A 72,089-nucleotide genomic window follows, 5' to 3' on the forward strand; every position below is an offset into this window, starting at 1 on the left:
ACCATGGAAGTACCTTTTCCCTTTCTTTGCAGCACAGACATAAGGAGAGATCTGTTCTAAAACCAAAGTATTTCTTTATCACTTTTATCTGTTCTGGAAGGGTGATGCTATTTAAGTAATGTTCTTCATTCTTGACTTTCAGGTTCCATTATTATATGGTACCTTCTTGGAATATTAGGACAATAGACAGATCAGATAAAGTAAAGGGAAAAAAATTAAACGCTTCAGTAAACAGATCACAATCTATCTCCAAGAACCTTTATAGATTGACAATCAAGGTTTTGGAGTGCTAACACCATTTTCAGAAACAGCTAACATCTATTTTCTTAATGCTTTTCCCTTTTCTTTAAGCGAAAACTTGTTACTATGTTACCAAAAATTTTCAAGGAAAAAAATAGGACCAAGGCATATGCTAAAGACATGACAATGAAAACTGGTACATCAAGGCAGGTGGAAACGCCAGTGAAATTCCATGTTTCCCTTTAGATGCACATTCAGTGTGATTTGTTAATACAACAGAACTGTTTACTCAAGTTGAGCATACGTAGCTTCACGTCCTTTCTTTTGATCAGGAAAGGCATCATAAAGGCAGAGGCACGAACACTCATGTAGAATAGTTCAGACAGTATGCGTTGTCAACTAATTTCAGAAGCCAGAGGAAAACACACCAAAAACTCACAAAGCAAGTAATAATACATAGTTACACACTAGAAACACCATGATTTTTAATTCCAACCTTGATTTGCGCTTATCTATTTATGTTTGTATAAATCATAAGACCTTTCCCTGAGAATTTCTATATTGAAATATATAAATTTCATTCTAAATTATATAATTAAGATATAACCTTATTTACATAAGTTTATACTACTGAAAAAATGTAATATCAATTAAATTGATGACCAGGAATGGAGTGTCTTGGGGTTTTGGAGCATTTTGTGGATTTTTGTCTTTTTTTTTTAAAAAAAAAAAAAACCAGCCATCAACTTCCATTATCTTTCATAACTCATTCTGTCTTCTCATAGTCATTTATCTAGCAAGTTATTTCCAAACATGGTAACTATTAACAGTATAGCTCAAATTCTTGGATAATACAAATTACAAAAATTAGCCTATTACCTTTCTAGGCAGCACATTAGGAACATCTTAGCATCCTAAAATCGTAGTACCTGCTGTGAAATTCTCGGTAAATATTTAGAGAAGGGACAGAAAGATCATCATAAAAATAGCTTTAAAGAACAGCTGTTTACATCTTTAAAATAAACTAACAGTACATTGATAAGAGTCTGCCATTGACATCAGTTCTATTTTCACTTCATTATCAAATGAAGAGTGGGGATCAGAGTCTGTTAGTTCACACAGAGATACTATTCAAGCAGAACTTTTAAATTCAACTCAAAGAAGCTGCACTTGGTACGGGCGTAGAAGATTATGACATCAAGGAATACAAAATACTATTAAATTACACATATTAAGTTATTTTAACCCAACAATTTTAAGGGCAAGCTTCTGTGTTATTTAGCAAATGATGGAGCATAAACCACACAAATTCACTGCACTAATCACTTCACAGTTCAAAGGTAAACCTTACACTTTTTACAACAGCATCAGCTGTTGTCAAGATGCAAAACATATGTGAAAGCAAACAACATAATGCAATTAGTTAATTTTGGTAGATTTGCACGAGTGTTACCAAAGCAGAGTTTGTTCCAATTACATCACAAAATTACAATGAAAAAATGTCAGTGAATTCCTGAATGTGCAAATATATTATCTTTTATTTTTGATACCACTTGTTTCTATATGACTGAACAAAGGAAGAAGACAAATTGTTCAATATTGCTTCTTGAAGTGTTGGACAGAATGACTCCCTATTGATTTTCCTGTTGCTGTTCTGCAGAGGGTACAATTGAAAGACACGCAAGTACTTTACACTTTTCTAAGGTAAGTAAACATTTAGATACTGAAACACAGAAGGCGGCCCTGGAGGTAAAGTAGCTGAAAAACACAGAACAAAGTAAAGCAGTAACCTTAACATTGTCTACCTGACAAAGTATTTAATTGAAATGTGAACAACCATATGGGCACCAGGTACAGATGTGACCCGCTATCAGTAGCATTAGTAATTTTGCACTAGTGAATTCCCTACTGCCTGAAAAAGGACCAAACAATTTCTGATCCATGGATGTTAATTTATATATTCAAGTTCTATCAATGTACCCTCACAAACAAGAGAAGGATCCCAGAAAATGTAAAAGAGCTTATAAGCTAGGTAAGCAACTATTTCCCTATTTTACAGAAAGAGAGCTAAGGAAAACGGGGAAAATTATGTCTGGCTTAGGGCAAAGTAGTATAAATGATTCTCAGCTAGCTCTTTAACTTCTGTACTGACAGAAGCATAATCCCAGCAGTACAGTTTGCAGTTCAGGTAAGCTACTCCAGCATACACTCCATGTCCTGGGCAGCTTCATAGCCAATACTAAGTTATGGACTATTCAGTGTGCCTGATCAAGTTTTATCTATCTTGGATAGTCATGCAGACCTGTCCTACCACTTCTAGTTCTGCTATTAATGACAACAGCTGAAACAGAAGGGAACTTTAACTGACAATTTCCTGTCCCATGCATTGATCCTTTCCAGAAGTACTGTTGTAAGCACTATTTCTTCTACACATCAACGAGACTGATAAAACATATACCAAGCTGTTTAAATATCAAAAGCACAAAACATTGTAGTTTGGTTAAAATGCTTTTTTTTCCAATGATACTTATTGCGCAAGACAGAGCACAAATTCACTTTTTTTGAATTTACAAGTGTGACTTCACAGCTGTTGCTCTCAAATGCAGTCAATATTTGTATATTACTTTAATGAGTTGCTAGTAACCCAGACTCATAAAGCACAGCTGTGCTTTTGGAATCAAACATGCAATTCCCATAGATTTCAGTAACCAGAACTGCATTGCTTCTTCTCCACCTCTTTTACTTTACATTTCTGGCACGTCAATTTAGGATTTAGGGTTTTTTTCCCCCTTCTCTTCCCTCCACACTTTTCAAAGGAGTCTTGTATGAAGAGATGGTGTTTGGTGGCTCTACCGAGCAGCTGGGATACTTTGATATCTACTGGAGTCCAGCTGTGAATGTGGATTGAAAGGATAAATCAAAGCCCAGCAGAATATGATTTTTAAGATTTATGGTTTGTTTGTTGTTGCTTTTTTTTTTTTCCCCAGGCCTCTTGGAAAAATCTGAGGCAAGCTTCATCAGTGCACAGCTCCAGAGAAACAAGCCTTAGCAAAACATGTTAACGAGTCTTGACCACTACTTAATTTTCACGAGTTTGGGGACCAGTATACACCCATTCTCCTTAACTTCCATTTGGCTGTGTGTGGAAAGATTTCTGTTTAAACACTGAGAACTAGTCATATAATGCATAGCCATTTTAAAATAGTTTTTATGTTTACAAGAAGTTCTGCCTCTTTTTCCATGCTTATAAGAAAAATATTTCCCCTTCCTTGTTAAACTAAGAGTCCAGTCATGAATTTAACCATTAATGAAGCTCAGACTATCACTTTCAGGCATGCACAGCAAGAGCAAATGATTAATTCCAAAAAATAAAGCTCTTTAGAAAATGGGAAGAAGGAATTATCTTTCCAAAATACATACGTATTTGCTTTTTATTAGAAATTGTCCAGGCATATCTTCTAAAAGATTAAATTTCTGTTTTCACCAGAAGACCAAATTTCAAACACCTCATAGTGTCAAGTTAAAGCCGTCAATACTTGTCCTAAGATAAAGGGTACAAATTCACACGTATTCCTCAGGTCTTTACTTCCTAATCCCCAGAATGACAGTTATGTCTGTCTGTCTCCAACGATAGTTTTGTTTAGCCAAATCCTCCAAAGTAGCCCAAACTGTATCGTAAGGAGCACAACATGAAGCATATAGAACAGAAACAAGGGACAGAAACCGCTAATTCAGTTGTGCACAAAACGGCAAGATTTTCAGTGAAATTTATCTTTTGTATCTACATATCACTTCCAGCTTGCCCATATTTTTCTGCAGGCTTGCAATGTAATATATATATGGGTTTGACTTTTTTTAATTAGATTTTATTTCTTGATTCTCAATTATGTTTATATCAAATGTTCAATGTCTTGTCTTTCACTAACACTGTTCCATCAAACAGTAACAACACTTCAGCAACTAGATTCACACAGAAGCAATTATTACAAAACTATCAGTGACCTGTAAAACAAATCCTAGATGATTCTAGGCACTTTGGGTAGTTGAAAAAGTTCTCTTGGAAAGCCAGAAAAACTGCTTACAAGGAACATTAGCTCTTCATCTATATCGGCTTCTTGTAGAAAAAGCAAGCTTTGGGAAAAGCAAACCAAATTAATACTGAGAAAGAGATCCAAGTGCATACTTAATTTTCTAGAATGGTATTTTAGGGTTTTTATGGCAACAGAAAGGAATATGTTATTTGTAATGTGGGTTCCTACTTCTTTATTGTGCATAGAGAAAGATGCATCAGTTATCAGTGTATTAAAAATTTCAAAAGATGGTGGGAGGAGAGAGGGAGGGATAAAATGATCTCTCAAAGGAATAAATGAAAGCCCAGAAAGGTGGCTGCATCATTTAATATGAGCTGCTTGCCCCGCTAAGTCAAGGGAAAACTCTTCAATGTGTGGCACTAAGTGTTTGTTCCTGATCAGATCTCCACCAACCAAAACTCAAGCTAAATTAACTGGAAAACATCCCAATTGTCATAATCCGATCTTCACGTAACAACGTACATTTTTCCTAAAAAAAACCAGGCAATCTATCATGGTCATAACCTCTGGCCTTTGGTTGTCCAGTACTAAGCTACTGCAATCAGCTTATGTCTACATAAGTATTTACCCTTTCTTAAAGCAATGCATTTAAAAAAAACAAAACAAACACGTGAGGAGGGAAAGTAATTAATTTTTTGGTACAGTTTCACTTAATTCCATTTGCCTGTATGAGAGGTACTTATACATACTCATCTAGCACTTTTATTCTTTTGAAAATAGCATGTCTTTTACCTTAATTCACAAGCAGTGCTACTAATGTCTTATGGTTTGTTTAGTGATGAGAAAGATTATTGGTAAAAATAATCTACATGATTTAATGTGATGCACATTATACAAGTGCTTTTTTATAAAGGACTTTCAAGATATATTTGCTGTAAATCAATACATAGATCTAAGATGAGTATTATTTCCTATCATCAGAGAGTTAACTTATTAATTTTCATGTAGCATTTTATTCTTAACATTTTTTATTGTGTCTGTATTGGGTTATTCCATTTAGTCAGAAGAACTCTACTCCACTAGATGTCACTATGAACAGAACATTGTGAATTGCGCATTCCTGGTACTGAATTTAGAGCCTCCTGCTTTACTGCTATCTTTTTTTAAAATTAAAAATTAAAGAAAAGGCATTTAAGTCATATTGACTTGCTCATTTAGTCAAAGATGAGTAATTGCCGAATTTCAAATATATATTGAATCCCTGGTATTTGGATCTAAAGGTAAGGTGAGTAAAAATGTTGATGATATGAGAATTGAAGGATGAAGACTATTACAAAAGCTACCACTATCTTATTTATTAGGTAGTAACATCATGCATAGCCAGTCAGTTTATTATTATTTCTTGAGACGGCATTGTAAGTATCTGTCTCATTAGAGAGCAGAAGTAGCAGACAGATTAATGCACATATGTTACAACATTAATTAGAGAATCAGATTTTGCAGAAGATTGATAATTTGATAGTGACAATTGTAGCTGCAATTAATTGAGTCTTTTCTGGAAATCTTCTGATGAGACAAAATGAGAAGAAATCACAAGGATGCTGAGATCCAGCTTAGGTAGAAAGAAGGCAGAAATTATCTTCAGCATAAGAGAAACTACCTCTCAACAAAGCAGAATTTGCACTATGATTTTACAATTATATTCCATTGTCTGTGTTGGCTTCTAACGGAGGAAAAGAAAAATCAGACCACATTAAAAAAACCTTGTTTTTAACATAGACAAATGGAGGTTCCAATCAGTAATATAAGCAATCAACAGTTAAAATGTCCTTAATAATAGGATAGTGGCAACAGAATAATGGTAGGAGAAAATAACTATTCAAATTACCCCACTCAACTGACATTTAATAAATTCATATTTAAAAAATGACATTTAGAGAACTAGATGATAATGCAAATGAGTGCTATATTTATGAAGGGGTGAAAAACTGGCTTCTAATCTCAAGTATAAGAATAACCTAGGTTTTGGTACCTGGCAAAAAAATATTGAAACTTGCTGACTGATAGTAATCTGGTACAGTACTGCCATTATATACTATACTGAGCTAAATGCCATGGATTCTCCGCCGTCCTTACTGCCACTGCAGAAATATCTTTCTGGTATTGGCTCATTCTTGTTTATCCGCATCACCATCTTGACATGGAGCTATTGATTTCTAAATATAAAATGGTCCAATAGGCCCAAAAAAGCTGCTGTATTCTATGCACTAGGACATTGCACTGTGCCAAACAGGAGTTTGGCTACTAACTTTCCTATGATAAATTAAGTACGTGGATGTCTCAGTTCATTTTTTAATGGATATTATACATTCTATCCTGCCTACAGAGTTTCCACTGTATCAAGGATATTACAGTTCTTAAAGAGCATTTTTATTGTCTGGAACAGCCCTCAGATTTAGCAAAGGCTTTTTGTGTTCTCTTCTGCTAGGTCACAAAAACTTACAAGAAGTATTGTCAGCAACAAAGTAAAACTTATTTTACTTAGCATTTAACATGCAGCACCATAGTGCTACTGCCCTCGATCTGCTCATCTGTCTTGGAGCAAAGAATCCAAAGGAATTCCCTTGAGCCAGGTAACAGTTTTGTGTCCCACCACACTTTCCCAATGAATGTTTCTTTTGTAAAAAACAAACAACAAACACAAAACTAACAACAAAAACCCTTGTATTTCATTATTACTAACAGCAATTTTGTAGTCCTAACACTTTAATGCTAAATGGGGCTACACAGCTTATAGGATTTGGCAGTAGAGTTGAATATTCTAAATATTACGTACTTGAATCTCGGAGTTTATAATATTGGCTCTCAAAACATCCAGTAAGTATTTGCCCTGGCTTATAGAAGGAGTTGCCTTTGCAGAAATAAACCATTAGATCATTTCTTATATATCTTTGGTGGAGTGCAAGACAGAGATAGCAGTTTTTGTTTGCTGCTTTATAATGTAGTTAGTGTCTATACCATGTTAGAGAACCATGATATGCTACAGAATGTTCAAATTCTTCTGCTGTTACACAGCAAAACTTGGGAGAGAAATAATTGAAACCCTATTTGTGAAGTGTCAAAGATGCACAGGTGGATGAGGAAGAAATCAAGTTAGACATTTCAGAGCAGCCTTAATTCTGTTCCTTTGTTTACATTTTGTATTATTTTTTTTAATTACTTGATTAACTCAAGATTGCCCCATAGGGCACCAGTATCACTCAGCAATGAGATCACAGAGTGCAATAAGAGAGTTAGAATGATGGACAAGAAAGGTTTGGGATGGGTACTGTACTTCTATAGAGGCAACAGGAAGAGATTCTGGAGGACACATTAGGAAGGTATACAAAAAAATTGTCTAAAATTAAACTATATCAGATATTAAATTATGCCCCCCCCAATTTCTTTCAGACACACCTAAATATATGGAAGTGATGGCTGTCTTTGCTTTTAAAAGAGTCCATATTGATTCTAACAGTTATGCAGGACTGGAATGAAGGTTCTTACCAGGTACAGAATAAACATGCTACAGAACAGCTTCTTCATGCAGCTATTGTATCACTCACTAGCTGTAATATCAGTAGATCTGGCTGGTTGTCCTTCAAGTCCTCCTTCATAGCAATTCCTCTAAACATGCAGCTTCTGAAGTGCATAGCTGACATGCTGCAACTATTGCCTATTATGAAGTCAATACAGTTTTTATGTCCTAGTTGAAGCCTCTCCCTCCTACTTCCTCCTATAGGTTGAAGGATTATTTGCAACTGTTTGCCCTGCACACAGATCTATCACAAGCCTGCATGATTTAAAGGATGAACAAAACATACCGTGTTTGCGTTGCACCCAGATATATCACAAGACTGTTTGGTATGCAGCACAAAGTGAAATATTTTGTGGTTTACTTGTTTGGAACAGTTAAATAAAATAGTAAAATTATGATCATGATACCCATTCTGCAAGTACTTGAAGGAATAAGATGATTAGCACCCAGGCTGCAAATCAGTCACGTCTGTGTGAAGAAGTTAAATGTACCAGCACCCCTTTTCAACAAGCCAGATACATAAGAAATGAAAAAAACCTTTGGACGAAACTTGTCTTGATCCACAGAAAAAAATGTTTATGGAAACCAATGATGCACAACGGAGCATGGGGAAAACAAGATGACCTAATTTCATTCCGGCTGTCGGAGAAAGGGAGCCACCAAAGACAGCTACCATCTGAAGCCACTACCTGTCTATATCCAGGCATCCAGTAGCTCTAACACACTAAGGTGCTCTTGCCTGCCACAAGTGCATAGGTAAAGCCAAAAAACCCCACTTTCCCAAGACAGCCAGTGTACCTAAAAGGTTAGCAAAACTTGGTTATACAAGGTCCTCCTGCAAAGTTCAAAAGGGTTCTCCTACTACTCCATACACTAGCAATTTGGAATAAATTCCTCCCCTTTCTAATCACAGACGTTCCTTAAAACACAGTAGGAGTGTCCTTCACTTACTACCCTCCAAGTATAGTTGCTTCTATAGAAATAAGCTGTTACAGCAAACTGCAAGAGCTCTATCTATACAAATTAACAGATGCATATAGATTACAGGATTCAGGGGGTGTCGTGGTTTTGCCTGGGATGGAGTTAATTTTCTTTGCAGCAGCTGGTGTGGTGCTGTGCTTTGGGTTTGGTGTAAGAACAACATTGGTGACACACTGATGGGTTCAGTTGGTGCCGGGTGATGTTTATACTAAGTCAAGGGCTTTTCAGTTTCTCTGCTCCTACCAGCAAGAGGGCTGGGGGGCACAAGGAACTGGGAGGGGACACAGCCGGGACAGCTGGCCCAAACCAGCCAAAGGGCTATTCCATACCGTGGGATGCCATGCTTGGTATATAAACTTGGGGAGTTGGCTGGGGCCTGGGGATCGCTGCTGGGGAACTAGCTGGGCATCGGTCAGCAGGTGGCGAGCACTTGTGCTGTGCCTCCCTTGTTGTTCTTTCTCCCTTTCCCTTTGGATTTTATCCTTTCCCCCACCTTTCCATTACAACCATTATTATTGTTGTTGTTATTATTATAGTTCCTTCATTTTTATCCCATTTAAATTATTAAGTTGTCCTTCTCTCAACCCTCCAGTTTTACATTCCTTTCAGATTCTCCTCCCCACCCCTCCGGGCTGGGGGCAGTGAGCGAGCAGCTGTGTGGTGCTTAGTTGCTGGCTGGGGTTAAACCACGACGGGGGGTTATTATCAAGAGTTCATACAGCTAGTGTCACTCTGAAATACAAAGTAAGGACTGTAGTGGAACAGTCAAATATTAAAAACACAAGTAAAAATGACATCAGTTGGTTTAAAAAACAAAATTAAGAGACCACAAAATGTCAAACCCCCACATCTTTAATCCTAGCCAAAATTTCACAAGATACCTGGTAATGGATTATTCTGTCTCAGCGTATGATACAGATGCCATTTTACTATTGCCCCTCTCTCACTGAAAAGGACAGTGCTATTGTTCTTTAAAAACAAAACCCCAAGAACAGATAGCTTTGCTCAGCACCAGTCAGTGCTGGGTAATAAGCAACAGTGATTTGATCCAGTGTTGGGTCAAAGACTTACAGTTCATTTTATACCATATTTTTTAGACAGTCTCCTAATAAATCTGTTTAAAAACAGAAGTGGCTTATGTTTTAGCTATGCACTTGATGTATATTGAAAATACAGAGATATTACATATGGAGTCAAACATTAATCTCATATTTTCCTCAGGGAATATTTATTGTAATTATATCTTAAACAATTGTGTGGGTTTTTCTTAAGAAGCCTAAGCCTTGCATCATACTCAGCTTGCAAGCATTCTCATTGCACACTTGAAATTACATCCCCTTAATAGAAAAGCCAGTTCCAGTCTGTCAGAACGCAAGTGTTAATTAGAGCTTCAAAATGCATGTTTGAGTCTCAGATAAGAAAACACAAATACATAAATCAAAACAAAGTAATCAATACAGCTGCTGTAATATTTGTGGCATTCATTTCAATAGCTAGATAAAAATCCCAGATAAAAACATCTCAAAATCAAATAATCAACATCAATCATTTAAATCAAATTGAGAAGCTTTCAGACTGTGTAAGACTCGTGACTACAATTGATTAAGTGGGAACTTCAGGCATACCATTTAATTGCAGAAACAAACCCCAACCTGTTTGTTGGCGTTTAACTTAGTAATTTGTTATTTCAATATATTAAAAAAGCAACATTCATGAACTTAAAAGTCTTGAAATATGGTCTATAAAAGTTGGAATCACCTTAAAACCCTAGCACTTGAAAGACAGGAAGAATTCAATCTCTACACAAAGAATCGATGTTACAGCACATTTATTAGTTAAGTAATCTTTCTTAACTTTATATCTATCGATAATCTAACTCTGTTCACCATCCCTTTTGAACTTACCAGAGGTAGACTTCCTAAAAGGCTAATGTTTTGCCTGTGTCAGTTCATGGTGTCTTTTTGGAATCATCCACTCCTTGATTCAGTGTTACAGTCATTCAAGACATAAATATTCACTTAAAGATCCATTTTGTCAATAACTATAACTGTGAAAGAAGGGGTGAGGAAACCATTTCACTCACGAAAGTGGAAAGAAGAAACAAACCCACACAGCTAAGTGTAACGTGCAGATCAGTGACTTGGATCTAAACTGTCAAAATCAAAAGTACCTTTTCCTGTGCTGAATTGTAATGCTACAGAACATGAGCAACGGGTATTTATTGAGTACTTCAAGTACTTGGAAATACTGGAGAAATTTCCAACCATGTCATCGTAAATAGAATCTTAATTACGTTATTCAAAACCTAAAGGTAGGCTTTACTACAGACATTTTTGCTGAAGTTCCTCTTAAGAGGATGAAGCCTCATCATTTTTCCCATCTATTGTCACTCTGTCAATGCCTTTTGCTTTAGAAAATCCACAAGATTAAAAAAGCTTGCAACTTAACCTTCAGACTTAGGTGACAAGGTTCACTGTCGGCTATGAATACAGATGCATTAACTTACCTGCGAAGTGACATCACTAGTAGCAGTATATCCAAGTATTTCTCCTTTTACCATGCATTCTCGTCTGCCACTTTTGCAACCACTGAAAAGCTTTCAGGCAAGTTTGCAAAACAACAAACTACTGGAAACTGAAGACATGTCATAGTCCTCAGGATTTATTCCCTCATTTGGGGTTGCACTAGGACACCATGTAAGGTTCCACAGGAAGAGTATGACCAGCTCCAAAAAACACCTACTCAACCTCCTGTCTTAAGTGACTACACCAGACTCTTTTGAATGTTGTTATTTTTAACCTAGTCCCTCATGATTTGGTTGAAAGGGTATAATTTAATCTATAGTAATGACATTTTCATTAACTCTTGGATCACACATCAGAGTTACACAAAAGTTACATTATTATACTAGGGTAAGCGTAGACCATCTAAATTATACTTCCAATTTAACATTATGCATCTTTCAAAGATGAAAATTATAAATGTGGCGGTGTGCTCCCCCCCACCCCCATGCTGACCTTTGTTCCGGTGACAATGCTCAAGTGATAACCACCTGTGGCAGTCACAGATGTATTTGGGTAGCAACAGCTTTATCCATCTCAAAGTGGACTCTGGGGAGACAGACAACACAGTAGCCAAGGGCTAATCTGAACCATGCGCCCACCCAACGGTGCTGGTCAGGGTCCGGCTCAAGCCAAGCTTGGAAGAAACTAACTTCTGTAGTTCGTATGCAAATATGACTATGAGTCAGTTATCTTACTCCACAAGCAGTGGATAACCCAGAGCCCACGGAGCCCCCCCACGGGGCACAGGCTGCGCGACAGGATCTCCCCTTGAGCAGGGACATCTCTCGAGGTTACTTCTCCAGGCTGAGACACTCTTTGCTGCAACAGACTCTCAGCCAGTGATCAATAGCATGCTGAACTTTGAAAATCTTATCTAAGTGGTATAAAGGATTAATTGTGCATATAAAATCCTTTAGATATGAACCCGTTGACTGAGTCCGAGACTAAGTCTGCATCCAGCTGCACCTGAACTTCCCTTTGAGGAGTTTAGAAGGCAAGGGGTCCTTTCTGACCCTCATGACTCAACGGGAGGGTCTCCCTGACAGTTTTGTCTGACCCTGTCCTCCCTGCAGTAAATACTCCAGTGTACCTTGCCACTGAGTCTTGTTAGACCACTGTTGCATTTGCTATCAAACTTTGTTAAATTGCTGTCTTATACCAATAAACATATAGCTATTTCTCTCTTACAAGTTAAGTATGTCACTCAATCCACGACAATATATCATTTTATACTATTTTTATTCTTGCTCATTCCTTCAGGAAAGCCAATATCTTATTCTGTAGTTTCATTTTACCTTCTGTGACCAGTTATCATTGTGAAATTTCTATTTTTTGTTACAACTAAAACAAATCAAACTAAAGCAAATTAACTGACATAAAGTTATTATGTAATTTAAAAAAGTACCCTTACAACCATCACAAAAATCACACGACATAACACTTCATTCCAGAATCAAAACACATGGAAAGAAAGTAAACCATAGTTAAGAACTGTCCTATTACTCAACTTTTCTGGTGAGCACTATTTCAGAAATGTCAGCCACAAAAATGGAATCTTTAAGTTAATCATACACAGCACTAGCTTCCTATTCGTCCACCAAAGCATGACATATGTTTTTGGACTGTTATATTCATTAACGTATACTTAAAATTTCTAAATTACTTTTAGCAGAATTGAGTGCTGTTTGTATACAGCATCAACTCATACTTCTAATTAAATTTTGCCCACTTAAAGGTTTTACTCTTTAAACCTTTTAATCTGTGTACTTCTACAAGTTACATGAGAAATCAAAATGCAGTAAATATACTTGCCAAGATGCATATGTAATGCTAAACCTCAGATCAAGGAATAACTATAGCAGAAATCTCAGATTCACATCTTCCTGACTAGTGTAAGATTTACAGCTTTAAATTATAGTTTTGCTTAATCTCATGAAATACATCATGTGTATTGTTTGAAGGTTTTTTTTCCAATTTATTGAATTACTAACACTATTAAACTATTTCATTCCTGAAACAGAAGAACAGTAATACAAGTCACCCACAGCTGTCAGAAGGCTCTGGCAAGTATCCCAGAGACTTAGAACAAAAATTATGTGCTTTGCTACTGATCTGATCAATATTTTTCAGGTATCAACTCCTGTATTTGTGCATAGCCAATTTTGTCACTTCTTGTAAATTTTGCTTGTTCACTTCATGTAATTCACAATGCAACATTTTTTAACTATTCAGACATCATGCAAACACAGAGACATAAAACACCTATCTGCACCTTGATTCTGTGACTATTTGTAGCCACCTAGGGCACCTGGGATGCAAAGTCATACAGGCACCAGGCTGATGCAAAGTACTATGTGATGGCAGCCAAAGGACAGTGTAGTTACTGCACATTTACCAAGAGACAAGCTCTTGCTCGTTCACTGTACCTCTCAATAAACCTATAATCATCCTGGTATTAACAATCTACAGTACAGAAAAAAAGATCAGTTATAGTAAAACAAACAAATCAGTTGCCAATTACAAGATCGGGCTACTTCAGCTTAGCGAACTGGTAAGAAAACTAGTGTGCAAGAAAACCCCCAAATGCACGAGTTTTATTGCATCTCTGTAGTAGTAACAGACTGATGAATAACATGAGAAGCTAAATTCAAATTAATGGCCAAGTAATAATTTAGGGCTTAATTACATTTAAATTAAATATGCAAATGAAAACTTTGTGACTAATTGTATGCTTAAGACTTCTAGGCAAACCTCTGAACTTTTAAAGGATCCTCATGTAGTTCAGACTAGGTCAGCCCACCTAAAATATGCCAATATAAACAATACAGTCTACAGAGCCCATGATCATAGTGCAACAAGTGAACCGCAAATGAATAAGGTGGTTTTTTTTTCTTTCCTGTTAGCATTTTTACTGGTGATGAGCTATGTATTATACATGGACTTTGGATTGTCTTTATTACTGTAGATAAGTTAACAATGTCAACAGACATTTTGAACCTTCAGTAGGAATAGAGCAACACTATTAGAACATAGAAAAAATGATTGTACCAGCCTGGCAGGTTTTTTGGTGCTTAATAATTATGGGTATACTGCTGAAGTATAAGGTGAATTCACAATTGTCACGGAGAATGTAGTCACTAGTATACAATTAGGGAGTTAAAGACAAACTCTTTAGGAAGGCTCCCTAAATATTTTTTTTTTTTTGAAAAGAGAATTAATAAACAAAGACAACCTGTTACTTTACAAAAACAGTAACTGGCTACGAACCCCACAAGTCAACAAACCCACAGGCAGCAAATCTATTAGCTACAAATGGCTCTTTGCCATTATTCACTTATTCTTAAAATGCATGACACTTCAATGAGAATCACTATATATTCACTGTTTAAAATAGTAAGACAACTAAAAAAAACCCCAATAACTTTATTTTTTTCAAAAAAGAGAACAAAGATGTAAACTTTGCTCTAAAGAGGACTGAAGCTGCAATAGCTTCCAAAGTTTCAATGAACATGACCACATGCATGGAGCCACGTGACTTCTGTGCAAACTTTGTCAAGTTGGCTTTAAATGAGGTTTGCTTATGTACTACCTCAGGTAAACTAACATGAACGACAAGCAGCTCTGGGGACTGTCTCATCTCTGCTACCCAGGCTGCAGTCACATACCCTAGAGTATACCTACCCTTCTATGAATGAGAGAAGCTATTAATAACTTAAACAGCCTGCACTAATAGTTTAATAGAGTTGGAAGTTCATCACTTAGGTGTGGCATATACCACGGTCTGACTATAAATTTGCTTTGAATAGTTGGTTCTGTTTTACTAATGAATTTTAAACTGTTCCCTTCCCCTGCCCCAGCCTGCTGTCATCCCCACAGTGGTTTACCAAGCTTGGATAAAAACATTATACACTTGTTAAACCTTAGATTACAAAATACTGTATAAGACTAAACATAGATATTTATAGTCTTCACAAACTTTGTTTGCTCATCCACAGCAAGCATTTAATAAAGCTAGTTCATCTGGAAAAAAGTTAAATTAAATAATCCAAAGTGAATGTGATGCATATTCAGAAAAATATGGTGTCCAAAACTAACAATCATGAAATCTAGGACTTAGGGGAAAAAAAATAATTGAAATCTGTAATTTATTTCATTTCTCCTACCCCCCATTTATTTCTTCCTACCACCAAGGAAAAAAAAACAAAAACATAAAGGCTAATGTTTTACCAGCTTGGTACATTTTAATTTTTTTGAAATAAATTTAAGTTCTGATAATTGTCCCTTCTTATTTCAGTGCAAGGTAATATTCCGCATCTTTTTGACAGGGAAAAGCGAGGGTGATAAATGAAATAAACTTGAAATTTCAGCCAGACAGACATAAAAGTAACAAGTATCTTCATCACCTGGGGTGTAGAGCACATCATATCTTTTCATGCAGCTATATTTACACATCTGTCTCCAGTCAGTTTCTACAGTTACTGGAACTTCTATTAATGACCTGGGGATTGGATGAACACCCATAAGTAAATGGCCGCTAAAGACATGGAAGACCCTAAGAGCTGTACTGAAGAGCACTGAGCTTAGCGAAAGTCAGATAAACTTTATACAGTTTCTGGGTTTTGTTTAGAAGAACATCTATGAAAGCTCCTCATTGCCTTCACCCATCCCTAGCTGGGACAACTGGCCAAGCAGGAAGTGAACCCAGATGATACAAGCCTCACCTCTACTAGGTCCCAGAGTCCATGTTCCTCCTCCTGGTATCCAGAAGCAAATTAAGAAATGGGCAGAGACTATCAGTACTGACTCACAGGCTAAAATCTTCCAGGCTACACAGCCTCCACTAGGAAATTAGTGACTGCAAGCAGAGGGGTATCAACTAGACCTAAATTGTTACTTCTGTAGCCATGGAAACATCAAATTAGTGAATGATATTTGTCCTTACCTCTGTCAAAGACAATCTGATTTTTAACCTGTCTGATGATAATGACATTCTACAACTTTTTTTAATACTTAATTGACAGTGTTCCTTGCCAAGAAAATATATTAAAAAAAAAAAGTCTTCCTCAACATTCCTAATTTACCCTTCAGTTTGTTTGATTTCAAAGAAGCAGAAGGAAAGAGGACTGTCACAACTCAAGAGATACCTCCACATTTTCACAGCCAGGATTGGGGACTTAAAATGACAGGACTGATTCCATTTTTGATGGGTACTCATGAGACTATCAACATACTTACATATCAGAAGATGCTGAAATAGTTATACTAGCTATAGTTTGAAAAACAATGTCAGAGTTACTATGGATTTTCCTAATTTTTTCCCCCACTTTCTCTTAACAAAACATCTATATTGAAACTTGTGTTCTTCAACATTTCTCTTTGGCTTCATGTAATGACAGTTTATCAAGATAACAAATATCACTAATATTTTCTTTAATAGCACATGTGTTTATCTTCTATTATGAGTTTAAATTAATAGTGATATTGATTCTACCTTTCTATGTGGTGAATAAGAAAAATACCATCTTATACTTACTGACAGATCTGAATTTTAGATCAGCTTGTCTCATTACATCTGTGGTAGATCTGGGGCACTCTGTCTACTCTGACAGGTTTAGCTTCTGCTGCACAGCATACCTCTCAACCTGCCAGTGTTCACCTATGGGGCACACACTTACTGCAGGTAGCTTGAAAATTATACTGGGATTTATTCTCATTTAATGTAACACAGAGCACTTTCTCTATAACCTTAGTGTTATGATTCCACATACCTAATCAAATTAATATTTAGTGACAAAATGAGCTCTTTCCACCCCAGACAAACCTGTTGATACTTTTGGGTCTAAATGTAATGAGCCATGTCCCTCATAATGACAGTCAATTAGAACGTGTGACACAGACTTTCAATACTGGTGTTGTATAATCATCTCTGGGTGGGCCTACATTAGGGTTCTATTTTGGGTCAAGGAGTGTGGTTTGTTTGTTTTGGTTTTAATGCAAATTTCACAATTAAGTTTGCTCTATTATATGAATGAAGGTACAATAAGGGGACAGAGTGCACAAACAAGATGTCTTTCATCTGAAAGGAAGCCAGAAGATGTGCTCCAGAATTACACATAAATCCTTCACATCCTGAACGACTGTTCCATTTAGAAAACCAGGCTACAATTAGCACAGAATATAAACTCTGCAAAATAAGTATTAGTCTAAGTGCCATGGCCAAGACGCTATCTTTTTTACTTTGCTCATTCACTTATTAGCCTGTACTACCTCTCAACATGGAATTAGTCACCGAGTATTTTCATGGCCTCTAAAAACTGGTTTTATTTTTAAGCACCAAAAGAAGTTCTCATTTGGGTTCACAGATCAGCAATATTTTTACATCCCAGCAAAGTTTCAGTTGCAGCAATATAGTCTAGTCTTCAAATATGACTCAAGAGTTGCTAAGCGGTCTGCATGTTAGGAAGGCAGCTCCTGGTAATAGTCTTTGCACTACTAGTCATGAAACAAAACAAAAAAAAAAATGTTTAGCTTCCTTCCCTCCACTTCAGTCACCCCACTTGTAAGAAAACCCAACCAAACAATATCAGTTGCTTAGTATTGTGCACAGATCATTACTCAATATTGGTAAAATGTGCTTTCAACTAGGATGCCGGAGAGTTATTTAATATTTTTATGAAGTAATCCTTATATCACTGACTTCAAATTGGCCATGAAATATCATAATTCTAGGGATCTGGATATTGTCAGCACATATTTTTTAATTTAGCTTCAATATTCAGCTTGCGTAACGTACAGTTTAATGATAGTGGAGAAGATAATCTTGAACTGTTCTTCATAAAGAGAAAGAACACTTAAACCAATAGCATTAGTATTTGCTGTGCATGCTGACAGATCATCTACTTTATTTTTACTGCTAAAGTTCCCCTTCTGAGGGGTTATACAAGTCAACTACATGCAACAAAATCTAATATGCCAAAACACAAAGCACATTAAAGATCAGTCAACTGACTTTCAGATTCATAGGTGTCACTCAGGAAAGCTGTGTCTAAATTAGACTCAATACTAAAGAGTACACAAGTGTAATACAGTTGGAATTATAATTTTTGCCCTAGCACATAGCACAAGTAGAAGCATGTAAAGGCACTGAAAGTTGCTCATGTATAACTGAGACCCATTTGGCATGTTCAGCTCACAAAATTCTTTTTACTATTTCCTTTAGCATCTCTACTCTTTATGGTGATTTAAGTAATTGTTATATGCAAACTATGGAAGTATTGGGTTTTTTTTCCAGGCTATTACCATAGGAACTTTCCCTTTAGAACATTTAATCTGATCAACCCCCCCCCCCCAAAAAAAAAAAAAAAAAAAAAAGAAAAATATTCTTAGGGAAACTGAGAGCAAGAGAGGAAAGGACAGGCAGCCAGATATAGGAAAGAAAAAGGATAGGTGAAAATAACATGAGTAAAAATGCAGAGAAACTATTTAGATTTTTCAGGGAATAATGTCAAATCCAACATCTATTGAGCTTGTTTATTTGGTTTTATATAAACAGGATATGACTCTTTAGAAGTGCCTAACAGGCTTTATACTCTTGAGAGAGAGAAAACAGAATCTGCGTGTCCTGGTTGACACATCAAGAAATTAAAATGTATCTATGTGGGAACATGCAAATAGTAATTGCACTTAGTTAACATGCTGAACAGGTTCCTAAAATTTTTTTCCAGCACGTTAGCAAGATTAACTTTAAAACCAACAGTCCATCCCTTTATCCTTCCAAAATTCATGCATCTGGTGGTGAAGACTTCAGTTTTTCATCTCTTAGGTTATCCTTTATCTAGATACCTGCACTACTTAACTAAATTTCAGCCTTTTATCATATTTATAGCTTTTTAAGTGTATCACTGTGCCTAGCCTCCATTTAAAAAAGAAGAAATCACACATACTTAGCCTATGTATCGATATTCCTTCTTAAGCTCATAGACCTGAAAGCCTTACCTTGTGAACATCAAGATGGGAGGGATAAGCTATTGTTAAGTTAGAAAACAAATGCAAATAAGGGACAATATAAATTTTTCTTTCTTCATTCAGTTATTATTCTAGCAGAAGTTAGAAGAGAAAGAGCAAGAGGGAAACAACTTTTTCTTGTTCAAAAGACTTTTCCATCACTGAAAGATCTGGACATAGAAAGGAAACAACTTTCTGCAAATTACACTATAAACAAAACAAATGTTTTTCAGCAACTTGATAGTTTTTAAGACCCTTTTGGTGACCCTCGATATTTTATGTGTACATAGCATAGTGGTTAACAGTCGGATAGAAGTCTAATATTGAGACGTTTTCCATCATAAAATACAGGTTTATCTTCAGTTTTGTGCCATAATCTCACATAAGAGCAAATATTTTCAAACATCTGAAAAAGTATGATGTATGTACAAACTGAAGGTCTTTTAGTCTTTGAGATGCTGTCTGACAAATGGAAGAACCTGGACGTAAGATATGTTTTTTTGGTATTTCTGGAAGAAGCTGGGTAGGAAAGGATCTTCTTTGAATGTGGTATTTATGAAAGCCTCCTTTAAACAGCACCCTGCAGCAATTTAAATGTTTGCTTTTCAAGGTGGGTTGTTGGGGGTTTTTTTGGTAGGATTTTCTTTTTGTGTATGTGTGGTTTATTCTTTTTCTCTCCTTTTTAAACTAACTGTGTTGGAATTAATATTGTTTCATAAATGTGAATGTGCAAGGGCACAAAATTAGGTGGTTTATTTTTTTCCCCTCAAGAACACAAGTATTGGTAATACTGTAAAAGCTTAAGTCATGAGATCATGAAACAAGCGCACAAACACTGTTGTCTCCAGAGGCATTGATCTATATACTGGTCATATCCCAAAGCATTTCTGCATAGCTAGTAAACCCATAGTAACTTTCAAGTAAAAGAAATATTCTTGTTATTGCCATTACTGAGGGCTACTTAAAGAAATAAAACACACATGCAAAAAAAGACATAAAGAGCTAGACAACTCCTTTCCAATACAGGTCTGAAATAATGACACGACACCTCCCTCTTCATTAATGTAGCAGTCACAGGATTATTGGCAGGAGCAGGTAGAGACACACAGCTGCACCTAAATAGCATGTTTGCAGACAAATATGCAAACAAGATACACAGACCCCATAACAGCAGTCTGCAGAACTGAGTCTGCATTGCAATTTCACCAGTTCTGTACCAAGCAGGTGATTAACACAGTCACTAAGTACATAACTGAAACCAGCACTGTAAAACATTCATACTTATACTACAATACCTCATTTTTCCAGAAGGTGCCAAAACCCATCCGGCCCCGCAGCGCTTCCAAGGACTGTCCTGCTGCCAGTGAGTGCCAGCACTGAGCACGACCTCGGGCCCAGCCATGCCAAGCAGCACTCCCTTGCTATCAGCCCCCACGACAGCACACCACGGGCACACCACCAGCACACCTCCTCAGGAGCAGAGCAAGCCCACACAGAAAACTACCCACTGCCAAAGTCCTCCCTCCCCATCCCCACAACCCTTTTACCTCAGGGCTGTGGCACCCCAGCCACCCCCACACAACCTCCCCTTCTCTCCCAGGCCCTCACTTAAGAAACTTCCCCGTGAAGAGCAAAAAAAACTTTACCTTACCTCACACCGCTCTCCCAACTTCTCTCTTCAGCTCCTCTGACCCTCTGCTTCACCAACCACTCCCAGCTGCCCCTACAGCCCCGCTGGGGAAGGGCTGTTCTCCCACCCACCCTCACCTGTGTGCACCACCTGCCCCTGCCCCCACCCCCACCGCCCCCGGCCCCCTCCTCCCCAAAGGGTACATTTCTCCACAGCTACAGCCACTTGGGGTAGCACAATGCCAGTGTTGGCTGCAAGTCAGCATTAACTGCACTTAATGTAAACATTAAACAGGACTCAATCATCTTAAAGGTCTGTTCTAACCTAAATAGTTTGGTGATTCTGTGAGTTCCCTCAGCCAGCAGGTGGGATTCAAGCTGCCGCTGTTCCAGAAGGAACCTTCTGGAAGGAGACATCCAATGGTTGCTGCTGAGCATGTTAAGCTCTGAAACATTCCATAAATGCCATTTTTATTCCAGGCATGTCATCTGCAAAAATTTAAACATAAATGTTTTTCTACTTCTTGCCTAGGCCCTGTGTGCCCTTCGGGTCGCACGCTGTGTGGGGCAGAGGCGAGGCATGAGCTGGCTCGCCATAGGTGTGTAGGGAGCTCACCAAGGAGAGCAGAATTTTTCTAAATTTTGCTGTGATTAAAAAAAAAAAAAAAAGAGAGAGAGAGATAAAATTCAACATATTGGCTGCCAGTTCCTGCTTTGCTGAGTACAAAATCGAAGGATAGATAAGAGAGCACTCATTTCTGAATAGCCGTAATTAAACCAGAAACAGCTGAAATAAATAGGGTGGGACACTGTGCTGTGAATGCTGAGCTTTATCCCGTTAGGCAATAGCATTGTCCCAGCCTGAAACACTGGGGGGTTAAAGCCAACCTGACTGTTAATAAATACCGGTAACCACAAGCTTCTGAAGTTTGATAAATCTTTTGCTGCATACCTGAATACAAAAGCCTCTAAGGAAAGCCTAGAGCATATGATATTGTAAAGGATGTTATGAAGATATGGAAAGAATAAAAAGTCATGGTAACCCATGATGTAGCAGATTGTGAGTAGAGAGGTGTTTGTGCTTCTTGTAATTAATTGGCAGTTTTAGAGAGCACAGTTCTTAATTAAGCTGTAAATACCTGTTGATGAGCATTGTGATTTAATAATGATTAATGGCTTTATCATTTTACCATAAGAACATACAAAATGGAGCTAGATCTTCCATAATGTAGCAGATGCATTCGTAATTTTTGTCACTAATTTCATAGAAACACATAGTTCGTTTCTGCAAACATGAAGGCTGTGAACTTGGACGTGAAGGCTGGGCATGGGACATGCACATCACGAGTGGCTGATTGTTTTCATCAGCAAGCTGTGGAGGGGAAAGGCAAAGTATTTCTGAGGGCTACAATCCCCACAAAGTTTCACTGAGGTGGCAGGTGTGTTATATTGGTTTAATTCTCTGCAGGAGTTTTCTATTTGTGCTGAAAGAAACCAGACTTTTGCAACAACAACTCTGTTCTGGTGGAGGTATTGGTAGAGAGGAGGACTAGCGTACCTTAGTCTCATGTCTGTTTTCAGCTGCACAGAAAAACAAATCACACACTATGGAAGATCGTATGTTGGGTACATTCTCAAGTCTCCAGCAAAAGAGGTGCCGGAGCCTCCTGCTTTCACAGAGGGAAGTCAGTATAAGCACAGGTTCCTCCGTTCCAACAAGTCTCCCATCCAGCATATACACAATTACTGATTGCAAGTTTGTAGGAGAGGGGAGAATTGGAAACAATTTAGCTTTGAAAGAAAAATGTCTGATACAACACAACTAACCTAACTCAAAGGACTGCTTTTTATGCAAACAACGGAGGGAAGAAAAGGGAATGCTTTTGTCCTTCCTGAGTGCCGGCAGGGATTGATATGCAGCCCTTCGCCTTCTGATCTGACACTTGGAATTGTCTCCTGTGATGCAGCTCCTTTCTTCTCCCCTAGGAAAATTGGAGAGAATGAGACTTTGGGGTTCTTTGGCAAAAGGTGCTACTGCTAATGAGGAACAGGAATATTCATTCAGAACAGGAATATTCATTCAGATAACACTAGAAAATTTTTTAAAGAAAATCAGGATCCTGCAATTGTCACAATTACCAAGGGTCAGGATGAGAAAAAAAACCCCAAAAATACCTGTATAGAGAACTATAAATTACTTAAAAATCTGAACTGTAACCAGAGTATGTTTTTTAGCTAGAAACTTCTGCATGTTTGTTTGTTTGGGTTTTTTTGTACTAAAAATGGTACAAGTTTTCTGATGGGATCTTTGAAAAAAGTTTGTGTCAATCTTGGGGATTTAAAACCTGCTTGAAGAGCATAACTTGAGCTTAACTATGGAGCTGCTAAGGTCTCTCTCTATAAATTTTACATAAGTTTACAATGCCAGAGTGGTGCCTGGTGGTTCACACAGCAAGTTAAAGAGCAGCCCCTACCCATACCTAACAACCACAATTGCTTATGACAAGACAATACAGTGGTGGGGGAGGGGGGAAAGACAAGGCTTTATTAAAACCTCCCTCCAGTATCTCATGATAATTTGCCTTGACCAAGACACAGCTTTTCTTAGGAAAGCAGTATTTTAAACAATGCTACTTTGCAGTGCACAAGATGGGAAACAGAATGGCAGCAGAACATCTCAGAAGCCTGCAGTAAACAATTCTTGTTTGGCAATAGTTGTGGAAAAATATATGAAAAGAGTAGCCAAACAAATCTTTGACTTTGACTGTAATAAAAAGCTTACTTTACTCTTGGACCATTTGCAAAAGCTGTAGTGAAGATGATTAAAAAGGAGCAAAAAGGAAACAGTATTTGCATTCATTCTGGTAATAGAATATGAAATTAAAGCATGAAGGGATTAATGTTTTAAAGCTTGACTTGCAGTGATAAAGCTAAGGTATTAGAAGAGACAACATAACCGTTACAGGATAGACAAGCAAAGAAAAAGCAGCACATGCCTTAAAGATGAGCAAGGCAACCTAGAATGGAATTACAAAATGATTAATCAATACAAATGAGAAATTGTACAAGGAAAGAGAGCTTGGTGAGACTTCTTATGGGACTCAACACTGCAGCCGCTTAAAGATAATGAAAGGAGCACAGCAAAGCCAAAGAAATGCTTTCATTCAGTAGCAAAGTCATTTGTGAACAGTTTAAATTACCCTAATCACCTCCCCTCCAGCCGTCAGTATGCTCTGTCTCTTTAGTTATTTAAAAAAAAGAGTTTGGGGAAATGAGTTCTGCGAATCTAAGCTGCAAAATAATTATACACACACCGTTTTAGCATTTTAACAATGCAATCCCAAACATTTGTTCTCATTAGAATGCAAATCGACTCATTTAATAATCCCACATGAGAATTCCACCACACTCAGCTTAAAAAGCGCAGTGGTATTCAAAATATTATTAATAAATGCCAAATATGGAAAAGCCAGTTTGTTTTGCCAGCAGCTCGGGGTAGATAAAAGACATGGAGAACATTTTTTCCAACCAAATTTGTTTAATTGAAATTTAACAGTGGGAATGGTCTGGGATAGTCTTAAAAAATATGAAGGTGACAGTACCCTCTGCTTAACACAGATACACTCATATTCACTAAGGGCTGAGTACTACAGCCTGTCATACAAATCAATGACATCAATTTGCTTCAAGTAGAGTCTAATTTCAGTAAGCTACTTCACTGTTAATAGTTTTAACCTCTGGTACAGGTTCAAAGCACTGTTCTGAATTGTGTCATTTCCGATTTATCAGTCCAAGTGGTGGTGTCATATTTTCAGTACTGCTGCAGAATTTTGACGATTAGAAGAATGAAAAAACCCAAAAGCTTAGCAATACTACCATAATCAGACCTTTTTCATAGTATCTATTATCCTCTTCTTATCCTGGAATGCTATACATTTCTATTGTTCAATACAGTAGAAAATTTCATAACCATGACAAGCAGATTTAATTTGGAACAAAACCTGGATACATTCTAACCAAGCTCTCTAAATAATTAACAAATCTGTAATGACCAGAACAGATACAATTAAAAAAAAAACCACCTGACCTTGAAACACCTGTTTTAATGAGTCTCTCCCACAAAAATATGTTAGAAACAAGGCAGAGACAGCAATATTACTTGCTCCAAATTCTTGATACCAGTAAGGATTTCAAGTTAAATATAGAGTGTGCAATTCTTAGAGTCGGCATACAGAATTCTAGTAGATAAAGAACAAAATGATCACTCTGGGATCTGCTGCTTCAAGACTGTGATTCAGGGTTGATTCAGGGTGATCTAGGCAACGATTTGCTTTTCTCTGAACAAGTTCTACCCCTTTACTCATTCAGAACATCATGATACGTCTAAGATTACATACCACAGTCATGTCAGTAGGGCCATGGGCGTAAGGTCTCTACTAGATATGATTACTGGCAGCAATCAAAGCTGCTAGCTGCCTGCTCTGTTCCTTCAAATTTCCATCATGCAGGTTCTGTTACTTCCAGAAGCTAACTGGGTGCACAACAAAGATACTCATGTAGGGGTGAGTAGTCCAAAGAGCATGCTTGGCATATTGTGTACACTTGGTATTGAATGTTTTTTCAGTACTGATTGGGGCAACGCAGCAGCTGCTGAAATATTAAAAGTCTTTTAGAGTTAATATGGTATGACAACAAAAACAAATTAAATATTGTAATATGACATGGAGTATAAATTGTCCTTGACACAAAGTTATAAATAACTGGAGAATCTTTATTTATTTTGAAAATGTCATCCTGCCAGAAATTTTCTTCTGACTGTTTTAAGATGCACATTTAAGCCACAATAGACATTTTAGAAGTCTTAGCTTCAGGTTATGCAACTATGTTTTTAAGTACCCACTTCTGAAAATTTTACGATGAATTAAGAAGGTTTCAGGTTTTCTCCCTCAGAATGCTGATATAGCACCCACTTCTTCCTGCTATATAAAGCTCTGTATCACATGCTGATTGCTCAACTAGGTTACAGACACGTACAAAATAACCCAAAGCATTCATCGACAAGGAAGCAATGCCAAGTCTTTGTTAATCACAAAGTGTGTAATGAAGTTCACAGAATAGCGTTTAACTCATTCACAGCCTCAGCTGAGGGAGGCAACACAGTGTGATATATTTGAAGTAATGCTTTCTTAAGTTCTTTTTCTATCCCTGTTTCAGTAAAGCAGCAGTTATTAACACTTTCAGGCAGGTAAGCGTTCCTTCAGACCAAGTTACTGTATTGGGTCTGGCTGAGCCCCACAGCAGCCCTCGGTGCTGGGCTCGCACCGGTGGCTAGAAAGCTGGTGGCAGCACACCAGGGTTTGGTCACTGCTGAGCAGCGCTCGCACAGCAGCCAGGCTGTCTGCCCAGCGTCCCCCCACCCCAACCCCCCCCAGGCAGGCTGGGGGTGGGCAAGACCTCGGGAGGGGACACAGCCAGGACAGCTGAGCCCAACTGCCCAAAGGGATATTCCAGACCATATGGCATCTGCTCAGGTATTAAAGCTAAGGGAAAGGAGGAGGAAGGGGGGGCACTCGCTATTTACGACATTGGTCTTCCAGAGCAACCGCTACATGTACTAAAGCCCGGCTTCCCGGGAAGTGGCCAAACGTCACCTGCTGATGGGAAACATCTTTTGTTTTCTTTGCTTCTGCATGCACAACTTTTGCTGTTGCTTCATTAAACTGCCTTCATCTTGACCCACAAGTTGTTTGGTTTTTTTAACCCATTTTATTCCCACCACCCCACCCCACCCCCACCCCGTTCTACTGAGGGGAGTGATAGAGCGGCTTGGTGGGCACCTGGCATCCAGCCAAGGTCAACCCGCCCCAGATGAATGAAGATGTTATGCAATGAGCTGCATCTATACCACACCTCCAAATTTATTATTCAGTCTTTTAACCACTAGATATTTCTGCTTCACATGAGTAAAAATATACTGTAATGTAATTAACTGAATGTCCTAGAGACACATAACCCACAGATGGACTAATTTAGTTTACTGGCAATGTAATTGCCCAGTAGCAGTGAAGCAATGGATAATTACCCATTGTAAGCTACTGTTAAGTATGTCCTAATAGATTGGTTTCACTGATATTTTCCTGGGTATTTATACAACCTCTTCCACTAAATTTTCTGAGCACCTAAAACCTTTTGTGAATTTATCTTCACCATTCTCTGTAGAAGGTAAATGGCACAGTTTTCATTTTACTGAGGTCCTGGGAATAAAGAAATAAAGAAGTGAATCTATTCCAAAGTGTTCTTGTGCCAGCTGGAAACTGAAACCTCCCACAACCTCACTCTCTATGTCAGTTTTTTCTTCTACAAGGAAGACAGGGTGAGATACTTGGAGGTACAACATACCCAGTTCCATCTATGCTACAGATAGGCATGTGTTCAGACTCTTACTGAAGTAATGTCAGATTTTTCATTCTACTTTCTCCCAAAATAAGAATCTGAATATGGACTTGCCTTCACAAAATGGGGACACTCACAAGTTCAGCTTAAGCATGGATTCAGGCTATGCTCAATATTATAGACAGTCAAACTGCAAACTACTTACAGCTCTGACATCTGAAGCTCCTGGAAAAAAAAAGTATACTGTACAAAAGTATACCCAGGAGTTTGCACAACTTTTCTAAATCAGTTTTAACTTCATTTTAAGTGGCAGTTTCCATTTATTGACAAATTCTGACTTTGATCTTCCTGAAACTCCCTAAGGGTACAAGAATTTTCAGTCAGCCAATTCTCTTCTGCTCAGATGGGCATAGGGAATGGAGATGGACACCATGTAGCTCTCTCATTGAGCCCTGGCATGCATGGGTGACACTCAGCAATGCCAGACATCACAGGGTTTCCTGAACCAATAAGTAGAGGTACAGGACATTGCAGGGTATTACATGACATAGCAGCTCTGATTTAGGAACAGCATAGCCGTAGTCACACAAAATACAGGCATGATGTGGTGGGGGGACAGCTGTACTTCCAGAGTCAAGTGAAGCATCTGTGCAGCACAACATCCACTGCTTCTAGTTCTAAGGCTATCCTCAAGAGGAAAAAACATTCACAGTGGACTAAATCATAAACATGCACTCCTAAAGTTCATGGGGAAAAAAAGGAATATCAGCACAGTAGTATTTTTATTTAATTAAAGTTGCCTGCTTGCTTATGTTTTGTATACTTTGTATAACACTTAGCCAATCACACATGACAGTATACAATTATTCTAGGAAAACTTGCTTAGATTATATTTGCCTCATGCTTTCAACCATTCCAGACATGCAATTATTACACAGTTGTGTCTGGGAAATTATCAAAACAGTATAGTATTTTTAAAAGCAAGAGCAAGCCCACATACACATTATCAAATTAAACTGCTGAAATGTACTTTTTTACATGACTAAAAATTTATTATAGTGCCATTCTGCAATATCTTGTTGCTTCAGAGAGTTGTTACACTTAGAGTAAATGAAAATCTCTCGTTCACATTTTTATGTCCCAAACATTGTAGGTTCTTAGCTGTGTCAAAAGACACTTTTATAACTTCAATTACTTGATCAATGTAGAAAGAAACAATGAAAGTAATAATCTTGGTATCCTCAGCTATGTCCATCCCAGCTTCTTGGCTGTATCCCGTGCCTCATGGTTTCAAAAGAAATTACAGTATTTCAAAATTGCACCATATCTCCCTCCCAAATAATCTAAAACAGGATTTTTTTAAGTCTAAAGTAGTTAGATTTTAGTAATCTGAAATTGTAATACTGCTTTGTTGTGGCTGTATCCACACATATGTCTTTACTCCAGCTATATTGACACATAAAACTTTTTTTTATGCTTGGATACAGCCGGTATCCACTGACTTAACACTGTCACTATCAATATTAAAGTCTGTAGTTGTAGAACTACTTTTCATGCTGTGCAGTCACGAAAAGTAACCTCTACTTGAGTCTTGAGCAGAGTAAGCTTTATCATACAGCATTCAAATGCTGGAGAAGAATCAAGGCAAAACGAATTCTGCTCCTTCACGTCCCTTTTCCTCTGTCCCCTGGGTTAAGTAATACAAACTCCAGACTGGTCAAGTGAAGTTACTGTGCACTGCAAAGCTGTAAGTGCGGTTCAGCTTTGTACTGAACTGACAGAGCAAGAGTTGGTCGAGGCCTGTCATTTAAACGTCATTAAATAGAACGAAACATAACTGGTCTTTGCCCTTGAGGGAGTCATTTACTCTAGCAAAAATCACACCTAATCGAAATACTAGCTTCAAAGTACCACTTGTAACATTTTTTATTAATTTCCTAACATTCCACAATGAGCATGGCATTTTAAAAACTAGGGAAAGATGCTGAGGCAGCTTACTGTTTACTATTTCCAGCTGAAGTGCATTCACATAGATTAATTATACTGGAGTGTTCAATTCCAATATTTAACAGAACACAAACATTTTTAGATGTTTATGCAGTCAATATATAACTTTTACTAGCATATTTTTGCTGATGTATTGCTGTAAGAAGGAAAAATAAAAGAAAGGCCTCTTATCTGAAAAACTATATGTTGACATTTGCCTTCATTGCTCACAACTGAGTTTTCCTCTGGGAAGAAGTTCTGCTGCGGAGCTTTCATTACTGGCTTTGAGTATGGCAGTCCTTTGCCGAGCTCTGTCACTGACAGATTCCAAAACAGTGAATTGCAAAGTGGTCTGTGATTCATTATTTATAATCATAGAATATTTAATAGACTGTGATATATATATATATATATTCATCCGTATTCCCAATATGAACAATACCATCAGGTTTTCATATGAGAACTTGCAAGAGTTACTGCGGTAGAAATATAAACAAGCCGTGATTAAGAAAAGTTTCCTCATTCTGCTTTCTAAAATGGTCTTTCCATCCCACTTAGGATTTTTTGTAATATTTTGTCCTGTGCAAAGTATTTCTCAGGAAAATTTATATCAGTCAGCTGTACTCATGATACTTCCTAATACCAATCGCAAAGGTCAGGGTTGTTCAAAGGTGGCAGGATAGTTGGTAATTGTCAATTTTAAAAGTCAGTATGTCCAAAAGTCATTCAGGTAAGTGAACACATAGAGGGGTGAGGGGGTTGGTTCTGCTTTTTCTGAATCCTCAAAAGAAGTCAAATTACCTTAAAAGGATCCGACAGGTCCTTTTCTTTGAGGAGCAGGATGCAGATATCGGAAGATGTGCCAGCCAGTTTAAAATTATTAGACAGACATAAGCTTTTTTGCTACGGTACTATTTGTCACAAAGAACTTTCTTAATTATTATTAGGCAATAAAATACTCAGAGGAAAATATGAAGGCATATTTAGGCATTCTGCATGGATCAAACACAATGAGCAAAAATGTTAATACAAGATAGTACAATGTATTAGTAGAAGAGAAAAAATCTGACTTTAAAAGGAGCTACACAAACTAATCACAAAAATTCAATGTGAATTATAAAACTGATATTTAAAGTATATCCTCAATCAGCCTCTCAAAAATATCATTATTTATGTATAGTTACAGGGTTGGGCTTTTTTCAGGATTCATTCTTGGTTTTGTTCTTTATGACAATGTTGACATTTAAGTGCACCGGATTTGCTTAAGTTGCTGCATAATGATTGATTAAGAATGCAAAAGGAAATTTTGTTGATAAAGAAGATATAAAAGAACATATGCTCCCCTCCATGAACGTATTTGTAACTTGTTTCAAAATAAGGTGTATAACATTAATAACCCTGAATTGAGTGCATGGCTGTCCATAAATACCTGCACGACAAAACACTGCATGTCGTTACCAAAACATGTACACAGACCACATTTCAGTAACCTTAAATAAACAAACACATAAAAACAAAACTAACTATCTAAGGAAAAAAATATGATAGATGCCATAGTTACTTTTACCATCCTTTATTATAGTGGATATTCCTGTTATAGTCTGGTTAAAAGTGTAGTTGGTGGTGGTTCTTTTTTTTAAAACATACATATTACAAATCAGGAGGCTTATAGGCAACTTCAGGCAAAGCTAACAACACACTTACAAATCCCTTATCTCCAACAGCATTAATATTCTGAAGGCTGCTTCTTCTTAATTGTACATAGGCAGGACAATTTGCTCCAAGGTTTTATTACATTAATTTTATATAACATTGTTATACATTATTAGATTCTTGCTAAACTATATTCTGCTAAAGCATGAACTAGAGAGCTCATATTAAAAAACATTCTACAGTCTACAGTACCATGTGGTCTAAAAAGTTTAAAATGGTGCTCCTATTTTTAAAATATCCATAACCATGTAACCTGGGAAGAAGATAATATAGGGTTACAAGAACATCAGTTCAGTGTCAGATCTAAAAAGAACACAAAAAATAATCTAACTTTGGAACTGCATCCAAATTCTTCCCTAATCGGTTTGAATAGGAACACTGGTAATATATGCCAGTATAATTAAAGTTATCTTGATGCTTTTTTCTGAAAAGATAACATTTCTAGACAAATTTGGTGCTACAGAATAAAATAGGAAATCACCTAGGTAATTGAAAAATGTATGGGAAAAGTCCCTGTTCTCTTAATTGCAGCATATCTGTTTGAACAGGCTTTTTAAATTCTGCGTGTTTATTCTTAAGGTTTTTTATGCCTATACCATATGGTGATCTGAGAGGGTGGTATTCAGACTTCACCTGGAGCTCTGAATCGTCATTCAGAATGATCCTTCTTGTCTGAGACTTGCCTTTGCAGATCTGAGCATAGCTCCTTTGGTAGCCTAGGAAGCCTTAAAACAGCCAAAAACTTCCTACTGCACTTCGATGTAGACAGGCAATTGGAACCGTAAACTGTCAGCAAACTATCGCTGTGGGAAGCAGGGACAGGACTGAAGGTGACAGGGAACAGCGAGGCGAGACGAGCTGGGCAGCTGACCCAAGGGGTAATGGGACCCAGCCAGCCTGACTGATGCTGTGGTCAAGGAGAGGGCAGTGGATGCTGTGCAGTTTGACCTCAGCAGAGCTTGTGACAAAGTGTCCCAGAGACTCCCTTGCAGCCACACTGGTGAAATGTGGACTGGATAAATGGATGATAAGGCAGATGGAAAATAGGCTGGACCATCAGGCTGGAAGGGTCAGCTTTTGGTCAGTGGTAGAAAATGTAGCTGGCCTCTGTCACTCACAGATGCTAAGGCCAGGACTCTTTAATGTCCTTATTTACAACCTGGACAATGGGATAAAGTGCAATTTCAGGAAATTATACTTCCCAGATGTTCTGGGAACATTTTTAGAATTGGTTAAGGAAGCCTTATTATTAAAAACACATCAAAGAAGAAATGATATGATTGGTTTGCTTCTCTATACATACATTTTGTAGAATAACTAACTGCTTATACTGTCTGTATCAAATATGACCATTTATGTATTTCACTATCGAATAATAAATTATTATGGTCATTTAAAATGCTTCTAATGAGCACCTTGTGCTTAGAAATCAGTGTCTTTATTTAAATATAGTCTATTACTATATAAAGACAGGCTGTATTTCAAACCAGTTTTGTTTGAATATGCTCAATCATCACTTTTGCAAGACAAATGCAAAAATAGGAAGTGTTCTTTTTAATTGAAATCTATAATATATAGGGAAATGCAGATTTCTAGGGTCTAGAGTTCAGTGCAGATTAGTAGGTTTGATTAATGCAGTTATATATACATTCAGAATAAATGCCTAATTCAAGTCCTGATATATGCTGCTCGCTCATCCACATTATTCACAAAACTATAAACCAAAATAAACATGTTCCTGGAATCTCTATTGCTGTAATGAGCCAATGAGGATAAAACCTTTAAGATACTTCAAATCAATGAAGAATCAAAAGCAACATTTCAAAAATCTTACTTGGTGAAAATGTTGCCAAGAGAACTCATACGCTGACACTTGTACACACCTATTAACTCCAAACCCTGGAAATATTTCAGAGAAAAGGTGTCATTGTTCATGAAAGCTTGATGTGTGATGGAAGGTAGAAATGTCACAGTCCAAAGTACAATGCAATCTAAAGAAATAATTTCAGATAGTTTCCTGTAACTCAGATAATAATCACTTAATTCTTTAGGGAAGTTATTAGAGTCCTTTGGGGGAAAACCAAAGCCTCTTCAAGGGAAGGGCAGGAGTCTGAAACACTTCTGAAGAGAATGTGTACAGGCAGATGTTTATGCTCTTCCTTAACTGCAGCTATTGGCCACCATCAAAGAAAGAGCATTAGATTTAGGTACAGATACAAGTTACAGGTACTGGCTACGTACTTGGCTATATGGACATTTGGTCTAATTCTGTATAGTCTCTCCTAATGTTATGCTTAATTTTCTGCTTATGCAGAAGAAAATTATGAAAGTGCATGGAAGCAAAACAGAAGAGTAATCTGTGCTTTGTATGACTTCACAAAGACAAACATGAAGACCCCACAACTTACCAGTGAAAGAACTGGAAATTTATAAAATAGTAAACATAATGATCTATGTAGTATGACATTTTAATCTGCTTACCTGATATATAAACACAAACAATATCTACCAGCAGTTTATCCTCCACAGTACGGAGAAAAGTGCCAAAGTGGAAGTATAATAGAGCAATCCAAATATTAACACACAAAAATTAAAATTAAAATAAAATGCATCTTTTTTTCTGTGATAATTCCAGGAGTTGCATTTTCAGTAAACCACTATACAAAGGTCCATGTACATGTGGAAGGGGGAAAGATCTGGGGAAAATGAAGGAGTTGAAATTATTTTTGACTGGACCAAAAATGGAATTATTTTTCTCAAATTATGCAGGGAGGCATGGACAAAGAAAGATAGTCTGGCTGCGATTCTTCAGAACTGAGTCTTCCCATGGGCAGGGAAGGGCACATTTTAGAAGAAAGCTAGGAAATGTGTTCTCATATTTTCTATGATACTTTTTCATAAAAAACCCCACAACCAAACACACAAAACCTATCAAAACAACAACAGACAAACAAACAAAAACCCCAAAACACTTTGTTTTGAAAAGGCTGTTTGGTAGCCAATTCCCATTACTGTCCTTGCCCAGCGGGAAAAGAACATCAGTGTTTCATCTAAAATCAAAATAGATTAGGTAATGCAAGGTATAGGATACCACTCCATTGAAAGCCTACTGATGAGTAGTGCTCTTGAGACCTGACTGATAAATGGGAGAGGGAAACCACCTGCAGCTTACTGCTAATAGGCAAACACCTAGTCAGGAGAAGGAAAAAGATTAGATCAGGGCTCACCCAAATCAGAGCCATGTCATTAAAGAGGTAATATTGCCACCAGACTTTCATAAAACAGGAATTATTTAAATAATATATTATAATTTATCCTCACAAAGAATTTATTTGAAGAATACCAGAAATAAAGGCACAGTGTCTGGAAAATATGCAGGGAAAAAATATGCAACTTTTCCATACAGTCTTAACAAAAGATATTAGTTATTCTTGAGCTAATACATTTGTAGAAAGGACTAGAATAATTGTTCAACTGTTTCTTCAAACTGAGAGAAATGTTCATTAATTTTTTATGTCAGTAGATGCAGAAAACTCGACTAATTAAGTATTATTTACTTGTCATATTTTTAAATAGCTTTTTGTAGGCTTCCTCTGAAAGATTATGATGTACTACCCAGCATTATTACCACTGCTAACACAGGTTAAATGTTCTTCATTCCAAACAGGCAGAACAATAAAAGGCAGAGGAAAGGTCATTACTTCTCTTTAATATGGTTTTGACTTCCCAGTATTCTTGAGTAACTTATTTATTTTTTTCTAATAAGCTGAACCTATGATTGAAACTGGAATCGAGTATTCAAATTTTGTATTTATATTCTTTTGTCCTGATGTCAGCAATAACTACTACATTAATTTAAACATCTTACTTACTGAATGGTAGTTTGATGTCTTTTTTTCAAGATAAAAACATTCAAAATTCAACCATTCAAAACACAGTTTCCACAACATACTTTAATAAAAGCTTTACAATAAATCCTCAACTAATTCCAATTATGCTTTTATCACTTTTTTTTGGTCCTTTATGCACCTGTAATGTCACTTCATATAGTAGGACAGCGTAGGGTAGATCACCGATTTAAATTTTGTCACAAACTCATTTCAGTTGTCTGATGGGGGGAATAAAACAACAGAAACTGAAATAAATTGAGATATTTGAAACAAAATTTCTGAATAACAAATAAACATTCTGGAATCGGTGTGTTTAGGAAGGGAGGGAAGAGAATTCTAACCAGATCTGGTGCCATGCCACATGGAAGTCTCCTCTGACTGCCTCCTAGACTGTTACTGTACTTTTTCTAAAATAGAATCACAATTCAGCATCTGACTCTTTGCTAGACACCAAAGAAAGCAGTGAACTCTACTGGCATTTTTCTTGTAGAAGTTTATTTTTGTCTCTGTATTAGCTCAGCCACACACTTGCCTGTTCTTAATGCATTATTATGTGCACTTTTGTTGGAAGGAAAATACCAACAGTCTCTGTCCCAAACAAGTCAGTGCACGTGAATAGAAGCAAAGGGCATCTGATGTCTTACTTCCCTGAAGGAGCTGGCAGAAACAGTTCCCCTGTGCCTTGTAATAACTAAATTCCATAGCAAGCAGCCTTAATATAAATAAATAATTTAACAAGGCAATCAATTCCAAGATGCACAAATTTTGGGGGAGGATCTGAAAGAAGATCTATTAACTTTGGATTCTGCTTCCAACTGTGCCACCCCAATGGAAGTGGATAAGTAAACCAGTAGATTTAAAAATGGATTGCCATTTCCCAAGTTCTCTGAATATACTGTTTCTAAAAAGTAATTTGCAAGTGTCAGAGTTGGAATAAAATACACTGTCATTGGTATGGAAAAATAGTAAACAAAATAAAGGGAAAAGAAATGTAGATTATAAACTTATTTCAGTGAATTATCTTAAAAGACATAGAAAATGCTGTTGTAGTAATATTTGTAGGAATAAAAACCATTAGATCTCACAGGGTAAAAAGCACCTATGAGAACGTAGATGGTGGAGGTCAGTAAGACTGGCAGCCACTACAGGCTGTTAACATTATTTGTTAAGACACTTGATTAATGGTTTTCCATGACACAATATTGAGCAAGCATTGTATTCAAGAGGAGACAAGATATTGCCCACCAAAGCCACTGAGAAAGATATTAATCATTTCACTAGGCTTTGATTCAGGTCTTAATTCAGCTGAAATATGGCAAGATTTCATCTACATATTTTGCAGTACACTGAAGAGATAAGAAAAGGCTTTAATGGCTTTTTGAAATCAGACATTAACACAATGCCAGCTTCTCATTTTCCTGACCTTCAATTTGGGTACATGACCGACCCATAATGAATTTCACAAATGTTGATACTGCAGAGTACTTTTAAAAGTTTTTTTAATTCTTTAACATACTTTCAGGTACATCTAATAAACAATTCTCTGCCTTCCTACTATGGGAAAGAAGGAAAGAAGAAGGGAAGGGAAGGGAAGGGAAGGGAAGGGAAGGGAAGGGAAGGGAAGGGAAGGGAAGGGAAGGGAAGGGAAGGGAAGGGAAGGGAAGGGAAGGGAAGGGAAGGGAAGGGAAGGGAAGGGAAGGGAAGGGAAGGGAAGGGAAGGGAGAGGGAGAGGGAGAGGGAGAAGGAGAGGGAGAGGGAGAGGGAGAGGGAAAAGGAAGAAAACACACCTACCTACCTACCTGCCTGGTTTTCCTTTCTTAACCTGAAAGGAGACATTTTGCCACTGTGATTATTTACTCTTTACTTAGAATCACCATTTTCCCTGCTGGCTTTATGTAAGTGGCTTGCAATAATGGAAAATGTATTTGCTTTTATTAGAGCATAAGGTACTCAACCACCATAAAGCTTATTGTCAAACTAGTGCTGGCTCTGCACAAAATGATTTCTAATGTTCTTCATTTTATTATGTTAAATGAATTCTCTAGTGCAATTATTGTGCAGTGGATCATGGGGGTAATAAGCTAATTGTTACTTGTTTTAATTGCTTAAGTATGAAGTGTCAGTGATTTATAAGTAATGAAGAAGCAGAGACAAAGTCATAAAATACTAAACGCTCATAAGATCAAGTAGTGTACTTCTGCTATGAGGAAGACTATTTCACAATGGCAAAAATTCTCTATGTTCAGAGTTTAAGTAGTAAGCTAAAGACAGAAGGAGGAAAGAATCTGGGCTCCCTACTTCAGCATAGTTCCTTTTCAAGCAATGAAAAATGCACGTTCATTTTAGTAAAATAACTGCTACAGTGTTAACAATACATAATTTATACACTGGTTACAAAAAGGATGACATGAACATTACTATGTATGAAAATATTTTTGTATAGCTTTATGCAGTCAGTGGACCTAAACCAGTCAGTGTTCAATCAGTTGCACTGGTTTTGAACTGGAATACAGTTCTTTTAAGAAGTGATTTATATTAGAGTGATAAAGTAGAGTGTAGCTTTGCATAATACAGAATTAAGTCTTATTACTCATTCGTACTGTTTATAATGAAGCTGTCATACAGTGCATGCTTTCCCTTGATCCAAAATATATAGCTATGAAAATCAGATGGAAATGTTTAATTCCCTATTGCATTGGTCCACAGAGGTGGATGAGAGAAAAGCTGCTTTGTTTCTTGACTTAATATTTTAAGCGGGGTTCTAAATTTCAAAGATTTGATATAAATAAATCTGTATGTGTGAATTTCCAAATCATATTTTAAAAAGTATTAGATTTATGCTCGTAAGTCTTCAAAACTGTGCAAATTACATAAAGTAGAACAAACTTTCTGAGTATCAGCCCAGGCTGATAAAATACATCTTTTTAAGTTGTTCATCCCCAATGCAAACTGTAAACATTCAGAATACATAAATTTTTATTCTAGTCTGCAAGCTCAAGGAACACAGGGGAAAAAAAAAAACCAGACTCTCATCCAAACTAACTTATACTCTAAGACTTTAAGCTTACTGGTTTCTGATTTCTAGAACTCAAATTTCTGAAATATCACCAGAATATCTTTTACACAGATATTCTGGAAGAAGAGCACATTGATAATCTGTTCTAAGATTTCTCCACTGTTAAAAATGGAGAATCTTCTGTTTTCTTTAAACAACATTTCTTAAGGGTCAATGCCTCGTTACATGTGGCTTGAAAATGTGATATTCCTTCTGCTGGAATTTACCAGTATTTTAATACTTTTAATTCTTTGCAAGGAAAGGATTTTTAAAAGATACAGAAAAGGGAGAATATATCCCATATGCTATAAACATCAGGAATTTTATCAGTTGGAGAGTGGGCATTTTGAATAGGTGTTTTAGAATAAATTCCAATTTAGAGAAGTAGTCAAATAATTCCAAGCAAGGAAGAGACCTAAAAGATAATGGCTACAGAGGAAGAGGATGGGCATTAACATAGCTCCTCACTCTCAAAACAAGTATCAAAAATGTTGCTCTACTTTCTTTGTCTTCCTTTTTGCCTCCTGCATTTTAAATAAATATTGCATCCTGGACTTAAAGTTTCATCGAAAATAACAGACTTGTATAAAAAGTTTCGCCTTTGATTACTGTTTTCTGAAGAAACAAACAGTAATTAAAAAGTCCTCTCTTTATTTTCTCATCTTTATGAAAATCCAGCTGGCAGTCTGTCAAGGAAAACAAATTGCAGAATTTCACATTGAGTTACAAACTTTGTGCTCTTCAGTCACTCACATTCAGATCACACACCCTACTCTGCATTTATATACAAAGTAGAAGAGGTCAGTGACCAAACTCAGGTGTCATGATTTTCTTACAAACCTATGAAAATTTCAGTTTTCTAATCAAAGGGGTTCCATTCAAAATGTATGTTCAAGCTACCTGTAACATCAGTCAGTGACTACATAACAGGTGCATGTGAATACAGAGGAATTGCACAGCTGAAATTATTACAATTTTAGAAATGCAATATAGATTATTATAAAAGTAAAAAATACTGTCATTATCATTATAGATTGTATTTTCTGAAGTAAACTATCATCACAATTACTATTCAAACCTCACTAAGAACTCACTAGCTGGTTATAAAATATTCTTGGTTTTGTAAGCATTTATCTAATATTTTAAAATTATAGAGCCTTGCTAAGAACATGACTCATGGTCACTATACATGTTCATTTGAAACAAACATTGAAGTCTTTGAACATTTGTGCTTCTGTCATTAACTGTATTTGTTGTGGACATACGAGCAGACCAAAAATTGCCTCCCTGTGCCATGCCTGCTCTGAGTAATTTACAGTCTGAAATGTTTGACCGAGAGAGACAAACAGTAACAGAAGGATAAAAATAGGCAGGAAACATCAGCCCTTTTATGCTTACAGAGCATATGGAAGCTAAACCTCTCCCATTCACTGTACTAACTCATTAAAAATTTGTCCATAGGTGTGGAACTGGATCATTACCTCCATACCCCAGCTCAGAGAAAACACCCAGTTTTTAACATTACTCTACATACACACACAGAAACAAATAAAAAAAACCTCAGCCCACCAAAAACCTTTATGCTTAAGGGATACAGAACTGCACATAACAGTAGCAAATAACCAAAGACAATATTTTATATCCTTATGAAATAAGACTTTATGTACTTTGGTCAAGTCATAAGTATACATGGAAACTTGTTTGCTTCAATAAACAAGATCTTTTTGATTGTACGGGTCAGTTGCTTTGTTTTTATTGCTTCTGTTCTGCTTCTGTTGAAAACAGAAGTGTTAGGATACACTGAGTGTGAAAGCCCAAAATACAATATTTTGTCAAAGTGAAGATTGCCCTCCTTCCCAAGTACACAAAGAAAATTAAGATCATAACAGAACATAAATAGCCAGCATTTTTTTAATGGAGTTAAGGAAGATACTTTTCACATTGCACAATCACTAATTCCTTCAAAGATATAACACTGCACGTGCTCAGAGCAATGTGAGTACTGTACTGTGTCTGAATGGCTGTTTACCTTCTATTATAGTGCTGAAGAGGAAATTGAGCTATATATGTTTTTTATCGGCTTGGGATATCTATCTACTATCTGAAATTACTTCTATTTCCATATCCATTATGTGAATTGGATGTGGAAATTATAGTCTCAGGCTTCTTGCGGCATCTGCACACTAATGCTGATAGCATGTGGACTCAACACCCCTTGGAAATAATTGTATGAGATCACTCACACCATTACATTTGATGCATTAGGTCCATTACATACTCAGAGAGATCTCTGTCCTCACTACCGTAAACTATATCCTTGATAGCTGCTGATATCAAGGAGAGAAATTCACCTTTTATTTAATCATAATAAATGTGATATTTCAGCGTAAAAGCAGTTCTTGAGGAAACTCAACTTCTTGGTCATAGCAGTTTTGCTGATCCCACCCTACGCAAGATGGGCATCTCTTTTTTCTCTTCCATAATGACTGTCAAGAGGAAAACACACTTACTGACCATCTAGTAAAGTTGTCTGTGCTTTCTTCTGCCAACAGAAACTCATATGTAGACATTAGTTATGAAACAGTTCATAGAGATAACAGGCTCCTGGGCCAAGCCAAGAAAGAAGTTCTGCTTTAAGAAGCATACTTAGCTAAACCATCACATATTGCAAGTGAGCTGCAGCTTACTGCTTTTCAGTTTTATCAGATCTAAAAGATATAACAGTAGCAGAAAATAAGCTAAATACTCATAACAGGACTGTAACTATGCATCTGAATAAATAACTACTCAGATGACACAGGAAAATTTTAATAGTTGCTGGTAAAAAACGGCAATGTCATGCTTAAATATTTAATAACCAGGCAGAGAAGTTAAAATTATATTTTTGACAAAGCAGTTGTAAAACAGCAAACCTTTATTGTCACACAAATTATCATTTACCTTTTCTGAATTTCCTTGTTTCTGCTTTTTCCTGTAAAGCTTAACAGCACAAGCACTGCTCGAGGCTGCTGTGATTTAAAGCAAACACATACAAACAACTATCTTTGCTGTTATTTTGGTGGCTCGGTTCAAAGTAAGTGATATAAGCATTTTTTGAACTTCACAAAGGTAGATCGGTAGGACGCAGAATATGTGCTCAGCTGCTCCCACAGGTGAATCCATATTCATCTGAGGATAATAGCTTCATTCATCAATTCCAAAGATGAAAGGCACATGCTACAATAGGTAGCAAAGTCCCAGGAAGTGGGAAGAAGAATACTTCAGTGAAAATGACTTTCAAAGTTAAGAATAGATGAATCTGGACAAGTATCTGATAACTGACCATTGTTCAATGTAAGATCAACTATGTGAGTAGACAAGATACTATATTTTACAAAGACAATCTATACTTTTCAAGTCTATACTTTTCAAGCCCTATCCTAAAAGATGACATTATTATAATTTCCTGCTAGGAAGATAATTTCCCACATTGGAAGAGGTAAGGATGTACTGCCTTTGGCATCATATAGACTGCAGTACTAACAGGTTTACGGTTTTCAAGGCCCTTTTAAATAACACAAGTACCCAAAATCCCAGAAGTCAGGATGAGGCGGGGGTGTGGGGAACAGTTTGCTTTTGGCTTTCTTTGTGTGCATTTCCCTCTGATTTGCTGAGTGCAAAACAGGTGTGTGAGAACAGAGGAGAGAAACCAGTTCCTCTAGTGGTTTGCTTACCAGCAGGATGGAATTGTTTTTATGGTATGTAAGCTTCCATTTTGAATTTTAAAAATGTTATGGATGCCAGAGCACCCTAAATTCATATACAAGGAATAATAAAGATGCCCAACGTAAATACGTTTCCCTTTGCTCTCAAAATTACATTCCATGAAGAGTAAAGATTATCACCATTTTACATATAAATGTTAATTACAAGGTAATTAGAAAACTCACTCAAGATCACGAGACATCACCAAACCCACTTTGTTAGCCACTAATCACAATTCATAGGAAAAAAAAATTGCTGTGGATCAAAGAAAATCCCAAAACCATGATCCATGTTCATGGGTCATAATCATACCATCTCAAAGACCAGAAGGATTGCATGGAGCTTTTGTTGCAGTCCTAAAACTCAGGTCAAGAATATCTACTGAGCTGTGATAGTGGTTAGCTTAACACTGAGTCTTAACTCAACCCATTTCCGGATTTTGGGAAAAAACCCAAGAAAAATAAAGAGGCTGGTGTGTCTAAATCATGTTCCTTTTCAAGAGTTGCAATGCATTTCAAATGAAAACACACAAAAAAAGCAAAATGCAGTTTGCTTCAGAGTAGATGCTAAGAGGGAGCCTTCAAACTGAGACCGATGCCAAGATAGTTTGCATATTTGGGCTTCATTTCTTTTCCAAGCATTATAAGGAAAAAGGGAAGTAATTTTCCCTAGAGAGTTTTGTTTGTTTGTTTGTTTGTGGGTTTTTTTGTTTGTTGGGGTTTTTTTTCATTTATTTAGCATTATTTGAGTCTCATGTTAAGGGGAAAACATCACAGAAGCCATAAGAAATTATTGATGAAACTGCATTATTTCCTTGCCATATGTTATTAAGTGACAAAACATCAGTGGAATACATCTTTTCAAGAAATATTTTGAAAGACTCAGGAGCTTTGTCAAACTAGTATAATCCTCTTAGATGTGCCAACACTGAAATAAACTTTATTGCTTCTGGAATTAAGAAGTATAAAGCTGAATGGGGGAAAAAAATCATTAAATGGTTTGATTTTGTATGTTCTTTTTCCCCTCAATCTCAAATGTTTGTATTGAGAGGAGCTCTTATTTTATCTCCCCGATTTTAAGTACCAGCCATCTATATTATCCACAGTATTTGTGGCTAGATAGATATGAACAGCGTTTATATTAACATCTTAGAAGACATGCATTTGCACTTTCAGCTGTTGGAAAATATTAGTTGAACATGTTAAGCATGATAATATGGAATCAAAAGTAGATGTCAGCTATCATCATGTGCTGTCATCTAAAGAGGAACCCAAAATTACAGTCCAATGAGAATAATGACTGGGTTAAATCTGTGCCAATGCCCACTTTTATCATCATCTGTTTGTGACATCCTCGTTCAAAAAACAGAGCTGCACTGGTTATGTACTAGATACTCTGACCTAAAAAATGTATGATATTACTTAAACCTTTCAAGAATTTGGTGAAGCTATTCCACTTTTTCTGTGGGTTTGCTGCTAATGCGGGCACAGACAAAATGGAAAACAGGATGGATGGTAAACAACTGAAAAGATTAGAGAAAAAATCAACTTTTTAGTGAAAGACTGTTACAAAAATGGGCAATAGCACAATCCATTGCAATGACAAAGATTTAGTAAAAAAAAAAAAAAAAAAAAAAAAAAAAGGAAAGTTAATTATAAACGAACATTCCCTATGGATATCTCAGGAGATATGTCTCAGTCTATTTCCTATTGACAGGTGGTAGTGTAAATTAAATGTGGTATTATGAATTCAAATTGAATTTCAACTGCTTATGAACCATACTGTGGCTTTAGAATAGGCTGAGATGATTATAGACTAAAAGCCATAATGAAAATGGGTATCTTTTGTGCCATTTTCTAGTGCCTCTTCCCCCCTCCTCTTTTTTTTTTTTTTTGTAAGAGGACAGATTTACGATGTTCATATAGTATTTACCACCTCAAAAATGTATTATTCTGGATTCTATAAATGTTTTACTTTTGGTTAGGCAGAGCAATAAAGACATGCTCCATGGTACAAGCATAAAAATATAGCACTTGGGGTTAAGGTGGGTATTTAACATGGACAAATGTCAAATCCAGAGGATTATTTTTCAGTCATTAGAGCAGAAATGTTGGCATGATGTTATAGTAGGGGTTACCAGTCTCCAAACAGATATAAGACTCTTGGAAAAAAATACCTATGCGTATCTTCCAAACACAGGCTAACTTAGTCTAATAAACATAAGCCAAATGCAAACAAACACCACCCTAAATATTTCATTCTCTCTTCCTCATTTCCATTTTTAGCTTCCTGACCTTCCAGTTTTTAACTTGGTTCAGAATGATGCAATTTATGAATACATTTTTATGGCAGTGTATATAAGCAGCAACACAGGCCCAGAGATGTCCCTGCTAACAATGCAGAAAGGGCACAGAAAAAAATCTCTTTCTTGGAACAGTGAAAAAGAGAAGGTAGTGTAAGAAAGAGGGAAAATAGTAACACTAAACTTCTCTCTCATGCTCACTGTGGAACTTTTTTCCCTTACTCTTTTTTCTTATCTCCTTGCTCCCTGCTACTGGCTCAGAGCAGCACAAAATCTCACCGTAACAATACAGCTGGGAAAGAGGCATCTGCAAACTGCTGGGATCACCGTACTGGCCAAACTACAATTGTTTCAGAGATACACAGATACCGCAGAAACAAGGGGTCATAGAGATCCATTCCTTCAGAAGGGTCTAAAAATAACAAAACATGAGTATTCCATGTAAATCACCCTGGTGCCTGTGATGTGACCATTGCTGTACATCAGGTTAAGCATATTGTTTATACATACACCGAGAGCACCTACTAGGATCTTAAAGCCAAGCATTTAAAACCAACATTAAGAAAATCCTGAAATGATTTAGCCACCTAATCTCCTAGAACGTGTCCATGCTACAATCTCCACTCAGTGTAAAGGACAGATAGTGCTAATTAATACCAACAGCTGTGATGGTTTTACAGTCACACAAGCAACAGTTTGTTATAATGAGCCTCCTTCACGTAATAAATCTAAACCAGAAGACTCTTACTACTAAAATATTCACTGATACAAGCTTTAATTATTTGACTAGGAATCTATTATTACCATTTCACAGGACTATACAGAAAACTTAATCCGACATATGAAGTTCATTTTGCAAATATCTTCATTAAACAAAGCAAGTGAAAGGTAGCTGAATCAAAATAAGCAATTTTTTGTAAAAAAAAAAGCACCTCCCCATAGAAGTTTCAGTTCAAAAGAATGGGGTGGTTTTCTTTACTTATGTTAATAAAATGCAATTATTCATTACATTTGGAATGATTAAACATAAATGCAAGAATAAAATGGAATGTTCAACCTTTCTGAAGATGGAAAGGGCTCATGTACCTTTACAACATCCCCTTAATTTATTTAATATATTCCTCATACCATCTGGTCTGACTCACTCAAAATGTAAAAAAGTAGATCACAATTAAAACATTATAAATCTAACACAACTTTAGACTGAACACTTTAGATTATATCATCATTGTTAAAAGCTGGGCTGTCAGTAAAGTGACAGATGATTCCACGGAAGCTAATTCAGCAGATACTTTACAATGTTCTCTTTGTTAAAAGCATCTGTATATTGATTTCCATATTTGTATTTTAAGACAATGGCATGCTCAGAAAAAAAGAGCTCAATGTACAAATGAGGCATGGAATATCTGTCACTTGTCAGATCTGGACTGAAATCTGGAGACATAAAAATGTCAGGAAATAAAATATTTTACATCTGCGTGGAATAACTAGTCGGGCAATTTTCACTCAATTTTTTTTAGGGAAAAAACTGCAGAAACTGGGGTGAAAATAATTTTGGCTAAGTTTTTACAAGTCTCTCTTTCCTTTTAAATTCCAGTAAATTTGAAAATAGCAGAAACATTTTGAGATTTACATGTCTTTTTTCCCATTAAATTTTACTATAAAAAATAATTTTGTAATATTTTTTTCAGTATTATTTTAATTTCCATCAAAAAGAATTCCTCCAGTTCTACAAATGAGACTTGCATTATGAAAGTCCATGACCATGTCAGCAGATGAAAGAGAGACATATTAATTGTATTTATCTATTTTTGGTTGAAAGTCGCAAGGGTCAAACTGACAGAACTAGATTAGAGTGTAAAAACCCTTTCCTGTTTATTCAAATGCAAATAAGTAAAATCAGAATGACAATAATAATTACCATTATTTCTCCTGAATATCTATATACAGATAGGACATGAAAATATGTGGATAGAAACATTTATTTTTGGTACATCCTGGCCTCACCCCTTTTCTTTTTTAATGAAATATGACACTGGTTGGGTCACAAACTAGGTCATTTTTAAACAAACTGGGCAGAAATCAGCAACTTGCAAACCACAACAGTCTTGGGAAAATGAGGGATGTTTTCTACATAATTGATTCCCCAAAGGCAGAAAAATACTCCCCGCCCTGGTTTCAGCTGGGATAACTTTCTTCACAGCAGCTGGTGCGGTGCTGTGCTTTGGGTTTGCTGTGAGAACAACGTTGGTGACACACTGATGGGTTCAGTTGGTGCTGGGTGATGTTTATACTAAGCCAAGGGCTTTTCAGTTTCTCCAGCCCTGCCAGCGAGAGGGCTGGGGGGCACAAGGAACTGTGAAGGGGACACAGCCGGGACAGATGACCCAAAGTAGCTAAAGGGATGTTAATTCCATAGAAGGTCATGCTGGGTATATAAACTTAGGGGGGAAGAAGAAGGAAAGGGAGGACATTTGTAGTGATGACATTCGTCTTTCTAAAAAAACGTTACACATGATGGAGCCCTGCTGTCCTGTGGGTGGCTGAGCACCTGCCTGCCCATGGGCAGTGGGGAATGAGTCCCTTGCTCTGCTTTGCTTTTGTGTGCAGCTTTTGCGTTACCTATTAAACTGTCTTTATCTCAGCCTACAAGGTTTCTGACTTTTACTCTTCTGACTTTCCACCCCATCTTGCTGCAGGCATGTGTGTGAGCGAGCGGCTGCGTGGGGCTTTGCTGCCGGCCAGGGTTAAACCATGACACTCCCCAACACAAGCCGATGTGACTTATCCCACAGAGAAAATGCATCTTATGCCTCCCCAAATTCCTACTGATAAAAAAATCTCTTTAATTTTGAAGTAGTAAATATCACAAGCTAACAAAAGAAAAATATCACTTGGAATAATCTAAAATATCATACCTATATATTCATATATGTATACACGTGCCTCCCTTATAAAGAGATATAAATAGTGTTCTTTAATACTGTACTATGAGGACCAAATGCTACGCTGGCATATTACAAACAACCAACCTTATCTATTTATTTTTTTAACCTTTTATATAGACATTATTTTCTACTTTTCACCTTTCACTAGCAGAAGTAAAAGCCTTTAGTCCATAAGGTTTATGAGAAGAAGAAATTCCTTTTAAAATTAGAAATAAAAAAAAACAATTGATGCATTGCTACAAGATTTATATTTGCACAGAAGTCTCTTTCCTGGGTGTGAATGCAATACACTGAGAATCTGTATGGCATAATATGATAATATTTTTTTAGGTTTCTTTTGCTTATCCTTCGAAGCACAGAAAAAAGGAGAAAATGAAAATTCAGATCAACATAATATATTGTGAGTGGCATCTATTTTAGTGCCATGGGTGCATTTCCCCAGTTTAACTTTTACCGTGCTTGGGCTGTAATGGAAGAACATATCTGCACATCATCACAACCCATCAGAGAACCAGAACCCCACTAGCCCTGCCAATGCAAGGAGGAAAGAGGGTTCTCTTTTATACTAACCTTATTTAATTTATCCTATTTAAAGTACCATAGTTTTGAATTAGATGTAATTGAAAACCTGCAAAACAAGGTGAAATGGAGTTTTAGCTGAAAAAGTAAATAATGAGAGTTAAAGTGATGCATGTTACCAAATACCATCTATCTAGATTCCCACCAGTTAAACAAATGTCAAGGTATTGATCTGTTCATACAATAGTTCAGGAGGGCCTAGTCTTGAATCTCCTACAGCTCTCAAGAAATTCAGGTGCAGCTCGCACTCCAGGGCTAGATTGTGTATCTGAAAGAAGCCCGTGCTGATGTGGGGGCCGTGGGTTTTGTCAGGGGGCCTGGCACCTGCAAGCAAGACAAAAGATACCAGGGGTTTCTTTGGCAAACTTTATGGACTCATCTGCATGCTGAGAGAGGACATACAGGACCCTTGGAAGAGTACAGTCACCTCAGCAATCTGTACCCAGAGCTGGTCACCACCACCATCGTTCCCTCCAATGTAATGTATGTACGGGAGGATTTTGTTCCTTTAGGAAGCTTTTGGCGTTTGTTCAGTTCAGCAAGGCAATTGGGCCACCTCTGCATTAGGCAGCAACTGCTTTGATGTACTGAATCTCCATATCTGATGTAGACTTAAAAAAACGGGCCAAATACTGAGAATGGGCTACTGAGAAACAGACCACCATGCAAACAAGGCAAAGCCCAGGGTGGAATCAGCTCCCCAGGCACTGGCAACAGGGCAGCTCCGCTCTGCTGGAAGCTCCTGCATGTGCCACTTCATCCATCACACTTAGATCACCCTGCCCTCACCAAACTTCTTTGCCTATGGAGTTCAGAAATCATTCTTAAAAGACTTCTGCAATGCAGCTGCTAATTATTTGGTTTGGGGAGCCTGGATAAAAAAGTGGCTCAAACTATTCTCTCCAGTGCTGTTTCACTAAAAGGGAGCCAAATCCAAAATATTAGCATCATCTTATTTTGAATATCTGCTCAACCTTTTGTGAGCTGCATTTTAGTATCTCAGGCAGGCACCACTTGATTTGTGAAAAGAATTTAGAAGCACAAGAGATATGCTAATTTCCCAGCTTATTATCCTGCCTGACATCCCCTTTATTTTTCCTTTTTCTTCCTGTCATGAACTGAGAAGGTCCCAGATGGAATTGCTAAATGAAAGCATTTGTGTCCACTGCTCCCTACAGAAAAAATGTTAAGGGAGAAAGTCTGTGGGAGTACAAAGATCGGGTGAGGAGTTAAAGGGAGAACAAAAGGTATCGGTGGGAATATAGATGAAAACAGGCAGGAACTGAGAAGAACAAAGACTATGCATGAAAGAATAAATATTAACTGCCCTCCTATACATATATGCCCTTTCAACTGAATATGGAGCTCCTCAAACTGCTTTTTAGCTACTTTCTACTGAAAGAGCCAAATCTGGTTTCTAGTTTTCATTAAAAAGTAGATCAAGAGCTCTTACACAAGTAACAATTAATCTGAACATCTTTCGGTTGCATTTGCTTACAATGTGGTAAGAAAAGTATTTCTCATTGCAAAAGATACTCAGCCACTTCTCACACCTTTTGCTTTTAAATGCAAATGGAAGAGAACACCCTCAGCATTACCAGGAGGGTGCTGCTGCCAGTGCAGTGCTGATCTGCCCCAGGAGCCAGCCTGGAGCCCAGCAAGGCAGGTGGCACTCACAGCAGCTTTGCTTTTTGAGCCTCACCTCATCGTGCTTTGCTGCACTAAACTTCTGCCCTGCTTATAAACATCACCGCTGTAATTTTATTATGAACACTTAGCGTAGCAAAGTGCGTTGGGACAGTATTTTGCTTTTAGCTTGTTTCTGGTAATGACCATGATGGGCAATAAAATCTGTTACTAATGTTCAGCTTGGTTCAGCCAACACTAGACCACCGTAAAGAAACAGAACTGCTGATCCAATGGTTTAGAAACAGACCCTTTGCCTCACTGTCACGTGTTTAGATCCTGCTTGCTAGTGATTTATAGCTGCATGTTCCCTGGCCTATATTAAATTAAAAGAGAGTGAGATGACTAACTACTTCAGAAACATAAAAGTAATTGGAAGACTACTTTGTAGCTTCAAGGAAAGGGTAATAAAATGGATTCTGAAAGACTCTTTCACTGGAGGGGTAGTGGTAGGGCTTTGTGTAGCAAACTTGCATGGCACAATAGAAAAATCACACCTTTCTTCTTTAGACAGCTGCCCTGTCACCTTTTACCCAAACCCATGTAAATGAAGAAACGAGCACTGTTCTGTACCTGAATAGCGTATGAAGTAACAGTGTGCAAACAAATGAGATGAAACAGATCATCCACGGCTCGCTGTAATCACCTACAGAGCTGAAGTAGATGAATGAGGGACATCCATACAGATTTTACTGCCACTAGTATCTTACTTTTTTCCTCCTCAGCAGTTGCAGAGAACATGTAATTACATGTAGTGATTTGCATTAGAGAGTAAATGTACGTTCCTTTCGTTATTCATTCACAGGTTAGATTGACTTTGTATATCAAGACATACATAAAAATGTAATCATTTCATTGTCAGGAGCCTAAAGCTAACGTTAATTACAGTTTGAAACTTCGATTATTAATGCATCTTTACCTATTGAAGTGTGAAATAAGCAATAGTAGTTGGAATACACCAATTAAATTAGCTTTTGAGACTGGAATTCATAAATAGGATACACTGTCTTGTATTTACAGTTAAAGTCATAACACAACATGCAAAAGCTGAAGGGCTCTGTATTCTAAACAACAATACACCTTAACATTCCTACAAAGAATGAGAAATATTGGGTTTTTTCCATAAACCTATTGCCAAATTATAAATAAACAATAAGCTTTATGTCCTGTGAGAGCAGCTGCTGTATTTACTCTAGTCAGTCAACTATTACAAAAATCAAACTCACCTTTCTCATGAATCTTGCATTAAGATACATACCCACACCCCCTAAAAAAGTTAACGGATTCTATAGCCAGAACTACGCAAATATTGAATGCAGGTATTCAAGAACAATAATTCAAAGAATTAATAGATTTTTTGCTAGCTTATACAATTTTTTGTTCATTTTCTAAGTTTGTTCATTTCACTTTGTTAAGTTGGAAAGTCAACAGTAAGAAAATGTATCACCTAATAAGTTAATATCTTAAACACTTGGGGAAGGAAGTGTATATATAATTTACAAGAAAGCACTAATGTTTTGATTACATTGCAATTTTTCAAGGACAGAGAAAAATTAAAATTACTTATAAAAATAAAGCCTTAAAGAACAACAGATTTCAACTTCTGTTCAACTGTGTCAGTTTTTACACTTCCAAAAATTTATTATCTTCAGTTCCAGTATAGAACAAAATTGCCCGATACCTTTTGCTCCTTATAAATTCTCACTTTAAAGTCTCTAATTTTAATGAGCTAGTTACTTCCCTTTTTGTATTTGTTACAAATTAGTGCTTTTTATAATTAGTCTTTTATAACCTTTCATCATTCCTCTCCTGGTATCCTTACTTTTCTTCGAACCACTTCCTTTTCAATGCAAGGCACCTAGGATAGGCAGTGTGTTTTCTGAAATGATGCACTGAAACATACATAAATGTGTTGTGATCACTGGACAATCTTACTCATCCTTCAATATGATCAAGAAACCAACCATCATACTGTAAAAATGCTGGGGTTTTTGACATGCTTTGAACAAGTCCTCACCTAGGAGAAAGTACTTGGTAACTGCATCATAATTTTGTTCACATTTTGTGTTATCTTATACATTAGTTACAATTGGAATTGCCAAATTATTAACTTGAATGACATTAATTTAAATTCCTACTGAAGAGTAATTGGTAAAATGCCGCTCCAGAAACAAAGAGATTTAGAGGGGGTTTTTTGTTTGGTTTTGTTTGTTTGTTTGTTTTTTAATTATAGGCTGTCAAAAGCAAATTTGACTTTACTAACCTGATATCATTGAAAGCTGTGAACTCTGCACCTCAGTACACCATCAACAGCTCTTGAAAAAGCATTACTCGCTTCAATTAACCAATCTGCCATCAAAACCAGCAACTTTTTTTGGACATCTGTCTATAGATGAGTCCATACGTGATTCCTTTACAGACACTGTGGCTTAGAAGCTTAGAAATCTTCAACATGCACGTTTTTAGCTTTTTAAAAAACAGAAACATCTTTGTGCAATAAATTACTCATTATTAGTTACAGACAGCTTTAATTACACATACTGACTTAGACTGAAAGAAAAAGTCTGCACAAAGTGATCTAATAAATTAGATATAAAGAAGCATGAAAAGACAACCTGAAATTAGTATCATAAAAGGAAATTGTTCTTCAAATTTTAAAGTAGATCATAAGTTTAAATTTAAACAAGGAATAGATTTTTTGTTAATGCTTCTTAGAAAATTTACTCCTTTGAAAGCAACACCAGAAATAAGGGACCAAAAAGTGGGGGTGAGTGAACAATAATTAAGTAGCAGTTCAGAGAAGGATTTTCAACATCTTTCTGAAGTCATGAGTACACTAAAGAAAATCATTTAAGGAGTAAAAATAGCATGAAAATAATTTCAATCCTACAGAAGACAATATGTAATCCAGCACAAAGTTAGTGACATGTACAGTTGACACCTTATCTCAAAAAATACTGTGTTATAAAATTAACCAATAAAAATATATATTTTGACTTGAATTTATTGCTATTGGGGTTTTGGTTCACTGGGTTGTTCACTGAACTGACCCCCAGTTTCAACTCATGACAAGAAAAAGACAGAAGCGCTTCAGGGCAATCTGAAACGGAGCTATGGTGATAGACAGTGGTTTAGAAGGAATCAATGATACAATGGATTAGTAGACAAACTGATTAATTGGCTAATTTACCAGTGTGCTGGGGATGATTAGGGTAGAGTGTCCGGGGGGAATCTAGGACAGAGCTGGGAATTGGCAGGTCTGGAAAGATCACTCACTTGTCCTTATAGATACTGCTGTCCTGATGTACCTCAAACAGCCAAAATTCAGGATGCTAAGGTTGTTAATATGGATAAAAATTTCAAAGAATAATAATATCTTGATGCAAACGAGCTTCTTTTAAAAGAACATGCAAAGTCCTGTAAACAGACAGGGAAAATATTCAGGAGACGGATTTGTTGTTTACCTTCCCTCAGAGTTTTAAGTCCCCTGACTTCTTTCCTCAGGGCTACAATGCCAGTGCTCTGACACGTTCTTACTGCCTTCCCCATCATTTCATTTTTCACCTATGTCCTTCAAGTAAGACAACCTCTCCTGAAATAACAAAGGCCCGGTGCTCATGTAGCTCACATTCCTGAGTGGCCCTGGGCTGAGCTTTTTAGGCTAACACCTTAAAAGCTTTTAATAGTGCCTTGCAACTTGCTCAGGCAGGGGGCCATAACCCTGCTCCCCAGCTCCACTCACAGCCTTTCCTCTTCCCTTCCTGGCCCATTTCAGTGGGACTAAATCCAGATCACAGCATTACTATCGGAGTGTCTCGGCAGTGCAGAGTCACTTGGAAATTTCCTAGTCAAGCAGAATTAGAAAGTGGTCTGTGGAGACAGTTTACCTCTTCCTGAGATGAGGCAATAGCTAGCACAGCTTTGGAGCTTGCAGGTTTTGACTTTTTTTTTTTTCTACCCTCTAAGCTTGAAGAAGTCCTGCAAACCAGCTGGAGACCTCAAGTGTCAGCCAGGCAGAGAAGATGCTATTTCACTTGCTCCACTGTAGCTGCATCTGAACATCCAGTATTCCTGACCATAATCAGGGACACAACCACACTGAAGAAACAAATAGGTCAGAGCCATCCCACTGTGGCGAGTACAGAAGCCAAGCCACAAACACTGGGATTTCTTTAGAACATTGTGATGGCAGAGGTGACCACAATGGTCCGCACTGTGCTTCACAAGTGTAGAAAGTGGAGTACCTCTAGGTGCACCTTGACCCCTGTTGTGTAGGAGGCCCACGTTTACTCCCTCTAAGCAAGTCTAACAGCTCTATATGTTATCTAAAATAGAAAGTCACTTAGCTGTTTCTGGGTCTTCTGTATGTTCATTTCAACTACTACACCAAAAATGAGGACCAGAACTCATAATCTTGGATTCAAATCCAATTCCGGCAGAAGCTTGTTTGGATGCCCGAAGTCGAGCATTTCTTGAAGTTTTTCAAACATCTATCACTTCCATGTGCCATTGTATGACATTAAGAGTGAGACATTTAAATGTGATGAGGAGGAAGCAGTTTGGAGCCTTAAACTATCAGGGTCCACTGCTGTAGTTTAAGGGAACTTAATGCTACCATGAATCTTGAGCAGAAAAAAAACCCAAAAAACAAAACAACCAACAAATTTCTCATCAAATAATTTTTAACAAGAACAGATTGAAAAACCTCATTTAAGAACAAATAAGGAAGAGCACAATCTAAATTACAGGGCTCCACAAGCTTTGCAGTGTTCCAGTAGCTAAACAAATATCTTGCCGTTTACTATGTAATTTAAAATATTGCCAAAACCTCTTGTGATAAGATCCTGTAATTTATAGTTTCTTGTATCTTTTCTGTAAATCCAACAGATTATATATGTCAACTACATTGCACCATACTGCAGAATTCATCAAAAAAGACTGTGACTCAAACAAGCTTTAGTTCATTTCTAAAAACCTGCTGGAAAATTAATCTCACTGAACACCTGCACTGTTATTTCTGTACTTGTTCTGACTCATTATTAACTCATCTTTGCAAGGGGAAACATAAAGAAGCAATAAGATATTTCAAGCTACTAGATTCTGATGGGAAATCTAAAATTACAATGATCTTCAGAGGAAAAATTCAGTAGAATTAATCCCATTACAAATCTGACACTGTATTTCACACAACATAGACTAACTTTATGTTAGGAAAGTTTCTGTTCTTTGCCATTTTTGATGGGACCATGTTAAATTAACTTTATGGTTTTAAATCAGCATAAACTTTAAAAGATAATCACAGACTGGTCAGGGCTGGAAAGCACCTCTGGAGATCATCCAGTCCAACTCCCTACTAACTCATGTTCTCCTAGAGCAGGCTGCACAGAATCACATCCAGGCGGGTTTCGAATGTCTCCAGAGAAGGAGAGGGTATTTTTTAATTATTTGAGCTTGTGAATTGATCATGACATTCAGTAGATCAGAGGCTTTGTACATTCTTATTTATTGTAAAGCAGTGGGAAACTCAGTTTACCATAGTGAATTGTTTGAATTTAGGGTCTGATTTGGAAAGGTGTGCTAGGCATAATGATTCACGTAACTGCTCAAATAGCTGTTTAGCAGGTGACATACCAGACCTACACATGCAAGGGGTTTAGGTTGTTGGGTTTTATTGTTTTTAATTCATGACATGTCCATTATCTTTGCTAGGTTCCTTATTAACTTTGTGAATCTTCTTCCTTCTATAGTACAGAAAGAAATTTGCTCTCAAAGTGTAGATGTTAACTCAGTAAAACCAGCACTTACATGCCTTTCTCAAAATGTCTGTTAAAGGGTATTTATACAAATGTGCATGAACAAAAAGAAAGAAAGAGGAGATGAAGAATTCAACAATATCAGTTAAGTGCCTATAACATTACACTGTTTTTCAGAATTATCTGGCAAAATAAAACACTGAGATTAACCCTCAAGTAGAAGAAGCATCAAATACATTTTATTCTTTGCTATCGTGCCAATATTCGAATGATAGGTCAAAATGGGAAACATATATTTAAAGATATTTAGCCAAGATAAAGCTGCACGAGGTCCGGACAGAGCCACAGCAGTAGTGTGCTATTACACAAGAAACTCCTGACTTCGTAGGGTTATAGCTTTACCATTATTAGGATTTATTTCTTCACAGTTACAACTGCAGATAAAATAATATTGCTTCTAGCTATGCTAATATTACTAAGTATACTCTTTGCTGTATTTAACACCTTGTATTAAGGGGAAAGACAAAGTAAATGTGTCATCTAGCAACAGATCTAAGAAAAATGTGAAAAATTATTAAAATTTTCTTTCAAAAACAACAACAGCAAAAAAACTCACGTAGTTCTATATATATAAACACATATGTTCATATTGGAATAAGCCAGTAATGGAAATGATAAAATTTGACCACAGATTTGACTTTGAACTTAAAAGAACTGTCTTAAGGAAAGAGAAACAAATACCTCTTTATGGCAACTCACATATTTCAGTAATTGACAATTCCTTTTAAGGAAATCGATAAATATTTTTCATTCCTCTCCTATACTGATCCATCTCAGGTTAAATATATCCTGACCCGAATAAGTCAAAATTTCTTAGGCTCTGAACTAACTTTGAAAATAATTTCTTTTCTGCCTCATGGAGCATCAGTATGGCTATAACCCTGACTGAACACAAAAGCTTATGGTCAGTGATTTCTACGTGCAATGATTTCAAGGGGTGAAATCTTGAACACAAAGTTGCTAAGGTATGTCCCTAGGTTTAGAGAGTATGATCACTTAAGTTACATCTTTAAAGTTTTGCCACACCTGAGATACATTTAAACCTCATTTCCTCCAGGTCTCTTTCTCAATCAGACCCTTCTTTTCCTCTTAACTCCCAACTTAATGTCTCTTCAAGCTGCTATTAATTTTATGATCCTTCTCATGTTTGGTGCCTGCTCAGACCAAGTCTTTTTCATCCTCTACTATCTCATTCATCAAGTTTCATTCCTTTTGAATAGGACTGTAAATCTCGCAGTTCCCTCCTTTGAATCAACCATGCTGATTGAGTAAAGCTACAGTGGAAGTAAAAAAATATTTCCCCTGCTTTTAGGAAGTTCTGTTTTCAAAGGCCATCAATCTTAATGAGATTCATGAGACTCAACCTTTAAAACACCTTTTTTTGGGGAAAGTGGGTATTCAAAAGGACTGCCAGACCTCGTGGGGTCAAGATTAAGCAGCAGAAATATATGTGGTATGTGCTGCATAGAACTCTTGGTTTGGAAAACAAGTTTCAGATTAAGTTAAAAAATTAACCAGAACACTACTGATTTCTATTGCTAAACATCTTTAAAACCATACACAGAAATGTATATAGTGTTCCAGCATTTATTTGATGACCTGAAAGCATAATGCAACTCTCAGAGAACTGTACAGGTTTCAGTAGATTTTCAGTTGAGCAAGTTTGTGAATTGTGTGCTTATGCTCTGCCTGATACAGGTCACTGCCATTCACTCACTTTTCTAAGTGTTGAAGTGATTCATTAAATTTGGGAAAAAGAAAGAAACACTCCAAGACCAGTTTTTACAGCAGCAGGCAATGCTTGCTATTTTCACTGTGTATTTTATCTCCAGCCATTGCTGAATAACTCAGTCAAAATCCAAAGCCATTACACTTTGAACAACCTGCTATTAAGTGTAGCAACAAGGTATCTCAGGAAGACTTCAGTACCGTCTGAAGTCATGACCAATTTTCTAAAATGACAATTAAGATGGAAAGAAGTTAGCAACAACACTAATGGCTGAATAGAAAAATCAATGAGTGTTTCTCCATTTTGGGCAGAATTTTAACAAATAAAGATGAACTTAATCTTATATAAACTAGCCTGTCACATAAATGAAAACACATTATTGAACTCTAATGCCTTCACCAAGCCTATTCTGAGCTACCCACTGACGTTTTCAGGAGATGCTGGGTGATGGATAGATTCTCTCGGTAGCTCTGAAGTTGCCTGGATGCCAGAAGCCTTGTGGCCAGCTGCTATGTTGAACTTTCAGGGGGGTCAGATTGCAGTGGCCCAGAGTGGTAAGGTGCAGAGACAGAAATAACAGGAGTAAAACTTCAGGTTTGGGTGTGTTGTTGTATTTTTTCTCTTTCCATGCTTTCTCCTGGGCACACCACATGACTGCACTCACGGAGCCTTTGAGCTTATGAAGGTTCCTACCTACGCCTTCAGAAAAATGCCATGATGTGCATAAAAGACATTAATACATAATCTTATTATATGGCAGAAGATGAATACTAACTAATAGATATGTTTCTAACAGTAACTGTTACACATGACCACAGACCTGAGTTAGTTCATTTTTCACTGCTGGACTTTGCTTCAAAAAAGCATGTTTAAAATAGAGAATGAATGATGTTCCATAACCTGACCCTCCAATCTACTCAAATTATGAAAAAAGAAAAGCAAGAGATACTTCCTTAATTTAAACTCACCTAGACAAGAAGATGCCTGGAAGGAGAGTGCTCTTCAATTTAGAAAACAAAGTAGAAATCCTAACTTCCAATTTCAGGTGGAAGAGAGAGCCAGCTGTCATTTAGAAGTAGTCAGAAGCAGCAGAATGTTTTAAGCAGAAACACAACCAAAACAAGCAGAAAAATAACCAACACAACAAAAATGTTCTTGTAACACAGCTACATGCTATAATTCTGTTACTCTGTGACATTCCTCCTCCTTTATATGTATACATCTGTACACCTTGATGACAATGGCTCATTTAGGTCTAAAATACTTATGCTTCAGAGAAGAGTATTAAGGCACAGTATTGCGGCAAGAAATGGTATACAATTTTGTCATAATCTTATTCAATCACCAGCATTATAAAGTGACAAGCTTTTAATTACTTGAGTTATTGTCTGTAAATTCTCACTATCCACAGACATCTAACTTCTTTGTGAGTACTACTAAATCCTTGGTTTCAAGGATAACTTCTTTATAAATGTGTTTCTTCTTTTTAACTCCTACTAGAATGTGTTAGCTCAGTACTGGTTCTATTAGGAAGCAATATCTTCAAGACAGAAAGCTAATTGCCAGGGTTCAAAAATTCAGTGATGATTAAAAAATCACATTAAACTATTAAGTATATCCATGAGTTAGCATCAAGTGACCTTAGAATCTTTTTTTTTTCTTTATTTCAGCATAAAATCAGAACATTCCTCCTTCGTTCATGATTTAGTCCTCTTCAGTTACGCACACCACCATCTTGATAACAGCAATAAATGATAAATGTGTCTAAAACATGTATTCAAGAATTGAATTGCATCCAAATTGCCCAGTCTTCTCTCTAAATGCCACTGAGAATCAGTACAAGTGATAAAATCTTAAGTGAGTACCATCAATTAGATACAGTTATAATGAAATAAGCTGTATCATAATGCAATCTGAGCAGTGCAAACTTTTGAGGGTGAAGCCTCAAATAAGAAAGCAGTGCTGGGAGAGATTTCTAGCAGAAACCAGTTAAACTTAGTTCTTTTACCCGAAACGAGGACTTAAAAGCCCAGTTTAATTTATAGTAAAGCTCTGCGAGCTTCTCTACCTTCTTCCTTCATGCCCCCCAAATTGGTGTAAAACATGCAAATGAGAGTGCACGCACAGCAAACTGAATTGGACACACTTCTGACCACAAAAGAGAAAATCTTCGAGGAAAGAGATCAAGTCATGTTTTCTTTGAGCACTGTGTTACCCTGCTTCTGTAAGAGAACTACTCTGAGGAAGGGATGCAGCTGCTTGAATATTAGGGAGCATAATGAATAGATTTTATTCCATTTGTAAACCACACTGGATCACTGATAGGAAATAAAACCAAAGAGTGGAAATCTTCTCAGAGTACTGATGTGGCCCCAGAAGATTTCCTCCTCCATATTTGTTGCTTTGGGTTATGTCAGTTTGTTTTATAGCTGCAGTAATTTTAAATGCATTTTCCTCTCCTGTGAGATGCACTCTTTCAACTTTCCTTGAGGGAAGCTTGAGGCACTGATTTATGGTCAGATATGTGTGAACATATCTGACCATAAAACACACCGTACTTTAGTATTTACTGCTAGAAGACAGAAAATATTCCATATTCAGTGTCTGAGTTACATTAGCCCTCTTGCTGTATGCAGGTACCATACCACTCTGTTAAAAATAAAATAATAATAATAATAAAAATCTTGTTTAATAATTATTTCTAAAGGTTTTGCAAATGTAGCATATCAACCTTTGTTAATGGTAAAACGGAGACCTGTAATGTTCTGCTTTTATTTACAAAGGAATCATAATCTGGAATTTTCAACCTACCCCTTGATAAAAGACGGAACCTGGAAGTGCTTGAAATTTCCATTATCAGATTTAAAACTCTTTTCTTCTCATTCTAATGTACAGAAATTGGGTAATAATGTTAAAGAGTCAGAAATGTGTAGAAGAGGGAATCATCCATGCAGTAAATTCCAAATTTGTTCTTTCTACAGTTCTGAGTTAGGAAGAAATGCAATTAAAAGTGCAGGCAGCCCACCTGTTAGGCTGCCTCAGTGCTCAGGTGGTGGGCTTCTGTGGCTGGGAAAGAACGGGATGGCAGGAGGAGCAGGGACTTGCCAGGCTTGTGTGCCCTTGGCTCCTTTGGTAGCCTTCCCCGCTCGGCAACGAGGCCAGGCTGGCAAAGCAGGGCTCCCCAGCATCCTAACCAGAGGAGAGATGAAGTCAGGTATGTAAATCCTTCTTCAGCTGGACTCTGCCTAGGTTTTCTCCTCATCAGAATAAAGCTTTCATGCAACACACCGCAGTTTCAACAAGTCAGTGGTCAGAGGGGATTTCCACGTAGATCTCTGGACATACCTGATAAAGATCTTACACTCTGTGCAAAGGGCACAAAAGCACAGCAACACAGCGGTGTCAGCATGGCATTGCCTGGTGGTGCGGGCACGTAAGAAATATTATTTGGATTGAAGCTGTGTTGATGCAGAAACTTCTGAGCCAACACGAAATTTCAGTAATATCTAAACCTCCACCCTAACTTAAACTGGAAGAACAAAGAATGCGAGAGATATTCAACTTTATTACAACCAGAGGCAAGGGTTTCTTTCAGCAGGTTTCCTGCTCCACTGACAGTCCTTCTCGCAGATGTAGGGACACGCACTGGAAAACCACCGCTTTTGCCCTGTCTGCAATATTGATAGGCAAAATGGGTGAAAAGAAATCCATCCCATGATTACTCTGCATTTACTATGAGAACATGGATCTGGTGACTGTTATTCTTAGTCAGTGGAAGTATAGAAGTAAATGATTTTCTTTTAATTATAGTTTTTATTTACTGTATTAACATTTGAATTACTAAGAACTACAGGCTTATTCGTGCAACACGACTAAAAATAATGAAGAAGTGTGATTACTTACCCAGATTTCAAATACTGAACCCTAGGTGTGCTGTATAATCTAGACTTGTATCTTCTATAAGGAAAAAAATAAGCCAATAATGCAGCATGAGAACTTGAATCTTAAGAAAAAACTATAAAGGTTGATGAAAAAAACCCACACCATTTTTAGATATTAATAAAGTCCCAATAATATTTATAATATCAGTTGTATAAAACCTCCCAGGCAATAAACATTTTCACAGAATCAAGGAAAGAGCATCTGCCTCACCCCTGCCTCTTTCAATCAAAAGATTACAAACTCTCTGATTACAACACCTCAAAAAGGTAATCTGCCCCCCACACTAAATCAAACATCTCTCATAAGTTTTCAGTTCTGTTGTATCCTGTTGGAAAGCATTACTGAAAATGTATCTGATAGGAAGTGTTCACAAAACACTGCTTTCCTACTGCCAAACTGCTTTCCAAACCAGCTGCATTTTCTGCTTTCATTAGCGATAGCTGGTCTGTCAGGTGGCAACAGTCACAGATGTCAGCGATGGAAAGTGCTGCTTCTCCCGGAGGACAGGAGCGATATTTTCCTCAATGACCGCAGGTAGTTAGAAGTTGTCACATGACTTCAGTGTGGTCCTGTCTAGACTGATAATTAGGGTTCTCCTTTAGGCCTCTTTCTCAGAAACAGGCTCTTTCTGTAGGAATCAGTCTACAGAATATTTGCCCTTTCTTTCGTTCTTGCCATCATGAAGGGACATTAGAAAGAAGAAAAAGATGTGAACCACAAAAGGTCCAAAAGTTATTGGGGGATAACATACAGACAACCAAGGTGTCTTATGTGTGATCTTATGGCCAAATCCGTAGAATCATAGAATGGTGTGGACTGGAAGGGACCTTAAAGATGATCCAGTTCCAACCCCCCTGCCATGGGCAAGGACACCTTCCAACAGGGCAGGTTGCCCAAACTCCTGTCCATCTTCCCTTGGATGCTTCCAGGGATGGGGCATCCACAGCTGCTCTGGGCAGCCTCCGCCAGTGTCTCACTGCTCTTATAGTGGCATACTGGTTCCCCTTACACTTACAAGTATTATCTGTGAGGACAACTACAGAAACAGTTTGACGTTGGAGTAAGATGCCATACTTCACGCAAAATAAATATTGCCTGAATTCCTACCACTTAAATTGGCATGTGCACTTAACTGTCCTGCTAGATTCATGCATCGAGACATAATCACCTATGATTCAAACTTCTCCCTAGGTACAGCCAAGGTGACTAAGTGCTAATTTTAGCACCAGTGTAGCTGCTTAATATTAAGGGATGAATCAATAGCACTCTTAAAAAAAAAAAAAAAAAAGGAAAAAAGAGAAAAACAACAAGGGGAAAAAAAAAACAAACTGGAGAGGAACCATTTAGAAATTAACTTTTTTATAAAATACATTTTTTATAAAATAAATACTAGACAGCTACTGAAATCACAGAGATGCAGTAAGTGATTTAAACAGGTATGATGTGCTGTCATTTCTCTGCTTCCCTCAGCACATGTAAGTCCTGGCAGTGCCTACACACTTGCACAACAAACTCCTGATTCTCCTGAAGATATCAGGCATGCAAAACCCAAAAGTGCATACAAAGTTGTTATTGCTATTTTTATTGGGATAAATAACTGACCTTTACCGGAGAGCAGACAGACTAGAATTCCACAGCAGAATGCAGGGAGGTTGGAAAGGGGAGGTCAAACTTTAAATAGTCCAACCTGAGCAGAATGCAGGTTCCATGTTCTTGTATGGAGATATCTCTAACAGCTACCCCACTCCTGACAGTATTAGATATAAAATTGATTTTTATTAGCAAATGCCTGCTTTGCCAACCAGTGGAAATTAGGTTTATTGCTTCTGAAATTAAGATTTGACCCAAACAGCCAGTCAGCTTGGCCAGACTTGTTCAGGTAAAAATTTCGTTCATGAAGAGCAGTTCTCACAATATGCCTTGTTTAGCACATCATACACATTCCCTTTACTCATGTTACACCTACTAAGGTATGTGATTCACCATGTCTAGGCTTTTACATGTAAAGTTACATAATAATTTGGATGTTTTTGATATCTAAAACATATTGAGTCAAATCTAGACATAAGGCTGACATTTCTGCAATTGTCTGCATTGTTTAGTCTCTAGTCCATTAATGGAAAAACTTCTTAGTATTTTGAATTGTACCTTCCTCCTTCCTCCAAGACTTAAAAATGCTGCAGTGTTTTCTGAACCAATAAGTTGATAGGATTTCATAGAATACTTGATTAAGGTATGTTTCTAATTTATTCAGCTCCTCCATTATCTTAACAAGAGCAGTGTAAGACAAGAAACCATTATGGAAGCAAGTGCTTGGGCTGACATGGAAAGCTTCATTAACAAAATATCTGGGTAGTGGCAATAATAAACAGGCTTTTTTGAATTGTTCATTACCTTTTAAAGGAATCTTCAAGAAGAAAGTTACCCCTTAAATTTCAGATTGAAGAAAATACCAAGGGAGCCTTTTCAGCTCATTTGAAGTCTGAAGGCTATTGTAGCCATTTTTTAAACCTGATCAAAATTCAGTCTGTTGTTTGTTACTAAATTATGTATCTCTGAAGCATAAATGTGTTAGCTTTAGAAAGTTACAAATTAGTGTATTTCCATACAGCTTGGGAGAATATAATTTTAACCACTTTGTTTTGGGTAGGAAAAATATTGCTTGCATTATAACACAGGGGAGCTGTCACTATACATGGGCAGACAGTTTCTTTGGCAATAAGATTCTCAGAGTGTTAAAAGCAAATTACCTAGAATTATTAACAGCATTTCAAGTAACGTCTTTTCATTGAATTGTCTTTATGAAGACATTTGATTTTAATGTAGTATCTTTTTATTCTATAAGAAACTACTTTGACCCAGACAATTGTTTTGCTACACATCTACTTGACTCTATAAAACTCTAAAATCTGTGCGTCTGTAACAGAATATTTTCCTACTGGTTTTCCTTATAGTGACAATTCAGTTACAGTGTCCAAACTGTTCAAGCAGAACTGATGACTTCTGAAAGTGCCATCAAGAAAAGAAATAAGGGACAACTGTTACTGTAAACCGGGAATGTTGCCATGGATTTCAGTGGCTTTAGGATCAGGACTTAATGGCCAGAGATAAGAACCAAACTGATTAAAATAGATGACATCTATGAGGTAGGGAAAAAAGAAAAAAAAGACAGCAAAAGGAACTAAAGAGAAAAAGAAGGAATTAAAAGAATTAAATCAGGAAAAAGAGAATAAAAGTCAGAGGAGGAAGAAAACTGGATAATAATTGCATTAGCTTAGAAAATATTTGCAAAACCAAGCAAACTAGCGAAGGAAAAGTATGGATTAATAGACATTTCCCCTCCTCAAGCATATATGTTATCGGATTAAACAACAAAACCCCAGGACATATCACAGAAGTTTTAATTTCTAGCCTTTAATGCTGTAAAAGGAAATAATGGCTTCAGACTGGAGTAACAAAAGGAAATTAGAGACCAGAACACAGCTTTTATGTTTTTACTGTTTATTTGCACTAATGGCTACAATGTTAGAATCCATCCAATTTTTGACACCTGCAATACGGTTTTACTCACAACCTTCTTGTGTCATATCTATTGTTCTAGAGGCTGGATATGTTTTTCCTTTTTTTTTTCCTTTTTTATGTATAGGATATAAAGGAGTAATGTGATTTAAGCAATTAGTACCTGTGTAGGTAGAGGATTATTGATGATGATGATCGGAACTCACGGTCTTAACAGTAAATCTACTGAGGTGTCAAAAAAACAGAGCTTCTTGAACAAAAAAGAGGTACCCTGGAAATGTGAAGCATAAGGAAAAACTATGAATACCTTTGCATTTATCCTTTTCTGTCCATGGAAGATAAGTAGGCTAGTAAGTATAATGGCTGATTTTTATTTCTGACATGACAATTGCAGCTCTATTCAAAATAGAAGAATGACAACAACAAAATCAATGACAAAGATATTTTTGTTCCTTTTTGTTTTAAGAACTCTTTTTGTGTCACAACTTCAGATTCTTCAAGACCATTTCCTAGTGAGAACTATTAGAAGCTGCAATCAGGCTGTCTTTGCAGACTCTTCTTGCTAGCAAGACAGGCAGAGTGACCTTGTATCTTCTTTTCTGCTAGAATATTATTTAATTTGGAAAAGTGAAACAGGTAAAGCTTTGCTTCTCACTTCTCTCACCTATTTTTTAAGCAATTCCATACTTTTAAGCAATTTCTAAGCTTTCACTTGGTAGCGTTGCAGGGAAATGCTTAAGTGTAGCATTTGAAATAAGGATGGGGGGTTTTGTCACAAATGGCACCAATGCCATGTCACATTTTCTTGCTAGTCCAAAGTCTACAGCAGTTATGAGGAAGGCGGCAGTTCACATGGGTTCTATCTCCATGGTAACTTGTTTACAAGGACTGAAATACATGCTGAAAATTCAAGGTTAGCTTTCCCTTTGTTCCTGTTTTGATGTTTTTGGCAATATGAATAATGTGGGCATAATCCTAGATTCAAACAGCTTCATGGCAGACTGAGTCAAAACAAAACTCTACACAAAATGTGCTTTCATCACCCCCATTAGAAAAAGAGAATTCAAAAGGCTGCTTAATCAGAGCCATCAGTTGCCTCTTCCTTTCATACCCCAGAGTAACCATCATTCTGCATTTCAGCTTTATATCTTGAGGAATGAGGGTGTGTAAAGATTTATATTTTTCTAAGGTGATAACTCCGGGGGGGGGGGGTGGTGGTGTGTGTGTGTGTCTATGGTGCAGCCATATCACAGTCTAAAGAACTTGCTTTGTCTCAAATCATTTCAGAAATACAAATGAACAGGCACCTTTTCAGAACTTAAGCTGAAACACATGATGGGAGCCTTTTGTGTTCTAAAAATCAAACATAATGATAGCAACACACTGCAATTCTATAACCTCTTACAATAATGCTCTCATAAATGTTTTAGGAGGATTCCACATCCCTCACTTAGAGAAAACAATGATTGCAAGAATACCCCTTGGAAAAGCCAGCGAGGACTGAGGTGACCTTACTATCTCATGTGATTAGTTAGGTATGCTTAGGATTCCTCAGCGTCCGTTTAATGAAATGTTTGAAAGAAACATTTTTAAAAGAAGTTTAAATCTACTGAGCTATTTTTTTCCTTTCTTAGCAGATTAAATATAAAGAAGATAATTTATGTATTAATAAGACACCCTCTAGTTTGGGCTTATCCAACTTCCAGCAATTAGCTTTGAGTTTTACTCAGCGGTTAATATGCTTGCTTAATGTATACTTTTCCAAACAGTACTTGAAAAAAATCAGCTAAAAATGCATATCCCCATTTTAAAGGCACTGAATGCATCATGTCTTATTACAATAAAAGGTTTGGGGGACTTTTGCCAAAGTTCCTTTGCAGTGCTTTTTTTTTTTTTTTTTTTTTCCTTTTTTTTAAGTCACCTTACATCTCCTTATTCATTAAAACTGGAGATTCCTATCACTCCCTTTTTGTTAGAACAGAAATGCTATAAAAATTGATAGATAAAATTCACCTTTTGAACAAGGCAGTTATTTTATAGCTGCTGGATCTGATACACAGTGCCTAGTCTTGATGTACTCATTAGACAGTTAAAAGCTGCCAAGCTGGTAGACAGATGAAATTCTGCAGGACTTGGGACTAAAGCTACCAAAATGAGGAAAGGCATTAAGGATTCAGCCACTACATTAGGATCTCTATCATCCATCAGCTGTTGAACAGATATTTAATGGATAAGTAGGACACTTCACTTTTTCCTGGTTGGCACTTCTAAATGAAAAAGCGAAGTTTTGCTCTGTAAAGAGGATCTTATAATATGTATTTAAGGTGCAGCTCTTGTTCCCTTTGCCATATGTCTTGAAAGGTTGCTCATAGTAAAGCTCTAAATTGACAGAGTCGGTTAGGTACCGCTGCAACTCCCAGGCAAGCAATCTGCACAGAGCCTGGCTTGCCACTTGGTCTAGCAAGTTGGACAGGTATTTCATAGCACAATGTAATTCTAAAACCAAATATACTTTCATCCTTCCTTTTTCAATTCTTTATAACTTTAATTAAGCTTATGAAGAGTTGGATAAATTAGGCATTGTTTGCTAAGAAAATAATTTTAAAATAAGCACCTTTTTCCAGATTTCAGCTTTCCTTTTATATTTACTCTTCTGTGTGCTACAGCTGAAATGTGAAATAAAGTGCTGCAGAATTTCTTCGTCTGCTAAAAGTTGCTATCCCTGGTTGTATATTAGTTTTTGTATTGCAAAGAAATCATAAGATTCAAAGCTTTTTAGTTGAAGTGCAAACAAAACAGTGAAAGAAAATAGCTTTTGGTCCCCTGATGCAGTGCCTGACAGCTGACTCGGCATAGCACAATGAACAAGACATGCATCGCTTGAGAAGAGACAGAAAATGTCAGTTGGGGCTATTCATATAGTGAATAGGATGTGATAACCTTTAAATACATATAAACAATGTGTCCTCACATACTGTGCTTTGCTGTTCTCTTCAGAAAGATATTGTCCAACAGTTCTACATACGGTACAGAAAGGAGTACGCCTACCCACTGAAAGTTAATGATTTTTTTCAAACACAGAAATAAAGCTTTCTAAAGATCTCATTAGTTATAATAGCAAAGGGAGGTAGAATTATGATTATTTATGTGGTCTGAGCACCAGATAAATATAATTCCAATCTAAATCAACAATGACCTTAAGTTATAGAAGGAAATTCCAACATGTATACACAAACAGATGACATTGCACAGCCCCCCTTTAACAGAGGAAAACCAATCCTGTAATCTCTAATTGATTTACAAGGTTAATGAGTGAGAAAAATTTCCAGGGAAACATTCTAGATTTGGCCCTGAAACTTTGCCTGGGGTTAGAAACCCATCAGTCATGTTATCTGTATCTGGAATATTCACAGTCACTTATAAAGGAGCTGTAATAAAATCTGTGTATGTAGCAATCCTCTACTAATGACCATGAAAATCTTTTGTGTTTATCACTGTTTAATAAAGCTGTGACTAATTTAGGATATATGGATTATCATTTTAATCCTTAAGCATATATAGACACTGTTTTTGAGAAAATCTACATTTTTGTATCTTCAGATAACACGCTAGTGCCTTCTGTAGGATGAGTCCTTCTGACTCCCATCAATCATTTGTATGCCTGGGGAAGATTACAGTGTGTATTCATTTCTAGCATAATCATTTGGAAAAGCTACATAAGGTCAGGGATAACAAAGTTTGAGAAAAAAAATGAAGTATTTTAAATAGTTGCAGCTAAAAAAAAGTCTGCAAAGATGACTAAGTGACAGCATCTGCTCTGGGAAAAAAGGGCGAAGTGATTGATTAACACAAAACAGTGTAGAATTTTGGTGCTTAAGAATATAATAACGTAGAAATCTGCATATACACATACATATTTAAATAAAGCATCAATAAGATTAAAAGTAGCTAAAATTAAACCACCAGAATGAGAACAAACAGTATTTGGAGGCTATTGAACCTGTTGATTATTATTGATTCGTTGACTATTTTACACATGAATACATCCAAACTAGGGATAAATCACAAGGTGAGCTGATAAACTGCTCATTACAGTTTTACTGATTTACATTTGTTTTGCATAAATTCAAAGATCTGATGCAAAAATAAAGGAATGAAAGAGGATTCTTGGTCATCAAATCCAATCCCAGACTATTAGAGACATTCACATTCTATAACATCATTCACAAATATTTCCAGGTTCATCACCAAACTAACCTGCTTATCCCACTATTCCACCTGAAAGACTATTCCAGAAACTACCATTCTTGTGGTCAGAAATCTGATTCCTGTCCTGCTTTTCTTCAAGTCTGATGGTAACTATTTGTCATTATGCCATCATCGTCCTTCTGCTTAAACAGTTCGTTCCCATTCACTGTGTTTATTCCCTTGTTACATTTACAGATAGAAAATCACTGGCCATCTCAGCCCCCCTTATGTTCCTTCAACCAAGCCAGGTTCATCCAGTTTGCTGCGGTACCACAGCCTTCCCACTCCTCAGGCCATTCTAATCACCCACCTTGTGTATGTGACAGTCCATCTGTACTCTGCCTGTGAGCTACTTGCTCCCTGCAATTCTTGCAGTATTCTAGACCTCTGAGAACCTCCAAGTAACTGCTTTCATTTTGCCTCTCTTTTTCTGAGGAACCAGACAGAAAATAATATCTATTTCTTATAAAATGTGACATATCTATTCCTGTAATGGTGATGACTGATGTTGTACAAATAATTGCTTTTTTCAGTTTGGTGGCTAAGCCAAAATATGTAAGAAAATCCAAGCAGAAATACTTCCTGCCCATGTTTGTTGCTAAAGCATGGATTATTTTTTTTTTTTTTCCTGCCAAAACAGTGGAAGGAAACAGTCCGTGTCTTTTTGCGCTGCAAATTAGTATTAATTAACATGAACTGTGTTTAATTCCCTTCCTTGCTTTGACACCTACGTCCTGTCTCCCAAAAGAGTGTTCTGATAATCACATTTCTGGAAGGGGTGAACACTACCTTCATCTAAGAGAGGTACATGGGAGAGCTTCACGGCTGAACAGTTATCCTCCTTTCTGTGAAGCATGATGACATCCACTGCTCAGGTTGCCTCCCTGCCATCGAAGTCAGGCTCTGTAATTTGGGTTGGCAGGCTGCCTCCCGTTCCCTCCTGACAGACCTGTTCTACCTGGTGTGGAATGCTTATGTCACTGCACCAGCCGGGGAGAGGGAGTCTGTCTCCTGAAAATTTCGCTAAGCTTAGACAAAAGTTCAGATTCATTCCCTGGCTGAGTCAGGGACTGTGAATGTTGCCTTTGAAAGATGAAAAAAAAAAAAAAAAAAAAAAATCACAGTTTCACTTTTGCAAATTTACATTTAAGCCTTGTCCAATCAGGTATACATTTGAAAAAGACTACTACTAAGTAATTTATACACACACTTATATACCAACACATATATATCCTTGCTTTTGCCTGGTGACTATCTCCAGCATACATAAATCTTGAAATGTAGGCGTATCAAGTGCAATTATTTCAAAGTAGTGGTAGATTCACACATCTCACATAGTTTTGCACTCAAATGAGGAGAGAAGTGTAAGTTTTCCCTTTCACATTTGAAAACAAGAAAATTAAACCAGTCTTCAAACAATCTGCTTATTTCTGATTGAGGAAAAAAGTCTGACAGTATTTTTTTTTTTTTCAGCTGAAAAGGAAGTATGACAACATCTTTCTTATTTAAATAAGATTTTACCAAAGTTGACAATTCTAAGTAGCTTAAGTTAGGCAATTGAATCCTTACTTGCAGAGGGAGACACAGCATACAACGCTTAAGCAGGGCTAAGACTTTCAGATCTCTCTCAGACTTTCTTGTCTACAGGATTAAGCAATATAGTTGACATTTAGCCCGATGACTCAAGGGAACTGTATAGATAACCCTTTCCAACATTTTGGCAATTATCCCTTTATTTTAGAAAATTGGCAGTGTTTCACAAATCTCTAGATTTAGCACTTGACTTCCCTTGCCCAGCCCTTGGTCTCTTGCTTCCTGGGGCTGCTGTTATCTCTTTCTCTTTATCTCTCCAGCTTCTCCTGCCTGCTCCCAGGTTGGATCTAGCACCACTGTGGGACTGGCCGCACGGTTTTGTGACTGATTTAAGCCATGCAGCCTCCAAAAGCATTGGTCCTGCTGCCCCATGTTCCCTTCCTTCCTGTACTAGCACTCCAAACAGCTCTGAAACTATCTAGGTGAGAGAACTTAAGAGGGCTCAAAACAATTTTTTTTGGGGGGTGGGTTAGCTTTCAGACTTATTAGTGTGCTGATCCACCTGAACCACTGCAGTAGCACGCCTCCGAGCACAGGGCAGCTGGCAGGGCAGCCTGGCTGGGCACATGCCCTTTCAGTGGGGGTTCACAGGCTGACTCTGATGGGCTGCAGAGCTGCACCCTGGACTAAGCAGATCTGGCTTACTCTGGGCAGCTTTGCCACCCTCGTGCTCCCAGTGCTAGCTCCCTTAACACCACAACCAGTCCCGCTCCAGCTGAGTTTGCCAGGGGACCATGCCTCCACTGAGGCTCCACAGAGAGGTGGCCCTCTTCTCAGTCCCAGTTCTGCTTTGTGTTAAAACCAACAAACAAGCCCAAGCCTCCTCCTGTTCGCTCTCCCAGGGCTATGCCGTTTCTAGCCATGGCTGTGCAGCCACAGCATGATGACCAGAAAAAGGACTAAGGGCGTGATGACCTTCCCCTCAGCACATACATTTATCTGTGTGTGTTTGTGTACACATAGGTATAGTCACACTTAATTATATTCTATAGAAATACACACAGACACATCTAAAGATAGAAAATAAACAAATTTAAATAGTTACCCAAATGTTTTTATTAAGAGTTCAGGGTATAAAAGGATAGTAAATTGCCAAGATTTCTATTAAAATAGCACATATTCTGCTCTCTTCAGTCTGCTGTTTTCACAGATTTGAAGATTTAATGGCACCCAATATAACCCCCGATTTTCAATATTCAGTGTCCTGTCTTGCTCCTGTTTAAGTCAGTGGGAGTTTTGCTGTTATCTCCAGAAGAACAGGGGTGAGCATGTGGTTAGTATGGCATTTGCACAATATTAAAATAACCTCTCACAATTGGAACACTTTGCCATAGTTAATTAAGTGTATGAATGACTTGTTTGAACAATCTTCTGTTTGCATTCTGGATCATAGCCATACAATCTGCTGATGGTGCCAGGGTTATCTCTGCTTCTGCTTAGACTTTCTCTGATTTGTTCTGCTTACTGTGGTTTGTTAAGCATATGTTCTTGTGAGTGTTTCTAACCCCAACCTCCTCGTTTTTTTATACTTATATAAACTGAAAGTGACAAGCCATTTGTTTACTGTGGTTCTAAATTAATTAGGATTCTCTAAGGCGTATTTCATACTGTTTGCTGTGAATCCAGTTTACTGAGCGCTGCAGTAGCACTTTGCACCTTACACACCTCATTTTTTAAAGGACCTCAGAATATTTTGTAATAGAAAGTAATTATATTCTAAAAGATGGAGATACAGACACAGAGATGAGGTATTAATGCACAGCAATTCAGTTACACAACTAAGAATAGAAGCTTGGATGTCTATATTCATAACTGATGAGTAATTACTACAATGACGGTGCCACATGCTTAGTCTTGTGCCTCTAAGCACATCTTCTTGCTACAGCAGAGATTCTTCCAGATCAATGAGATGTAAAATAGAAT

This window comes from Falco cherrug, chromosome 8 (genome assembly GCF_023634085.1).
Source record: "Falco cherrug isolate bFalChe1 chromosome 8, bFalChe1.pri, whole genome shotgun sequence".
NCBI lineage: Eukaryota > Metazoa > Chordata > Aves > Falconiformes > Falconidae > Falco > Falco cherrug.